Raw genomic sequence first — 58,239 nt, 5'->3', positions numbered from 1 at the left:
AGGTGCTTTGCAAAACTCCTACTGAAGCACGCAAACTAATCACAACCATGGCGGCTAATAATCAACAATTCGGTAATAGAACATACTTCTGGCACTTATCCCTAAGGTACATGCCCCTATGATGGTCACAGATTTTCGCCCTATTTCGTGTTGTAATATTTTATATAAGATTATTGCCAAACTTATTGTACAATAGTTGAGTATGATGTTGGATAAGTTGATAAGCCCTTGTCAGGCTGCCTTTATTCCTGGTCGTAGTATTGGAGATAATATACTGTTAGCACAAGAACTATTTACAGGCTACAACTGGGCTTCCTCCTCTTTGAGTGTTTTTCTCCTGGCTTGGTATCGTCCCCAGACGTAGGATTTATATCCAAACTGGGTTAACAAATTCGTGTGTCTTTTATCGCCTTCATATTCCACCTGTTATCCATCTTAACCCGATCCATTTCCTAACAAATCCATTCACAAACTATTAATAATATTTTACATTCTATTTCATATTCATCGATCGAATTGAATAGGTTTTCATTTTACAACGTAAACAAAAATTTTGAACGTAAAATTCATAACATCTCATATCTTTGTAATTATGAGTTAAGAGTGATGACGGGTATAAATCCCATAAATAATATATGTTAATGATCATATTAAATTTATATAATTTTATATTTCATATTTTAAATTAATCAAGATGTATGTGTATACATTATATTAGGGTAAATTACATTTTTGGTCCCATAAGTGGACCCGATTCCAATTTTAGTCCCATACTAAGGGCAATTCGCACATTTGGTCCCGTAAGTGGATTTTTTTTTCAATTTCAGTCCCGGTTGGGGATTTTCGTTAAAACTTAACGGCAGCTGCTGAAATCCGTTAAATGCTGTTAAATATGGAGGGAAAACATGTAGAATTGGAGGGAAAGCATGGAGAATTGGAGGAAAAATCAACTTGGTGGAAATTACACTATACCCTCTTCCTTCTATTTAAATCCCATTTCTTCATTTCTCTCTTGCATTTAGTAGAAAAAATCTCACAAAATATGGCTGGTAATAGAGAAAATTTTTATCATTGTGGAAGGCTTGCGATTTTGAAAACCTCATGGACCGACGACAACCCAGGTAGGAGGTTTTTTGGGTGTACGGAAAAAAGAAGCGGATGTGGTTTTTTTCGTTGGGAAGATCCGCTGATGTGTGTAAGGGCAAAGGTTATCATACCCAAATTGCTTCGAAAACTGAATAGAATGGAGGACAAAATTGCACAGATGCAACAAAGACAAACTATTTTAGTTTACTTTTTGGTTGTATCTTGGCTTATGGTGTTGTTTAAATATTGCTTTGGTTGAGTCTTTGTCAATTTTCTTTGGAGTATATTCTCCAATTTTTCATGTATTCGGCAATATTAGGTTGCTATTTTAGGATATATAATCTGTATTTTTTACTCTATCATTATGTTGTAATTGGAAATATGTAATTTTGTACGTAATATTATGTTATGGTTAATATTCCATCTTCAACCAAAAACCTGAGCAATCAAGTGAAAAAATATTAAAAAGCAGCCTGTACAATACTGTAACAATACAACAATCAACCAAAGACAAAGAAAAATATAGAACACAGAGATGCAAGATGCAAGAAATGCCCATTCTATATTTTTTCCCTCCATATTTAACAACATCTAACGGATTTCAGCAACTGCCGTTAAGTTTTAACAGAAACCCCCAACCGGGACTGAAATTGGAAAAAAAATCCACTTACGGGACCAAATGTGCGAATTGCCCTTAGTATGGGACTAAAATTGGAATAGAGGACAAAAAATGTAATTTACCCCATTATATTACATTAATTAATTCAACGAAGTGTGGAGCAGGAGACAATATGGTTTGTTTCTATGCTATGCATATTTGAACTTGGATCTACGTATATATATATATATATATATCCTCTTAAGTCCCAATTAATCCTGTTTCCACATGCTAAAATTGGAATTAAATTAATTGTAGATGGTTGGAGAAAGAAACAGGAGCAGAACAAAGATGTCCCGTGTTAACCTTCTTGTCAGACAGCCCTCTGATCCATCATCAGTACTCATCAAACCTGGGATGGAATTGCTAACTGTAAGTATTAAGTTGCCCTAGCTCTCCTCACGTGCCAAGTCGCAAGCTGCAGCCCTTTCATACTTTTCCTTAATTTATCTAGTCTAGTGTACGTACGACATAGCACTATCAGCTACATTATTAATGTAAAGTCTTTTGATTATATTAATATTTTTGATGGAGGGTAATATATATATATATATATAGGTTTGATTATTGTCGGATGAAGGTTGAGTACTTATGCACAGCGTATCTTGACGGGAAATGTAAGAGGAAACATTGTATGGCCCATATGTCTTGATATCATGTCTGATTCATAGCAAGATGAAAGACATAAATGGTCCAAAGGTATTGGCATGGGGAGTCAAAGCCTATTGCACAACGTACTAATGCATATGCCATACACCATATGTTGTCGCTTTATTAATCCTCAAGAAATTAACGTTGCTACTTCACTTCAAACCAGTCGTCCTCACCCTAAATTTCGACTTTTCCTTGTCCACAACCTTTGATAAACAGAGTTTTGGGACTCCAACTCCTAATGTATCTTTTACAGAAACAATATATTTCTATTTGATTATCACTTAATCGTTCCTATGCAGATCATATGATACGTCAACGTACTATGATTATCTTTTCTAATGGTTGTACCATTGATGTATCCAAAATCATATGTATGTTTACGCAAAGGATTATAACTGATTTCCTTCATTTGCAATCAAAGAAAATGGATCATGTCGTATTAAGTGGAAGCAAAAAAGTCGTATGAGCATTTTATACTCAAATTTAGGTTTATGTAGTCTTTGGCACCTAAAAAAACAATGGTCAAAAGGCTGCCCTACTTCCTTATTTAAGCTTATTTCATAATAAAGAATGAGAAAGGGGAGGGGTTTGATGAGTGCATAATTTGTTTTAGGGACTCAAAAGTATAACAAAATGAATCAAGAAGATGAGGATTTGTCCAACTTTATGACACACACACACTCGCACATATGTTGATGACCATTATTTGTTTGGTACATGAGAGGGACAAGAGCAGAAGTCTGAAGGTTTCCGCAGGGAAAGTGATGTTGCCTTACAAAGATCACATCCAATGTCTGAATTCGAATCAGCATTAGCAAATCCGAAAGAGGAAAGAGCATGTGATCATGACAAGGATTACGGGGGCAAATACCTGGCATTCCACGAACCAATTTCCCCTGTTTTTATGGGAAGGGGGATCAATTAATTAGCTTGAATCCAAGATTTCACTTTCGGGTCGCTCTCTTTGTTTGATGATTTATTTCTACGGTACCAAATTCATGGATAACTCCAAACGTAGGTTCCGAACTTCATGTTGTGACTGTCACGTGCGCGGGTGCGGCTGTTTTTATATTTTTGTTTTTGTTTTTCTAATGAGATTCGTTACGACATCATCTAATATATTAAAATTCTGTATTAAAATATATTCAAACTATATAAAAAAATAAAAAAATACTACTATAAAAAGTTGATGATACATCCGTATTCATAAAACTCGAACTCATAAGACACTTCAATATGCGGGTGTTTTTTCAAACTCAATAAATATTCGATCTTGGTAAATTTAATTAATTAATTTATTATGTCGTTGGTTTTTATAATTTCAAGAAACTTTGACGAATGACAAACAATTAGAGATATTTTGCAAGACGAATCCGCTAGTTGTTTCATACATTTTTTTTTCAATAATTTTGGTGTGTCTAATGTCTAAATCCAGATGTCACAACCTGAGAATTGGACCTCCACTTTTTCTTTTTGATTCGAAAAACCCAATCATTAAAGTTAAAAAAAAATTGAGGCTTTTTCTCTATTTCACCTTCATTCTCTTTTACGCCTCCGCTTCCAACAGTACTTCCTCCTCAATTATTTACTGCCCACTTAATCACCACATATTTCAATATACTCGTTAAGGTTGAGCTTTGATGATTATCATGAGTTTGAATTTCATTAAATGTGTAGTTATTTGTATCACTTAATATGAGTTTCTTATAATGTATACTGAATATTTATATCACTTAATATGAGTTTATTATAATTTTAATTTATGTAATACGAATTTATTAATTACCGATTCACAAAAAAAAAAAGAACGGCTCCTCCTATAATTATTAAGAAGCTAATTTACTGATGAGTTTTTTATTTTAAATTATATCGTATCTTTTGTGACAATTAATATATATATACATAACACATATATATATGTATATAAAATTTTCTTTAAATAAAATAAATGATATTATCTTTAATTATACCTATTGCGTGTATATAGTAAATGAAATAAAAGATACAACATGGAATAAAATAGAAAACCCAATCCAATTAACTTTATGGCTCCTAACATCAGCTCATCATGATTAAAATTTAAATTACAACCATTTACAGTAATAAGTAAAAAGAAATTAAATGTAGTTAATAGACATTTTTGTTACCATTTTGAAGCTTGATGAGGCTCCTCCCGTTTAAATTTATCCTCCGCAGGCTCCTCTCCATCAAATTACCATGATTATGAAAAGCCATTTGCTGGACCTTTTGTCAACTTTCTTCAACTAGAAGAAGTAGAAGTGTAATTTTTCTTTTTGGGTAAATGTAAATTTTATTAATAAAATAAGATCGTATAGTACAACAGTGCTCAACTGGTGGTTTCTCCCTCGACAGGCCAAGGGATATGCCATAATCTATATAACACATATGAACTAATAGAACGAGATAAATTAACACTGATAATCCTCTGTCTAATATCTTCCATAATAATGGTGGCTATTAAATTCGATGGTCGCTGTTTGCTCAAAGCGTATCAAATTTCGTTTTCTCCAAATGTGGTAAATGCAAGCAACCAGAAGTGCACGATAAGCCAAGTTAATCATATGTTTTCCTCTCCATTTTCTTGCAGCCCACTCAACGTCCCGTAACCACTCTCTATTAGGCCATTCAAACTGAACAATCCGCCGAATCGCTGTCAGGCAGCTTCTGGCATAATGGCATCGAAATAATAGATGAGTATGTGACTCCATTGCACCCTCATCACATATTTTTTCGTTTTGATTCAAGAAATATGGATATTTCATTTCTAATCAAATGATTGTTGAATTCAATTTCATCTATAAGACATATATGAGAATTGTGTCGGTAGATAACTTGTAAAAACCCTTATAACGGCATACAATTCTGAGCGTATGTCGTGATCTGTAGTAGTAATTACCCATATTATTGAAGCCACCCAATTTTTTTATAATTAAATTGGGAAAAAAATAGTAAAATTACATTAATTTTCACGGGATTTAACATTGAAATTTGATAATTGTATAGTTAAAATTTGGAGTGGTTGGGCATACGGTTTCGTTTGGTAACAAGGAATTTTGCAAAAGTTGGTGAGTAATAATAATTAAGTTGGTATGTGCATGTGCATGTGCGGTGGTCTCTAATTTAGTAGTTGGGGTGCCAAATTATTGAAGTACGTGTTAGGGATAAATTATCCAAATTTGGAGCATGTTTATTAATTTAGTTTGAGATAAAAGATGCCCCCTATTTGATTCCCATACATTTAAAAGAAAATGACTACACATCCCACCTACATTCTCTTCTTAATTACGCCTCTTTAAACATATAACAACTTTGATTAAGGGAATAAAACATAAACTATAATTATTTAAATTAAATATATATTTAGATTGATTTAAAAATTAAGGTGTCATTATTGAATTTTTGTTTTATACGGATGGCGATTATAGAATTTACATTAATATTAATAAATTGAAAATACATTGATTCGATCAATAAATTCACATTAAATGGAATACATGCTTATTACAATAGATTATTAACATAAAGCGAGACAAATAACCATACGTCTGAAGAGATTCGAATCTATAATTTTAAACTTATTTATTTAAGTTTGATTTTAATCATTAGACTAAGACATCATTGGTATAAAATATAAAATCTGAAAACACAATAAAGACAAACATACAATTTCCAATATTATAATCAACATAACCAATATTGAAGGCAATTAAATCACTAATTAATTAAATTTGAAATAGAACATTAATTCATTTATACCTAACTTGCCATGCACACGGGCTATATATATATATATATATATATATATATATATTTATGGTATCATTTTTGGAAAAGGTATCAAATGAGAATATAGTGAATTAATTTACGGAAAGTGAACATATAAATATGACTTTACTTCTCTTTGCCAAAAATCTTTTATTTCTTTCCTTGCTTACAAATTACAATTGCCCGTCTTCTTCTCTCTTCCACCTTCTTTATTTGTTTTTCTTGATTTTATATTATTCCGTGATTTGTTCCATTTATTGAATTTCAAAACGTTTGATTCATTATTAAATCATCTTAATCAAGTGAATTAATTTAGATGACGGATTACTCGAGCTACAAAAAAAAATTAAAAATAAATAGAAGGGCTAAAAAGTTATATAAGATATTATCTTTTCAAAATTTCTCGGTCGGTCAATGTCACCTAATTTAATTGACGAAATTGAGCTCTCATAACTATAAAAATTGAGTTTAAATTCCGCTAACGTGTAGATTATTGTTTTACTTTAACATTAGCAGCATATTAATGAGAGATTATGGTTTAATTATAATCATTTTACTTAATGAAAAAGTTCCATGGTGGTGAATCACAAGATTAGTCCAACTACCCAAAAAAAAAAAAAAAAAAAAAAACCCTTAGGAAAAATACAAATTGATGTGTGTTCATATTAACACATCCCATTTCTCAACTTCCAAAGTCATCAGCTTTTTCTTTCCAAAAGAAGTGTTATAACGATTAGTACTACTACAGTTACGGAAGGAGAGGACCAATTCTGTAAATTGCCCCCCACTAAATCGCACTTTCAACAAATCAGAATATGTACATATATATATGTAGTCGGCCCCATTCTTACTCAGTCACTTCTCTTAGCCTACAAAAGTGTTGTCTTCTCCACAGTACAAAGTTGTTATTGCGTTTTTGGCAGTCCTAATGTACGTAGATTATTCCAATAATTATTGCAACAGTGTACAAAAATCAAAATATCTGTAATCAACTGATCATGCTCCCATTTTCCTCCTTACAATGTGAATTATGATGATTTCTTCCTTCCCCATCACCAAAAACTAAGTAGCAAAAATCAAAATTTGAAACCATATTCATTGCTTGAAATTCAAATTCAAGCATTGAATGACTGAACAAATGATAAACCAGAATAAAAAAACTAATATTAGCATTTGAAAAAATCATTTTTTTTCCTACTGTGTGTATTATATTCTTTTTCAGTAAATTAAATACAATTACATAATAATTTTCAATTCTCAACATGAAATATGTGTAATTAATCAATAATTACTATTAAAATAGATCATAGACCGACAACTACTTTTAAAATAGATCAATATTACATATATTATTGGGACTCGAAACCGTAAGTTTTTTTTATGATGAAATTTCGATTTTGTCAACTAAATTAAATATGGATTGGAGAGCTTGCTTAAAACTTAAGGGTAGTTTGGGGAATTGAGTAACAGGGCAGGAATCAAATGCCAAACTGGCAGAGGCTTAAATTTAGACCGCGCGTGCTGACTCTCCTTTATATTCCTGGCTTTCCTATTCCCTTCCTTCCCTATTCCCTTCTCTCTTCAGTCTTCCCATTCAACTTCAAGCTTAAGTTGTTGTACCATTTTCCTTGTCATTTCTCTCACTTTGTTTCTCTCTCTACTTTCTCCCTCCTCCCACAACTACAAATCTTCTTTCTTCTGTTCACACCATCCCTTCTTTCTACACAATGTACACTACCCAAAAACTATACAGAGAGCAAAACTATAAATCAAGAAAGGGCCAGAACAATATGCCTTCCTTCTCCTCCACCCTTCTTGACGAAATCTACCGTTCCATCGATGGAAATGCTGAGGATTTTAAGGCGTACAAGGAAAAAGCAGTGAAGATCAGGCAGGGTGGTCTGAGGGCCAAGAATACTACTACTACTACTGCTACTAACATAGAGGACGGAGCAAGCTTTAGAAGGGCTTGTTTGGTTGAGAAATGGATGGAAAAGGAGGCTCATGAGAAAGTTGTGGCTAAAACGAGGCCACCTTTATTGCCTGAGTTGGACAACAAGTCATTGCACGACAATGATTTGTTGTTCTTCAGTTCAACTTCGAGTTCTTCTGATAGTTCTGGTGCACTCTCGTCATCGGACACAGAGTTCTTTGGTTCCACAAGGAATAAGCCCAAGGTTTCTTGTTTTTCCAGCAGGCCTAAGCCAGTGCGGACCGGTGTGTCGGCCCGTGAGAGTAATCCAAGAGAAGAGTACTGTGATTCTTTGTTTGATGATTACGAAAATCCGCTGAGAAACAAAGTGGAGGATGAGTTGATGAAGTCCAAGTCCAGGGCCCTGAAGATTTACGCCAATTTGAAGAAAGTGAAGCAGCCTATTTCTCCAGGGGGGAGGCTAACAAGCTTTATTAACTCACTTTTCAGCAATGCGAATGGGAAGAAGTCTAAAAATCTTGATACAAATAAAGAGTTTCAAGTTCAAGATTTGAAGTCCCCAAAGGCGACCTCATCGACTACTTGTTCATCAGCTTCTTCCTTTTCCAGGTCGTGTTTGAGCAAATATTCACCAAAATCGAGGGAGAAGATGAGGAATGGGGTTCAAAGAAGCGTCAGATTCCATCCAGTGAGTGTGATCGTTGATGAAGATTCAAGGCCTTGTGGGCACAAGTGCATATATGGTGAAGATTCCGACAGACACGCAAAGTCTCCACTGCCTCCAAATGCATTGGAAGAGCTGAAATCGAGCATAAGGGAGAAAAACAGGAAGGTGGAAGAGGCTGCACAAAATGCTTTGAAGGGCTACTATCTTAACAAAAAGGGTAATGATTTTTCCATGTTTCGTAAAATCCGCGATGATGAGGACGAAGAAGACGATGACCATGAAGATGGAATGAGTGATTCAAGTTCGGATTTGTTCGAACTTGATCACTTAGCGTTGTTTGGAAACAATAGATATTGCCAAGAACTCCCGGTGTACGAAACTACTCATTTGGACAAGAATCTTGCGATTGCTAGTCGTTTGATTCGCTAACCACATAGGAATAATATTTGTGTTTAATTATTTCTCTTTAAGTTGTTACATTTTTCACTATTTTATTTATTTATTTTTTTGTCGTTGTTTTTCGAGTATAGTTGTCTTTTTTTCATAATGCTTTTTGATCATATTGATAGACACTTTGGTACTTATAGCTTACTTTATCGATTTTTTTTGGAATTTGATGATGTAAATATTTATGTATGGGATTTTGTGGGGGGAAAAAAGCAGAATTTGGAATGGTGACAAGCACTGAAAAAGAAGGGAAGGGTTGATCCCAAGTTGGTAAGAGAGTGACAGACAGATTTTGGTAAAACAGAGGAAAAATGAAGATTCGAGATCAAAATGAGAAGGAAAAGGGAAAGGCAAAATGTCGCTCATGGGAATAGGGAAAGTGAAGATCTTTAGCTTTCTCTTTTCTTGTTTTTAATGAAGAAGAAGGAATTTTTGTTGCTTCAAAATGGTGATCAACGGATCCCCAGGCCACCACCACCACTCCTACTCAACTCCCACTTGTTTGTTTCCCAAGTCCCAACCTTTTTCTTTTTTCCTTTTTTTTTTTTTAACAATACGTCAATTTAATCATGAGTAGTAATTAATATAATAATTTAATAATATAAAACAAACACTCACATAATACGAGACATATTAATATGTACGATGGGATTTAAATCCATAATTTTAAATTTATACATAGAATCTCAACTTTAATTAACGACCAGATTAATACATACCCTCAATTTGTCACAATTCTTTTTTTCCTTTGGTCTAAGATTTTTATTAGAATGAATGTGGTCAAGAATGAATGCTGTCTGTATTATTATTAGTGAGTTGTTCGCCTTTTTCATCATCTACAATTTCATCGGGTAAGAATCTTTCTTGTCTTGTCAAATATTATATCCTAAATCGCATTAATTGCACTCAACCCTAAAACTGCAATCAAGATTAATTGCACGGTCACGGGACTGTAGTGATTTTCTTTCTTTCTTTTTATTTTTTATTCCTTATTTGAAAAAGAAGCCAGTGATGTTTTTTGGGGTTCAAATACTTGAATTTTTTGATCTACCCACATGCAAAAAACTTGGATGAAAAGATTGCAACACTAAATGCAAATATAGATAATCATTCGACTTAGAAAATAAAATAAACAAATTCCAACTCCAACTATTTATAAAATACAAATATGCTTCAAATTTTAAAATTATTTGTCAATCTTATAATAAAATAACACGCGCACAAATATATATATAAATATTACAAATTTGAAGTTTCAAACTTCAAATTAATATTTAACTTTAATTTTCTTATTAAATCAAAATCAAATTTTATGACACCCCTTTTAATTTTATACCACCCCACTAATGACTATTATTTTAATTTTAATTTTAATTTTTGAGCGTTGTATGTTCTGTCCTAACACTATAAAGAGGATGTCTTAGGAGTGTAGGCAGACACCCAATTGACTCGTTCTTTGCATCTTAATTACCTTCTTATTCTGGTGAACGTGCTCACAATAGAAGAGGTTGGTTGTGGCCCTTTTAGGACAACGTCAAGTGTCGTGGCTTTTATAGGCCAATTGTCTTAAATTTATATACTGATTTCGCATGCATGCGTTATTTATTTTGATTTGTACAAAACAATTTTAACATTAAACTAGAATTTCTACAAATATAAACAGCTAGGCAATATATATAGTTCCGATGTATGATAAATGGAATTAAAGCAGTTGCATGGTGAGCGATTAAGTATGGTTATTAGGTCTATATATATAATAATGGTTTCACTGGCGCCTAATTTTGGGACCATTTCTTTCCATCCATCCGCATTTAGGAAGAAGCCTAACAAATTTCAGATTATATATATAATTAATTAATGATCATATACTCTACCTACTTTACACGAAAAAATGTGTTCAAGTAATTAACCAGACATTAATTATAAAAATTATAATCATATTATAATTAAAAATTAGTTCATGTATTTTGCCACTATCTTTGCTCTATCGCTAATATGTCTATCTTTTGAGGTTTGGTGCAATTATATATAAATTTTTTGTGGTTTGAAAAATTACGTTCAGTCCTCTTAAGGTTTATTTTTTTCTAATAAATAAGTTCATCCACTAGTCAAACTTCATCGAATTTAATGATATTAACAAAAAAAAATCAGATAAAATTTCAAAAGTTACCCTCGGTTGATTTTTTATTAGTTTATTGTAGGTCAAATAAATCTTTTTACGGCCATATTATCGTAATACATCGTCACACTTTAATGTATGTGAGAATGTATATTTTCAATGTTACAAAGTTAGTGTAGTCACAAAAGATTTATTTGATATGCAGTAAGTCAATAATAAGTCAATCGAGTGAATACATTGATTTCATTCATTTTTTTTATTTTTTGTTAATATCAACAAATTCATTGAATTTTTACTAACGAATGAACCTATTTGTTGGACGAAAGCAAACCACATGAGGTCTATGTATAATTTTTCAAATCACAGAAAGTTTGTGTGTAATTACATCGAACCTTCATGGAGGAGATTGTGCTTAATTATCCCTAAAACAAAAGCTCTAATTAAGCAAAATTAATAAGGGAATTAATGTAATATTAATTAACTTCCTTTGAATGTATATATAGGTATAATATATATATATTTTATTATGTTAAAATTTAGATTGAAATAAAGGCTGACATATATAACTCAGTTTTGGTTTTGTTGGTAATTAAAGGTGGTGGACAGGATATATATGTACACTCAATTATAACTAGGTCAACAATTAATAAGTACGTAATTGATGATTGGAGCTAATTCAGTTAAGCATTTCAAGAAAATTAATGTAAGTTGAATGCGGGTATTAATAAGGAACAGGACCACCACTCCACTCTCTCATAACTCATAACAAATTATTTCATGTTCAATTCAGACAAACACAATTTCTCTTAAACCTACCAACCTTTGTTTTGTATCCAAATTCCTTAATTACCAACCAAAACCAATTCCTTGCCCGTGTTAGTATCTTTTTTCTTTTTATTTTTTTGGTCGTTGGTGCTCTGAAAAAAATGAGGGAGTTGTAGGAGTCGTGTAGTAGAAAGTTAATGCAAAACTTGGATTCTTTATCTTTTGGAACAATTATTATTCCATGCTGGTGCTAACGGAAACGACATTTGTATATCAAAATGCTCTAGAATACTTTTCGATTCGATGGAGAGAAATGAAATGGGAGAACGTATTTATAGAAGTTGGAAATATATCATTTAAATGAGTATGTCCAATTAAAAAAAAGATACATTTTAAAGGTTATAACTGTTCATCTGAATGAACGCAACCCAAGTGGATGTATTGGTTCACCCAAAGTATTTTACCTAATGAACACATTGTTTCAATCAAAGAACACACTTATTTGGTTGAAGTGGTGATTGGGCTCCATCAGCCATCATTTATGTGTTACAAACTTGTTATGTATTGTACATCGTAACCAATATATAACTAGTGATGATTTAATCCAATTAAAATAAATTTATTAATTATTTTTCTAATTTATTTTTCACCATTTTTCAACGGTCGGCATATTCAAGCCTCTTCATTTGTTTGTATTTTGAATACATTCCTATTATATAGACAAATAAATCGTACAGTATTATAACCATTAAAAGAAAAAAAGGAAACAAGACAAAAAGTCCTTATGGAAAAGTAATAAGAAAAAAAGCTTCGCGGGAATTTTAAGGATTTTGAAAGATTTTTTCCGGGTATTTGGTGGAAATATTGTATGAAATGTGCAGACATGGAATGGGAACCAATCATAAATTAACTAAAAAAAAGAAGAATTTATAGCCAAATTATTAAAATTAAAAATCTAGAAAAGGCATGCAATAATATTATAAAAGAATTATAGTAGTCGCGCAAAATCCAGGAAGATCAAATCAATGATTAAGAACAAGAAAAGAAGTATATATATATATATATGTGTGTGTATATATATATTAAGAAGGTTCTTGGAAATAGGTTTATTCCAATATATAATATATATAGAATTAGAAGAAATTGATGGAAATGATTTTTAAGATAGGATGATTGTATTGATGAAGTTGGCAAGGGTTGGTGAGGTGGGGAAGGCACCGTAGCCAATAGCCACCAGCAATAACAATAATAATGCAACAATCTTAATTTGTGGGTGGAGGTCAACACAGTACACAAACACACACAAAATATTGACATTGTTGGTAGAATTGTCAAAGTACGTACTTACATGAGTGAGTAGATGGATGATGTCTTCACCCTCATTAATCCCACATCATTCATCATTCTATTAACACCCTACACAATTGACAACTCAACTCCAATAAAGGCCTCATTTAATTACAATTTAATTTCTTTAATGAACACTTGCACAATTTTGACTCAATAATCCTTCTTTTCAATGATTTTTTATTTACTATACTTGCCGTCGTGGCACCGAAATTCTACAAATTTGAATTGAAAAAAGAAAATGGAAAGTGAGATGATGTTGAAAAGTTAAGATTGGGGTAAAGTGGGAGGGTTTTGGGCCAATAGTTACCATGATTTTATTGGACTTCTGGTCCTATAAAGGGTGTAGATGTCCAATTGGGAACACTCCATGATTCCAAATTCAAACAAGTATAAAAACGAGTATCTACATATATATATATATATATATATATTTAGAACATGGGTTATACAAATAAATTGTAATCTCCACCAATGGTGGTATCCATGTCAGCCGGACAACTTTGATAACACCGTCAATCGGCTTTTCTCGTCTTTTCTTTGGTCTCTATCTTATGCATGCAATTAGACGTGGTTGCTCAGAATTTAATTATAATTCTAACATCATCAATGGGTTTTGTTTGTGTGAGTTTTGTTAAAATAACTACAAGGCCTAATGGATTGGAATTTGGATGTTCATTAGAATCTCCGCCCCAATTCTGTCCCATAACAAACACTACACTACTCTACTCATGATTTATAGTTAGATTCACTGCCTCCTACCTATCTCACTCTCAATCCACCCACCTTCGCCACTTTTTATGCTTTTGTAGTTCAACACACATGATGAGTGCAACTGCCAATGGGACGACCCACCCTGACAAAAACATCATCTCAACCGGGGAACAACCCTCACCCCACACCACTCCCAGTCCCACCTCCAAACTACGGAGAAAGGCAGCCACCACCACTGCCAAGTCACGAGGCTTCTGCAGGCGGATCAGCGACTGCATCGTTATGGGACCGGCTGCCTCACATCATGTCCATCAAAAGCAACACGGAACAGAAAAGCTCGACCAACTTGTGCAACAGGTTGTTTGACATTTACCTTAATTTCTCATGCATACTATATGTGTAATTATTGAGAAATGATTTTTGAGGTTGTAAGGTGGAGGATATTGAGAAGGCACTCCAGAAGCAGAAAGAGGTGAAAGATATGTACAAGATGAGGCTGGAGAAAACACAAGTCTTCCTCAAATACTGTCTCCAAGTGGCACAGGACAATGGTTTCTTGGAACTTATAGTTAACAAGGATAAAGATGAAGACTTGTCTCTTTCTCCCACCATAACTACCCACTCTACTACTCTCACTCCTCAATTATCCCCATCTCCACGACAATTTCATCCTCATCTTGCTCCCCTCATACGTCAAGCCAAGATCAATGGATGGTATATCGACCCTCAAGAGGTTAATTTTGTCACTTTACTTCCTACTAAACCTACCTTTTTCTTCTTTGTAACCTCATATTTATTGATCATGATAACATACTTGCTAGAAGGGAATTGAATTGTTGGATGATCAAGAGCTGTCTTGATCCAATGCTTCATACTTCCATTCTGCTGCTCAATCGATTAAACTTATTGCATTCTTAAAATGGTAAACCTGTGCGTGATCAATTGAACAGATTGAAATACTCCATCTATCAGCTCAAGGTAGCACCGCAGACATATACAGGGGGAAATGGCGAGGGCTCGACGTTGCAATTAAGTGCATGTACCCCGATTTCTTTAGATCAAACGAGAATGGTGTCAGCTTCTTTGCACAAGAAGTGGAGACTCTATCGAGGCAGCGCCATCCCTTCGTGCTGCAGTTGATAGGAGCCAGTCTTGATCCTCCTGAAAATTGCTGGATTGTGACACAATTTTTAAGCACCAACTTGAAAGATTGGCTGCATGGCCCTGGAAAAAGGCAGAAGGAAAGAACAATTCCTCTTCCACCACTCAAGGATAGAATTGCAAAGGCACTTGAAATTTCCCAGGCAATGCAGTATCTTCACGAGAGCAAGCCCAAGATTCTCCACCGTGATCTGAAGCCAAGCAACATTTTCTTGGACGATGCTTTGCATGTCAGAGTAGCTGATTTCGGGCATGCCCGCTACTTGATCGATGGAGAAAAGGCACTAACAGGAGAAACTGGTACGTAAACATGTGTGTAAATTTTCATTCTTATAGGATATAATGATGTCAAAAGATTTGCACATTTTCAACGATCATTTTTCAGGTACGTTCATTTACATGGCACCTGAGGTGATCCAGTGCGGTCCTTATGATGAAAAATGTGATGTTTATAGCTTTGGCGTCATGTTGAACGAGTTAATCACCGGCGAATACCCTTACATTGAGACAAATTATGGTCCTGCCAAGGTGAGCTATATATAGAATTTGATTTGTTTCGAGGTTTTTGTAGTTCATGAGATCATCTCAAGTTTGATAAGATTGAAATTGAATTAAATAGAGTTTGTTTCTTATGTATATATATACATGATGATGCGAACAGATAGCCCTGGAAGTTGCAGAAAATGGACTGAGGCCAACAATTGCAAAAGTGGATGAGCAAATGGAAGTTCTGATTCAACTTATAGAACAGTCATGGCATCATGAACCTGCAGCTAGACCCAATTTCAGCGACATTACGTCCACTTTGAGAGTTATCGAGAAGACGTTAAATGATTGCTCGGAGTAGCCTAGCATCAAATTCTTCTCTCTCTCTCTCTCTTGTTCCTTCTATAAAGTAACACTACAAAGTTTTGGTTGTTGGGATGACTAGGAATACTATGAAGTTTTTCTGCAGATTCTGTTGTTGAATTAAAGTTTTTCGATCAAACCAAATCAATTTTAAAGCAAAAGTATATTATATTATTATATAATTGGTTCAAATTCGATCAAATTCAATTTAAATTAGAATTTTCTCGGTATAATAACTAACGTGGATGCACAAGTTTGAATTCAGAACCGGATATTGGGCTGGCCGCCATATTTTGAAATTTCTAAACCGGAGCAGCTCAAAGCCTGCTTTTTGTTCATCTCAAAATATACTTAAGCCCAAAATGCAAGCCCAGAAAATGCAACAGAAACAGCATAATAAGTGCTATTGCGTTCATCATTCAGTCAATGCAGAAAAAGATAGACAACTGTTGTTATAAATGGAGGTCGCTGTCCATTTATAGCAACTTTAAGTGGAAAAGAAAAGGTGGGGGAACGAATTATTATTATCTACTCATGTACTTGGAGATTGGTTTCTCTCGAATATCTGATGTTGGCTTAATGTGGGTTCAAATCATACATCTGGCCCTATTTTGGCTGCTTTTTCGGTCTCATGAAAACCACGCCTTTCTCAAATCGGACAAACGATTGAATCAAAATCGCTTCATCTTTACTCGATAATGATAATGATGCTAAATTAAGAGCGAAAGATTACGTCGTCTTCTATCTGACATACGATCAGAATATACTTTGAATTTAGAGTCTACAATGGACATAGCACACATTAAAATTAATGTCTCCATAAAGAAAGAGAAACAAAATCAGATTGAAATGGTTTTATGTTTGTATATTATTGTTAGGAGAATCACTCTCCATTGTGTCTCATTTATTTGTATTTAATGTTTGAGTTCCAGTTCATTTTTTGTATTCTTTACTGATATTTTAAGCTTTTACTTTCATATGGTCTTTTAATTAGTGGGATCAAGTTATTGAAATTTAAATCAAATTATATATTAACCCAAAAATTAAAAAAATCACAAAATCTTGACTATAAAGTGTGTGTCCTTTACGTGGAGCCTCTACATTAAAATCCACTGTCTTTTCTTTCTAAGTAATTGCTCGGGTTTCTATATGCAAGTACTTCTTGCCTGTACACACAGCTTTCCTCCGCTACCTCCTCTTCTAAACTCTCTCTCAGACACACACAGGAGCGACAAGAATCTCGGATAGAAGAACTCGGTGGTCCGATCCAAGTCAATCTTGATCGGTTGGTTTGGAAACAAACTGATTATTATGTGAGTTTAATAATGTGGTGGGCGTATAAGACTTGGGAGCCGTGTGAACAGTAGTCGCTGACAAATTGCTAGTGTTGTCTGACCAGACGTATATTGCCACCCACCTCCGTCTCTTTCGACTGTAATGAAACAGACCCTTATCGAGTCTCAAGAGGAGAAATGTCTCTAACGGTGCTAACAACAAAACAATATTAGTCTCCCCAACTATATAATTGGGTCTGGTTGTGTGTTTAAATGAGTTAAAAGCTTGTTCCTGTGTATGTATTATTCATTAACGGCTTAAATTCTATTCTTGATACTAAATTCAAGTGGGACGGGGGTTGTTCTCTTGTCTTCTCCTCTTCTCATCAACGTTTTATTTTCCCAAGAACTTGCAGTTTCAAGAATATTACGTATATTCTTTATATGGTTATTTCCTTTCTTGAAGGTTTTCTTTTTTCTCCACACTCTTCAGAATTGTTACGTGCTTACGAGTGAGTTAAGGGACGTATCATTGCGCTGCTCTTTTAAGTTTGCATTTTGGCAGGTTCATAATGGACGCAAATGGCAAAGCTCCAAGGAGGAGCGGAGAAATAAGCATGGTCGAGGACGGGAAAAGGACGAATGATGTAATCATTAGCATCGCTGGAGATGAAAATGATTCAAACGTTCGAGTCTCAGACGCTTCAAAGGACCAAAAGCCTAAACTTTCAGCTGATTCCCCACATAGATTATCAAACGATTCAACATTTAGTGCCGAAAAATCAGTGCCTGTGAGTTACCCTTCACCTGAAATCGCGAGGTTTAGTCCAGGCCCGAATAAGCCTCCCAGAATCCCAAAAGGTGAGAATCTCACTCGTCGAAAATCGCTCTCAAGATCAGTTTACTCAAAGCCCAAATCAAGATTTGGTGAACAATCTGTGAATATTGATAGTAAGATGTTTGAAAATAGAGAATCAGTGGAAGATCATGTGGTTTCTAGTAGGAGTTCACCTAGTAGTAAAGTGGATGATAATGGCGTTAGTGCCATGGAGATCACGAATAAAATAGCCCCGGGAAGCCCAAAAACGCCATTAGTTTCATCTCCGGGTGGTTTTGGACGAGTGGATGAGGATGAAGAAATATATAAAAAGGTGAGCAGTAGGCGGAAGCTGAAGCATAGGAAAGTGAAAGTCAAGGTTTTGATTGAGTGGTTTCTTTTTCTTTGCATTCTGGGGTGTTTGATTGTCAGCTTGACTGTTGATAAGTTGCAAGGTTGGAGAGTTGGGGGTTTGAGAATTTGGAGGTGGTGTGTGCTTGTTTTGGTGACTTTCAGTGGCTTGTTTGTCACTAAGTGGTTGATGCATTTTGTTGTTTTACTGATCGAGTTAAACTATTTGCTCAAGAAGAAGGTGTTGTATTTTGTTTATGGTCTTAAGAAAAGCGTTCAGGTCTGCATTTGGTTTGGTTTGGTTCTTGTCACTTGGGTTTTGCTATTTCAAGAAGGAGTCAAGCAATCTCGTCTGGTCAATCGAATTTTGGATTTCATAACTTGGACTATTGCTTCATTGCTAATCAGTGCATTCTTGTGGCTGTTGAAAACTTTGCTGCTAAAGATTTTGGCTTCTTCCTTCCATGTAAATACATTCTTTGATAGAATCCAGGAATCGGTATTCCATCAGTACATTCTATTGACGCTATCTGGGCCACCGGTAATGGAGTTACCAAATATGTTGGGGAGGACAAGCAGCAATGTAAGTAAACTCAGTTACGCTGTCGGAAAGAAGGAAAAAGAAGGCAAGGAAAAGAGTGAGAAAGCGGTGATTGATATCAATAAACTTCATCGGATGAAACAAGACAAGGTCTCAGCTTGGACCATGAAAATGTTAGTTGATATGATATCTAATTCAGGTCTGACCACTCTTTCAAATTCAATTGACGAGAGTTTCTATGACGGAGGTAATGAACAAACGGATAAAGAAATTACCAACGAGGAGGAAGCAATTGCTGCTGCATATCACATTTTCAGAAATGTAGCTCAGCCTGGTTGCAAGTGAGCTAATCCATCTTTTGAAAACTGAATTTTTATGTCACACCAATGATGGCTGCTTTTATCTTCAATACTGTTTAATAATCTTCTGTCTGCAGTTACATTGATGAACTAGATCTAAGCAGATTCATGATTAAAGAAGAGGTGGAGTTCGTCTTTCCAATGATTGACGTGGCTGAGACAGGGCAGATTGATAGAAGAACTTTGACGGACTGGGTGGTACGCAATACTTTTCCCAAATCTTGTTAAACTGTAAAGCTAGATGTATCCATGATCTCTCTGCCTTTCTTACAAGAGGGTTCAGTTCTTAAATTGTTTTAAAAACCTCCACATGAGTGGTTGCGGTAGATAATGGGACATAACTTTTCTTTATCAGAGTCACTTGTGATAGTTCTTTCTAAGAAAAAGTTGAAAAACGTCGACAGTATCACACAATCTGCCATCGTAACATATCTTCTTTCACAAGTATATGTAATTGTTCATTGACTTAAAAAAGGGCTCTTATTTCAACGTTATCTTATTTCATACTTGTGCAGGTGAAGGTCTACAAAGGTCGCAAAGCACTGGCTCATGCTCTGAATGACACCAAAACAGCTGTAAAGCAATTGAACAAGCTTGTTACAGGGATTCTGATGGTTATCATGATAATAGTGTGGCTTCTCTTGACAGGAATAGCCACCACCAAAGTGCTTGTTGTTCTCTCATCACAGCTTGTTCTAGCAGCTTTTGTGTTTGGAAACACTTGCAAGACAATATTCGAAGCTATAATATTCGTATTCATAATGCATCCTTTTGATGTTGGTGATCGTTGTGTTATTGATGGTGTTCAGGTATAACTTTTATGAGTGGAATTGTGCATGGCTGTTTGAGTCATCATTATTAATCATGTTTGTTCTTGCAAATTTCTACAGATGACCGTGGAAGAAATGAATATCTTGACAACCGTCTTTCTGAGATTTGATAATGAAAAAATTTACTATCCGAATTCTGTTTTGGCTACCAAAGCGATCAGCAATTTCTACAGAAGCCCAGATATGGGTGATTCACTTGAGTTCTCCATTGATTTCAAGACGCCACTGGAGAAAATAGGAGCAATGAAGGAAAAATTCAAAAAGTAAGTTCATTCTGTCTTTGATCTGAGCTATTAAAAAACTATCGCATCAAATTTGACTTCTCATTCACGAGTTTCTCCCAATGAGTTGAAGAGCACTAAAGATTGTACAAGTGCTTATTCATGTTGCATTTGAGGACAGGTACTTTGAGAAAAATCCACAACATTGGCATCCTAATCACAACATGGTCGTGAAGGAGATAGAAAATGTGAACAAGATTAAGATGGCCCTCTTCTTCAATCACACAATGAACTTTCAAGACTATGGGGAGAAGAGCAGACGCAAAACTGATCTGGTCCTGGAGATGAAGAAAATTTTTGAAGAGCTGAATATCAGATACGATCTTCTTCCGCAGGAAGTTCGTCTTGTCGAGTTAAAGAGGGCTACGGCAGAATCTGGAAAGTGATTTTCGCTAAGGAGATTTATACACACAACTTTGTTTGAGACTCTTGCTTTTCTCTGGAAACTTCAAACAGTAATATCTTTGTTGGGTGGTCAGCCCAAAAAACTAGAACCCTAACTCAACTATTACAAGAATAATAAGTTAGGAAAATCCTTAACATTACAAACCAATATACAGTAAAATATAAATAGATCCTAAACAATATATATATTTATAGATCTATAAATAATATGACAGAAACATAAAGAAAGGGGGTTTGGCTCATAGAGCCAGAGCCGTAGAGAAAAAGTCCACGACCACAAAGACTGGCAACCTCTCACGGTTGCTTGATAACTCTGCAATTGTAGGTTTTATAGCGATTTAATCTTTCTTTTTAAACCAAAACATTCCTAATTATGTGATTTTATTGCACATTCAGCCAAAAGGGAAGATATAAGATAAAAATGGCCAAAGTCAAGCTAAAACTGGAATTGAAGGCATCAAAGAGGAAAAATGAGATTACATGGCAATTTCTGTAGGAGTAACTAAACGTGTCCACGCTTAGTGGATTGGTCAACTTCGATGAAGAAGGAAAATGAGTGATTTCAGCAAGAGAAAAAGGAATAATGTGTTTAGATTTGAAAAAGATTCCTTAAAACATGTTATTGGTGATTTATTTACCTTTTTTAGAATTAATTATGTATTTGTCCCCCCCCCCCCCCCCCTACATCTAGATTCTTAGGAGACTTTTATTATGAATAAGGGAGGTCTCTTCATTTGAAGGGGGTTCGTTGTTCGTTAAAACTCAATAGAATACTTTATTTTCATTAGCTTATTTCACCCTCTCTCTTCTATTTTTAATTTATAACCGGAGTTAATGGAATTTCACTTTTTAGTGTGTTCTTCCATTAACATGTCCTGCTAAATTCCTTATTTTCTGGTTAAGGTATGTTGTGAGATCTAATCTGTTCTCTTTACACTTGTTAAATGAATATTCATGCTATTCTCTGTGCTTTTATTACAAACGTCTGATTTATGAATGATTACACTTGTTAAATGAATATTCATGCTATTCTCTGTGCTTTTATTACAAACGTCTGATTTATGAATGATTCGGCCGGTTGTTCATTATCAAGAAGGTTTGCTTAGCTAATCGGACTTTATAAATCCGTGTAATTGTTTATTTAGTTCAATTCTTAGTAGCAACGTAGCATGATTAATTATGTCATAGTAATTAGTTGTGTTATGGGGAATGCATGATCTAGTTTAAACGAATTATCCTTGTAGGAGTTTGTTGATTAGAATAAGGACTTTCTAATTCTTAATGTTGTTAATAGATTAAATATTGCGGACATTCCCAGGGTTGTCTATTAATTAGGGATCTACCCAAGGGTCGTACCTTGGCTGACGAAAAGGTAAGAAAAGGTGAGGTTGTTAGGTCGTACCAACAACCATAACTGATTTATTTGTTTATATAGTGTTATTTTTGCATCAATGATCAACCCACAAGAACCAAGCATGATCCTAGCCTTAACCAGAAAATCTCTCTCTCGTGTCTTCATTAGGTAATTTCAATTGTTTTCTAATTTATTTAGTTTTCAACTACTTCCTTTTTTTATCATCAATCTCCCCCCATTATTTTCTTTTTCCTAAAGAAATCAACTTAAAGCTAGTGTCTGTGGATTCGACCCTACTCCCACTTTCACAAGTGTAGTAGGAATTATTTTTGTTGATCTCGACACCCACCAAATTTTGGCGCCGTTGCCGGGGACTGGCGTTTTTAAGAAGATTTCTTTTCTTGTTACTTGATATTTTTTGTTACTTGGTTTAATACTAAAATCTTCTTATACAGGTGAACTTGAATCTAATTTAAGATTGAGAAGGTTGGACAGAGATTTCGAAAGGAAACTAAGCAACAAGTTGAAAGGATACCCACTTCTTTCGAGCCAAAGTTAGCACAAGAGATATTGGACACTTGGAGTGAACCATAGCACACAACCCAATTGCAATGATGTGGTCCAATGCTCAACAGTTTGGGATTAGATACCGCAATTCGCCAGTTATGAGGTAAATGTATCTTCCATTTATGATCGTTTCAATAAACTTTTGTCCCTTGTTGAAAAAGTTGTCGAAGAAGAATTTCAACGAATGAAGACATGTCGAATATGTAATTCTATGGCACACCCCACCGATTTGTGCCCTATGCTTCTAGAAGAAACCATCGAGCATGCCAGTATTGTTGGAGGACTTTTTGGACCACCACAAAGAGGATATGATCCTCATTTCAACATGTACAATCCAGGAATGACAGATTACTCCAGTCTTAGCTACGTTTCGCAATCTCAAAACTGTACACCACCTCCTCCGCCTAATCCCACACCTGATCCATCTCTCGAAGACATTGTAAAAGCACTAGTGACCAATACACAGCAATTCCAACAACAAACACAGCAGTTCCAACAACAGTTTCAACAGCAGACCCAGAAGAGCATTAAAAAATTGGAATCTCAAATCAGCCAACTGGTGTCGTCTGTTAGCAAACTAGAGTCTCAAGGTAAGCTACCTTCTCAATCTGTCATTAACCCTAAACAAAATGCTGGTGTTTTTGTCTTTCGCAGTGAAAAGGAGTTGCAACCAAACATGGACGAAAATGACACCAAGCATGCGCATGTCCAGCAAGGTGAACCAGATCAAAAGATGGAAATTTCTCAAAAGCAGACCAGCAAGCCCAAAACGACCGATAGCGAACATCACAAGGTGTTGATGGTCAAACCTCCATTATCGGAAGGATTTGCTGAACAGGAAGAAGGGGAGAAGAAGGAAATACTTGAAGCTGTTAGCAAAGTGGTGGTAAACATTCCATTGATCGACACAATCAAAAGAGTACCTCACTATGCAAAGTTCCTCAAGGTCTTTGGTTTGAGAACATATAAGATCAAATCATTTCACGACAAAATAAGTTCGGGGAAGAATTCTCTCATTAACCTCAAAGTTTTCCTCGGTCCACACCATCTCTGGGTGCACTAAGATGAAAAAGGAGTGGACTTAAAGTACCCAACTTACTCAAGTTGAGGCACAACAATGTCTAGCTAAAGACATTAAAGAAAGGCGTTGCATGGGAGGCAATCCATTAAATTTTTATCCTTTTTTTTTCTCTTTCGTTTGATTTTAGTTTTAGTGTTTTTATTCAAGTTTTGTGATGTGTGCCCACGCTTAATGGAGCATCTAAATCTATTTGGAAGGCTAACCCGGACAGATTTGGTGATTTCAATAAGCGTGCCCATGCTTAATGTGTCTTCCTAATCTGTTTGGCTCACTTCATCAAAACAGATTTGAAGTTTCCTTTAAGCGTGCCCACGCTTAGTTGAACTTCGTAGCTGTTAATCACTACACCAACTTTCATTTACTTTCTTTTTTATTTATTTATATTTATAAAAAAAATGGAAAATTAAAAAATCAAAAGAAAGAAGGAAATCAGTCAAAATTTTCTATCACAATTCAAAATCTTTTCATCATCTATTTGACTAATTTTCTCTTTCTCTCTCATCTCACCAGTTCTCTCTCACTTTTCCTTTCTCTCAGCAAAAGTCCAATGCCTTCTTGCTGTCGCCGTTACTTTCAGTCACCAACAATTCCCTCTCGCCGTCTCTCTGTTCGCCTTTCACCGCTGCTCCATCGAAGGAAACCCAGATCCACCGTCTCCTCTCTGACCGTTTCTATCCCGTCGCCACAAACCCATTTCCATCACCACATCAATAAGCCGCAGCCATCGCCATTTTTATTGTCCAAGCTGCTGTTCACCGTTGCCGTTCGCGAAGCCCTTTTCCGACAATCACTTGATTTCTCCCTCTCCAACGCACATCCGCTACTATTTCTCATCTCCTTCACAACGCCGCAGAAACCCATCTCCACCGTTGCTACTACTCGAGCCTCCGAGACCATCAGTGCACGATTTTTCTACTTCTTTTCTCTGGTTCTTCATCTATTTTATTTTTTTTGCTTTATTTTTTCTTCAGTTGATTTAGGATGAGTAGCCGAAATGTGAGCTGAGAAGAAGGAACATCCTCCAGATCAGGACCCTATTCCCGTAGCATACTTCCACCAGCGTACTTCCACCCGAAGTCGCCGCCACCATCTGCCACCAGTCCACCCACGTCATGAACTCTTCGCGGCATGCACTCAGGGACGCTTCCTTAAACTCTCTCTCATTTTACTTTTTAATCCTTGAGTTGCATGTCATGGTCCACATTGAGGGCAATGTGAATTTTAAGTGTGGGGGTGTGGTTGTTGAGCTTATACTTGATAATTGTTGATGTGCTTGGTGGTGGATGAATTTTCTTTGTGCCTAGTAAAAATTTTTTTCTTTTCTTTTTCAAGTTGACTGGAAAAGAGAATTTTTTTTGACAAATCTTTGGAAAATTTTGGCATGATAAAACCCTTTCAATTTTAGACGACTCTTGGCTTGATGGTGTTATGTGCAAAAAGAATACATGTTTTATGTTTAAGGATAATTCATAAGTTGAAAGCTTGTTTTTACCAAAAATGACTCGAGTTAAAATCTTTTGATATAGGATTAGTGGACTAAAACATACCTCGTGAGACTTTGAGCTTGATATATCCATAAAAAAATTATTCTTTCTTGATAGAGAAACACTTTTATGGCTTTGACTTTCTAGAACTTGCCTTGAACCACATCGAGGCCACACAAATGTGCATTTATTTGGATATGATAAAGGCATTAGAAACCACTTTCGACTTTCTTTAACCACCCAACACATTTTAACTTTAGAGAACCCCTTTAAGCCTTTTTGACCTATTTTGTTGATATAACCTATCATAAACAAACCTATCCCGTCATTTGTTCTACCGCTTGATTTTGACCCTCCCAAGAATTATTAGAGCATCGAGGGTCATGAGTTTATATTCAAAACAATAAGTTCTCAAAATGGGGGATTGACCTTTGTGATTTATATGCTCAAAAGACTTATCTCGAAATGAGTGTGGGGGTTCCAAAATTGTAGTCTTCTTTACTTTATGGGAGCCAACAACAATTTTCTTATTCTATGTCTATCACAAAAAAAAAAAAAAAGAGGAGAAAAAGAAAAAACCCAAGTGGCAAAAATAGAAAAAAAAGAGCAATTTTCTTGCCACTAAAAAAATAAAAAAAAAATATTTGAACTCTCCAAAAGAAATATAAAAAGGCATAGTTCAAGGAATTTTGATGGTAGATGAGTAAACTTTGAGAACTTCGAATTGTTGTTCACTCAAATTTCTTTTTTGGTGCTCTAATTGATTTCTTGGAATTTAATCTCGTTATCCTTATATACTACCCCCAAATCAAAGCCCCATTACAACCAAAATCAAAGACCTTTTGATCCATATATGTGCATATTTCAAAGTGGTGGAGATGTGGTGTATAGGCAAGCCTATGGTGAAGCATTGTGTCAAGAGATACACTTGAACCATATATCACTTGAGAGAATGGAAAGCGGAGAGAAAATTGTCTACTAGTTTTATACGATTTGTTTTGACAATGGTCATCACGTGAAAACTTGTTTGATACATATTGAATTATCTTTTTAATAAAGTATGTCATTTACTTTGCACATGATTACAATTTGCCTTGAGTATGTTCGAAATTTGGAGGGACTTTTTGAATGCATAATCCATCTTGATTTTGCTTGAGGACAAGCAAAAAGCTAAGTGTGGGGGTATTTGATAACTCTGCAATTGTCACAATTTTATAGCGATTTAATCTTCCTTTTTAAGACAAAACATTCTTAATAATGTGATTTTATTGCACATTCAGCCAAAAGGGAAGATATGAGATAAAGATGGCAAAAATCAAGCTAAAACTGAAATTGAAGGCATCAAAAAGGAAAAATGAGATTACAAGACAATTTCTGCAGGATTGACTAAACGTGCCCACGCTTAGTGGACTGGTCAACTCGGATGAAGAAGGAAAATGAGTGATTTCCGCAAGAGAAAAAGGAATGATGTGTTTAGATTTGGAAATGATCCCTTAAAACATATTATTGGTGATTTATTTACCTTTTTGGAATTAATTATGTATTTAGCACCCTACGTCTAGATTCGTAGGAGACTTTTATTATAAATAGGGGAGGTCTCTTCATTTGAAGGGGGTTCGTTGTTCGTTGAAACTTAATAGAATACTTTATTTTCATTAGTTTATTTCACCCTCTCTCTTTTATTTTTAATATATAATTAGAGTTAATGGAATTCAACTTTTTAGTGTGTTCTTCCATTAACATGTCCGGCTAAATTCCTTATTTTCTGGTTAAGGTATGATGATTGATTGATTCGTAATATGTTGTGAGATCTAATCTGCTCTCTTTACACTTGTTAAATGAATATTCATGTTATTCTCTGTGCTTTTATTACAAACGTTTGATTTATGAATGATTCGCCGGTTGTTCATTATCAAGAAGGTTTGCTTAGCTAATCGAACTTTATAAATCCGTGTAATTGTTTATTTAGTTCAATGCTTAGTAACAATGTAGCATGTTAATTATATCATAGTAATTAGTTGTGTTATGGGGAATGCATGATCTAGTTTAAACGATTTATCCTTATAAGCGTTTGTTGATTAGAATCAGACCTTTCTAATTCTTAATGTTGTTAATAGATTAAATCTTGTGGACGTTTCCAGGGTTGTCTGTTAATTAGGGATCTAGCCAACGGTCGTACCTTGGCTGACGAAAAGGTAAGAAAATGTGAGGTTGTTAGGTCGTACCAACAACCATAACTGATTTATTTGTTTATATAGTGTTATTTTTGCATCAATGATCAACTCACAAGAATCAAACATGATCCTAGCCTTAACCAGAAAATCTCTCTCTCGTGTCTTCATCAGGTAATTTCAATTGTTTTCTAGTTTATTTAGTTTTCAACTACTTCTTTTTTTTTATCATCAATCTCCCCCCATTATTTTCTTTTTCCTAAAGAAATCAACTTAAAACCAGTCTCTGTGGATTCGACCCTACTCCAACTTTCACAAGTATAGTAGGAATTATTTTTTGTGATCTCGACAACCACCATTGCTCAAACCCAAACAACAACAACTAAATACCTAGGACACACAGACCCACTTGAAACTACAAAAGTTTCATTCACAGAGGAATATTCACAAAAAACGTTTCAGAAGAAGTAGAAAGGAGAAGAGAATTTCTTAATCTATTCCACCAAGCCAAAAGCCATGAGGGCTTTTATAGAGATACAACATTGAAGACGGAGGAAGAGAGGCTGCGGAGAAGGATTTCCAAGATCATGATAACCGGTGGAAGGAGGAGTAGTGAGAGAGAGAGAGGTTGTGGAAGAATACCAATCGGGTCGGGCAAGTAGGTCGGGTTTGTGGCTGAGTGAGGAGAGCGGGCTAAGCCAACAAATGAATTGAGTAGGCTGCAACATCTAAAGAGGAAGGGCAACAGGGTTTGGGCCTATCAAAGTGTCACGGGCAATTTTTCTCATCAATCTTCCTTCTTAGTTAAGTATATGTCCTGTAAAAAGATTTGTCTGCGCTTTCTTCTTGGCAGGTAACCGCACTGAGTATTTCATATTGATGAAAGTTTCATCTGTGTGTTAGATGGAAACCCGACAAACAGAGTAGCTATAAAACCTAGCTACACAGTTTTTGTGATGTGTGTAAATATCTATCCAACCAGAGCCATGAAAGGAAGTAGTCCCAAGAATTGATCAACTTGGCTTCTGCATCAGTGTATTTAGTAAGAATGAAAACTTGACTAGTGTTCTATCCTTTGCTCTGATGCGTTTCTCCTAGTTTTCTGAAATTGTTTTATGCATTTTCAGAAGTTTTAGAAAACCTGAGGATTGCTTTGATTTCTGTCGAAAGTAAGAGTACCTTAAAGGCACTGTAATTTTACAACCCTTTTTGTACTACAATTTCTGTTCTTCATGTCTCTACATCATTTAAACTTGAAGGAACATATGCATTGACCATTTCTTGGTTCCTCCTTTTGGCTGGCCAAGATAGAAAAGCAAATTCTAGCAATATCAATTTAAAGCATAATGGAGGAAACCCTCATGATATATAATTTCAGCAGTACATGAGACAGTCCTAAATCAGCCAGAAGAAGCCTACGTACCACAAGTACTCTCTAAAGTCTTCTAACAATCTGCTTACATTTCCTACATAATTCTCATAACTGTTTCATAGTTTTCGACATCCTTTTCTTCCTTCTGTACAGGAGTTGTTCCCCCTCTTCACTCCCCCAACCTCAATTCCTGTACGCCACACCTTGCCCATGAATAAACCTCGCATCATCCTCCGTGTACACATGAGTCTCACTCTTCAACCTGATCAAAACATAACACCTACTGTTACACAACAATACACATCGATTGTCTTTATGTAGCTGAGATTTGTCTTTATATTTAATATAGAGTTTGAAAATCAATCTCACGTACGTTTTTGCTACTGTCTTGTTTAATATGGTGGATGCAACAAATGAGGCACCATTCAAGTACAGCAGTTCCCCATCAATTCTTTCCGCAATCTTCTTGTCCATTGTTCCAGCTTCAATGTGCAGTGGCTGATCCGACGCCTGAATATATAGACGTGTTATATATTAGTCCCAGCAAATGTCAGTTATGACAACATATCAGTTATTAACCAATCCGATGTATACGCATTTTCACTTACAATAACCCATCCCCATGTATCAGCAAACGATGGCACGTGAGCGGTGTAAGCACGAACGTCTGCAAGTAAGCACGGAAAATTCAGTCATATTACATTTGAGACATGCATGCTACGGTGGAAGAAGATTGATATACTTACACTTGAAAACCTGTTTGATAGTGTTGTATATTGATGAGAAGACCTCCTTATGAGTGAACACCCCTGCTGGTCCAGCCTATGTACACAACATCATTAAGACATGATGAGTAGCAATTGTTTTAGAGAGAGAGAGAGAGAGATGTATAGGTAAGTGACCTGAGTGACAAAGATGGCATTTTGGTTGAGCTTGGGCTTGACAATGTTTTGATAGAAAGACTTTGTGTAGAGCTGATAGCAAGGTCCTCCTTCTACTGGATCTGCCAAATCTCCCACTATGATATCAAACTTTTCCTCTCTCCCCTCCAGTTCAACTCTGATCCCAACATTTCAAACTAATTAGCTTATAATTATTAAAATTCATTGCAAACCAGCAGCATCACATTAATCTTTCATCAACACATTTTTAATTCTTAATCCTTACTTGGCGTCGTTTATGACTAAATCAAGCTTCATGTTACAAAAAGCCTCATGATTTGCTGTCAGATGCTTCCTGCAAAAATCAACAACCTCCTGCATGCAATTCCCACATAATTCAATATATATATATGGATTAAATACAACTTTTGTCCTAATTTTAACATTTTATTTCTTTATTTTTTTAGAATTACAAATAGATTCTAATTTTTCTCCATAAATAACTTAATATCTTTATATATATATAAGTGTAAGTTTTTCTATTTAAATAAAATTTTCTGTTCTTGTATAAATATAATAAGAAAAAAATAAACTTATTTTTTTAATCATATATTATTCACAATATAGGAAAAGATATTAATTAGATTGTATTAAATTTAAAGACACTACATCCCTACCAAATTAGTAGAAAACTCTACTAATTATAGCAAAGGACAGCCCTACTTGAAAAGAGATTCTCTGTCCCCTTTATTGCCGCCTTATCAGGATTAAGGTTGTCAACATTGGGGACCAAAAAAAAATCAAGAAAAGTGCAAACAACAGTATCTACTAATTATCTTCCTTATCTAACCAAAAAATAAATAAAAATAAAAAATAAAAAACCCACTTAGAGAAAATGGTATGATTGCCCATTTAAGTCGCACGAAGTCGTGCATGTCCACTTAATAAACTAATAACTGGCTATTAAAAAAGACAGATAATGTACAATTAAATATTTAATTGTTAGTAATTGGCTTGAAGAATTAATTCGTTGTACATTTATGTATGTACCTGATCAATATCGCACATCACCACTTTCTCTATTGATTTGTGCCTCAGTGCTTCCCTGGCGGCAGACCCTTCACCACCTCCCATTATAAACACGCTTTTTGGGCTGCCATCATTCAATTTCCATCCACTCAGTACATATATATATATAATATGTATGTATGTGCACGTGTTGGAGTCGTTAAAAGATCTTTTATATTTTGATAAATCATATATACCCACGTATCTTTTGTATAAGATTACAATTTAATTTTCAAAAATGAAATATGTGTATGTATTGATGTGATACCAATATATGATACCGTTATAGTAAAATGTGACGGCCGTAATAAGGGTGTTTCATGCTAACATTATGCACAATATTTATCTATTGTGTCATCGATATAAAGTCAAATATATAATTTTGATATTGATGCTGTAATTATATATGTGCGTGCCAAGTATAATTAAATAGATTTATATCTTGTGAAAGAAAAGAAAAAAAAGTGTGTAAGGAGAAGAAATTGGGAGTAGATAGAAGAGAACCGACTTGGGGTGACATAAGAGGGCTGGATGAATCAAACATTCATGATATATAAATTCATCAACTTCTGCACTCTGCATCTTTCCATCAATCACCAACACCTGCCCATCATTATATATAGTAAATAATTAATTAGAGTATCTTGTTACCAAACACAAGATCGTCAAGTGTTAAAAAAAATATGGTGCCATAAATAAGAGTATTGAATAATCGATTATTTCCAGTCCAAATAATTGATTTATACCTTGCCGAAATGTTTGGTGTCCAGAAGGGCTATGTCTTGGTACTCGCTAGTTCCCCGGTGCAGCACTCTGAGGGAAGATCAGAAAGGGACACAATATTCATTTTAGTACTCTATTTTTATCAAAAAACAAGAAAAGAAAAATAAAAGCATAAATTTCTAGCCTAGGTTCAACACATGGTACCTACTGTCTTTTCTTGTCTAATAGTACGGATTTAATTTAAAATACCTGATTTTACTATTTTAAGATTTTTGAAATGACAAAAGATTTAAAAAAAAAAAGAAATGGAGAAATCATGTATGATTATGTTTACCCATGCATATTTATCTTACACTAATCACGCTTTGATTAAAGTTGACATTTGTGGTAAACTGCTGCCTAATTGATGACTTTGAGTAATTCATTATTTCAAAGTAACTACGTATGTATCTTGAGTTAAACGTATTTTTATGCATTGAGCACACGAACAATTACCACATACTTGTCATTTTCAAAACATGAAGTATGTGTCAATCATCCAACTATTCGATTTATCAAACATCAAATGTAACATTTAATAGACCACATACGTATATACCACCCATCATGCTACTCGTACATAAATTAAACAAGAAACAAAATCAAATGATGAGCATTAATCAAATATACCTGTTTAAAGCAAAAGACCACTTGAGATGAACATCAATCTCTTCTTCAAACCAAGAATCTTGCTGCTCCTCCTCCTCATCATTTTGATCCACAATCATGTGAGTGGTTCCATAGTGCACCTTTGAGAAACCATTGTTGTAAGTGAAGAACTCAACAGCTTCACCCATTGTTTTTTTTTTTTTCTTTTAAATGAATTTTCGAGGGAATTAATGAAAGCAAACAAGAATACTGTTAGAGCAAGATGAGTTGGAGTAGTGGGGTTTGAATTTTTATGGTATGGTGTGATGCTCTTTTATAGGCATCCAAGAGTTTGGCAACTCCATCCCCTTTTTTGTCCTTTCCTCATCCAAAACTCCAATGCTTGTCTTTAATTAAATTTGTACGATAAGATTTTAATTAATTAATAATCTCCTTATCCTCGTCTTAATGGTCAATTTATAATGTTTAATTAATGAAGGGATATGCATAATTTTTAATAATAATAAAGTTTATTAGTCAATAATAGGAACTAAATGGAATATTAATTTTAGTTTGAGTCGGGAGTAATTCTTACTTACTTTTCAATATAAATCAATCACATAACAAGTGTAAAAAATAAAAATAAAAAATCAATACGTACCATATATTCTGAAACGGGGATTAGGAGGAGGAGCAGAAAATATTAATTGGAGCGCGTGACTTGTGGTGGGCCCACTTAGTACACGCTCAAGCCACCCAACATCAACAACACCTTTGATGACAGACATCCAATTTCCCAATTTTTAGTCTTTTTGTAATCATAACCATTTTCACGTGTTACCATTTTCACACAACTCAACTCAACAAGTACGATGATATTAGGGAATATGTGTCCGTGAATGGATGGATTTGTCGAACACAAAAATGCTTGTAATAAACCCATGCTTTCAAAAATAATTATTTTTCCCCTTCTTTTTTCTCATCGCGCTTAAATAATATTTGAACTCGCTACTAATAATAAAGTTGAGTTCGGGACATTCTAACAGATGCATTCGTAATTTATTTAATAACAAGACTATTGGACTTATAAAAATAACAGTATGTTGATGGCTTAAAAATAAATAAATTTAAGTGGGAGTTAAAAATAGTGAGTAGGTAGGTTGAGAGAAATTAACGTAAATAGTTAATTGAGAGAATGAGTGGATAAAATGCAGGCGTGCGCTATATATAATGGGAGGTGACGACGGAGGAGACAGGCGGCAGCCGGCAGCTGGTGGGCCTCGCAGCTTCGACGTGGTTACAGCACCCTGTCTCTCAAGCGTGCCCTTATTCCCACCAACTATTCTTTTTTTTTTTTTTTTTTTTTTCTTGTGGACAACCCACTTTCTGTCCCTCTTTTCTCTTATTCTCCCACAAAATCCACTATTTAAACTAATGTAAACTGTATTCTCTTTAATTATTTAATTATAATTATTATAAATCCGATTATCATTAGCATTTTTTAATATTAATAATCATAATAAATAAAAATATATTTATTACATTATAGGATTATTATATAAAAATGTTTCCACAACGCACTATGTATATGATTATTAATTTCTCAAAAATCAAATATATATACTATTATTATACGCATAACATATACATATATATGTATTAAATAAAATAAAAAGATCCAATCGGATATCGCAGTCGCAAAAAAGTAAAGAGATGCAGAAGAAGTGGTGAATTTGGGTCTTTGTAGTGGGGAGACAAAACCCAAAAAGTGCTGAAATGTAATTAAAATCAATCCATTATATATAAGCATATGATATTGTAAGGGGCGGCCGCAATCATTTTCAGGGACTTTTCCCTTTTAATTAAATAAAAAAATATAGTTTTTTTTTTTTTTTTGAATATTAAAATGTGGGCATGATCAGTAGCACTAAGTCAATGGATTGTTAAATCCCATTAATGTGATGAGTTTCGATAAGCAACGGGTCAAAGCTTTTGGCCCTCATTCCTTTTGAATCGCCACATTGCCTATCTTACCTTGCTTACACATTTTATTATATAATTTTTTATTGAAAAATTTATACTTTTGATTGATTAAAATTTCATCCATGATGATGTTTTATATACTATGAATCTTGCATGCCAAACCCTAAAATATTAGTATCATCACCCCCCACATAATTCTACCTAATTAATGATTTCATTTATTTTTATCTATTACATGTGTGAGGGTACAAGTATTCTTTGCTATATGGATAGGTACATCCTCTCAAAAAAAAAAAATAATAATAATAAATGGATAGGTACATGAATGCCAATAATATCATTGAGGTGTTAATTAGGTTGGATGGGACAAACTGCAACTTCTTATAACATAGGTGATATGATCCTTCTGATTCAAAGATGAGTTAATTAATTCATTTTTTTGGTTTCTAAATTCATGATTTGATTGAAAAAAGCGGTTTTTGTTCACTCTCTATCTTGATGTAATTGCAACGATAAATTCGTCTTTTAAATAATAATTTTTGTTCAAATTAAATATTTTCTCATAAGTGATTCATATATAGGTTCATACTCAAAGAAAGTCGTTATGGTGGTTGTTTTTGTCTTATCATTTAATTCTTAAAAGAAAAGAAAAGAGGCGCCAAAGAGTATTACACCTAATCTTCGTTTAGTTCTATCTGTATAGTTTTTTATAAATCATCCCTTTTAATAAAAAAAATAGTAGTAATTTGTGTAATGATGATGTTTCTAAAAGATGTATGTGCAATTTTATAAAAAAAAATAAAAATAATTTATATCAATGATGATAACATTTAAAAAGGGTGTATATCTAATTTAAAAAAAATAAAAATAACATATATAAATAAATCATAAGAATATGTAAATATATGGCACATGAGAAAATAGATTAACGCGCCTAAGTGGAGTGGAGTGGAGTGGCGCAACATTTGAGAAAAAGAGTTGATTACAGCAGGAACAAGTTGAGGTGGACATGTGTCGCCAACCCAACAGTAGCTAGCTGATAGCCTCCATAATAATATAGATTTTCCAGTGCATGCGCTACGATTAATACCGTCCTCAATCTATATTTGTTTATTAGATCAAATCAATTTTGTTGTTGCTGATGAACTCAAGAACTATCTACCAAATTATTGTAGCTTAGTCTACACAAATCACAATTATCAATTGACAAAAATTAAGAATTATTTGGATTTAATTTAATGAAGGTCAATGGAGAGGTCGTATATGGTGAAATAAATTAAAATATTTTCGACACGATTGCTACGAATCTCTAACAGTCAATTAAATAGTGCAATGAAAATAGTACAGAATGCCTTAAAATGTACAAACTGAAATTTATTGTAAAATCCTTGGTGAATTTAGTTTAGACTCTTACAAGTATTTTATAAAAGGTAATTTTCTTGGTTAAATCATGGATTCTTGAACGTGGTAATCACTAGACGAAGTTGTACTGATAATCACTCTCGAAAAGTGAACAATTAATCGCTAATTAGTTAGTGTTATTTAAGTAGAGTAGTAATTCAATTATTTCAACGGGAGGGAAAAAAGAAATGAGTATCATTAAATTAACAAAAAATAAATAAATAATATGCTCTAATTACCCGAGTAATGATAATCAATTACAATGTTATCTATCAACCTGCCATCTTCAAAGTATTCTTACCCACACACGACAAAAAGATGAGCATCAGCTGTTGGAAAGATTAATTATGCTTGCGTGGTCGTGAGCTAAGGATGATGTCATCATGATCAAATTCGCCATGATCGCAATTCTTGAAGCTGTGGATTCTTCATCATCATCATCATGCTCTTAACGAAAACAAGTGCAGCCTGTGCTGTGCTGCTTTGCCTTTTGCACAAAGAATTTGGCCATCACAAAAGCACTGACAGAAAGAATTCAATAAAGAGCAAGTTAAATACAGCTTCCAGTACGGAGCGATTTCTTTAAATTCTGCGCTCTAACACCGGGGAGGTCCAGCTCATAACTCACTTTTTTGTTTTCCTCTAACCACTGATGCCCAGGTACGTGCTAATACAAACACAACATTTCTGTAAGTCCCTCTCGTTACATCATGGACCGATATATCGAAAATGAATTAACTGACAATTTTGCCGAACCTGAGGGACGCCAAGCGACGAGCGAATGATATTTCCTGACTTCTTTTACAATAAACATTACAAAAGTGATATAAAATCAACAGAATAGTTTTAATTTAGCATCCAAAAAGATCGCTGAGTAAGAATGAAAGCACAAGTATCACTGGCAGTTCAGTGAGCAGGTCCTAGACAAGGTCCCTTTACGAGTACATGTATCACTCTAATCTAACAGAATAATGGCAACAAGCCCCTATCCACCAGCAAATATAGGTGATAATTCTATTTGCTCAGGGATCAGCTCAGGTTTCACGCTACTTCAACAGCGGGAGGTGCTACAGTTTGAGGAATATACTCTTCTTCCTTCGGGGGATGGATGGTGACAAGGTCCGGCAATGGTGTCATTGGCCCTTGCTTGCCCTTTGGATCCCAGTCAAGCATAATTTTGACCTTGATACCAAGTACTCCCTGAATTCGTCAATCCAAGCAAATCAGATGATGAAATAAATAATTGAGAAAAAAAACAAAAAATTAAAAAATAAAAAACCACAGCAATAGGAATAGTTTGCAACCAAGTGAAAAAAATGACCTGTCTAAGAAGAACATGCCGCACAGCAGAATCAATGTACTCCTTGACAGGTTGCCCAGAGGATATCATGTACCCATCCTTAAATTTCATTGACTTGGCACGCTGAGCACGGAGCTTTCCACTTACGATAACCTAAACAGATATAAGCACAAATTCAGGAGAGTTGCAAGCCATTTGGATATGAAAACAAATTAGAAGCACAATTAAAAATCTTCTAACCTACCTCACATCCCTTGGCCCCACTCTCCATAACAAACCTCAAAACACCATAGCAAGCCCTAAAGCATGGGAAAAAGAGAAAAGATTAGTTGCATAAGATAGTGTGGGACAATTACACAATCGTCAGAAACTAATAGCTTTCTAGTATAAGTTTCACGACATGGCTATTTGGTTCAGAATATCACAACTCTGCTGGAAAATATACAAATTTGTTTGGTTGATTGTCAATACCAATGCCGCAAGCAAGAACATCTCATAAGACATCTACAAGCACGCCTCTTAGAATTAACCCTTATTCTCTGAATTAAATATCTGATGTTCCCATCTTATATCTGTCAAAATGGACATAAAATTGTCCCTTGGACATAAGATTAAATGGGAATATCATATTTAGTCACCTTCAGACACGAGGTAGGCACTAATTACTGCCAATTCGCTGTAACGATGACAATTGATCACTCCATCGACACCTTGGAGAAATCAGAAATACAAGAACACTAAGACTGTCGCATGCTATTTCGATATAGCTGCAGATGCTTTCAAACTAAAGACCCTATTTTTTAATATCAAATTGATCATAAGAGAAAAAACTGTTGAGTGGACGGAGAAGAGAATATCAATTCCAGATAGCCCTCACAAGTGCATCCCCAAACATCCATGAAGGCAATACTGAATACACTAGGATATGAGTCTAAATAACCAAGTAATCATGAAGTAAACCCAGTTGTGAATTAGGAACATTTGTGAATGAGAGAAGGAAAGTAGGTGAAACATGTTATAAATTTAACCTCCTCACTGCCAGGCCTCCAAGCAGCTTGTAACGTAATGACTCAGCCTGAGCTATGGCACACAGGCCCCTGTTGTTGACCTTCTCAGCATAAAGCTCCACACTGTTCTCTGGAAACTTGAAACGCTTCTGAACAACTGAAGTCAGCTCCCTAATTCTCCTACCCTTCTCTCCTGGACAGAGTAAACAAATGAACAGATAAATATTCTACGATAAATGTTACTGTATGTAAGAAAGGGAAGCCTAATTGCCATCTCTTTCCTAATGGAAGCATTTTAGGGGCAAAATTACAAGCAATTCATTCCATGTACCAGACTACATTAAAAGTGAATAATGAAAGGCATAATTTTCTCATTCTCAAGTCACAACTCCTATTTCCATACTGCAAATATGCATTTTACAACCAAATACATTTCTCAATAAAATTATCCATTACTCAATAAAAATAAACACGCAAAATAATAAACCCCGTATCAATTACTATTGCCCAAAGGGCATTTCCATAAACACAGAACGAAGTTTAATTCGTCGTTCGCATTAATGCCAGCACAATTTCAATATACCAACATAGATACATCAACATATACGTACATAAAAAAGTTGGAATAGATTACCAAGCACGTTCTGAGTACGAGTAGCCCGGATAATGATCTCTGTCCGCATCGGTGTGACACGAACTTCGACTCCGGAGTAGCCATCCTCCGCCAACTCTCGAGTCAGCACTTCGTTCAACTCCGCGAAAAACACTCCATCAGCAACAAACTATACATAATCAAACAATGCTGACACAATAAGAAAGATATAATTGATAAGAAAAGTTGATTTCCCTGTTGATCACTCGGAGTAATTCTTTTCCAACAAAAAAGATGTTTAATTGCTTATTTTTACTTCTAATTTGACAGGAAGAGTGAGAATGGCTACACCGACCTTTCGCTTTTTGCTCATCTGGGTAGCCGCCATGGTTTCTCCGTTGCGTTTTGCAGAACACTTTCTGTTTGCAGGGACCCGAGACTGTGAATACGAAACCCTAAAGTGGAGGGGAGGGGTGATACGGTAAAATTACATCCTAGTTATTTCCTTCGTTCCACCTTTTATTTGATTTATATTTATATTTATAATATATAAAATATAATTAATTAACACTCAAGTTTTGGTTGTGTTGCAAAATTAGTCGTAATAGTGAATTTTAGTTTCATAATTTAACGGTACTGTGCACTGAGCGGTCACCGTTAAATTTTTCATGATATGTGTTGTTAAGCCTAATTAATGAAATATCTGTCCCACTTTTAATTGTAAATTTATTCCCACGTTATATAGAATTTTATAATATGAGTCTCATATTTTTTAGAGTAGTAACTTAAAGCAGTCTCACAAGAAATAAAATACAATTACCTAAATATTCCATGGTATAATTATATAATTCTCAAACATTAACACACAACTTGCAATATATTATCAACAACACATAGTAAATGTTCATATATGCAATTTCTAGAGAAGAAGAAGAACAAGAAGAATGTTTACCTGCCTCCAACAAATGGTGAATTATCAGGTAAGTTTTCTAAAACAATGTTTTGTCCAGAATTTTCCTTGGAATTAAAGACTTTGATCATGGCTTTTCCGTTCAAAATTTAACATCATATCCATTGAGTTATGCTACTATTTTGATAAAGATGGAACCAGTATTACAAATTCCTCTATAATATACAACTAAAATTATAATTTAATAGTGGGAGTAATATTTGATGAGTTTGAGTACTTATCAACCACGTGGCCATTCCGTTGGAGCATTTTTTCACATTATTATTAAATTATGGGACTAAAGGAGCGTTTGCAAAAATTTTTATTTTTAGAGAAGTGATTTTTGTAGAAAAAAATTGAAAGTTATAAATGTAAAAAAAGTAAAAAGTACATAAACGTTAAATTGAATAGTGTTTGGAGAAAAATCACTTTTAAAATAAACTTAATTGATAAAAGACAAGGATATAACTTTTTATTTGTCACCAGTAAACACAAAAAATTTCATAAATTTTATTTTGATTAGTATTCATTTTTATGTTTAAAAATACTAAAAGAGTATATTTAATTTAATAATGCCCCACTAAGTAATATAATGTTCATTAAATACACAATAATTAAACTTATATGATTGCAAAAAATAATTCTTTCATTAATTAATCAAATAATAATATGTGAACGAAATAATATAATTAGATGATATAATACATAAAATATAAAGAATTTAAAATATTAAATATATGAAAGTGTAAATTTAATTATTGTTAAATCTAAATTATTTGAAAATTCCGATATCAACTTTAAATATATAATTCTATAAATAAATTAAAAATTATAAAGTTAAATTAAAATTAATAATGTTAAAGTAGAAAAAATAGTTAATGCCCTACCAAGGTGCTTTTAGCTTTCGATTTAAAAGCGCTTTTCTTAGCTGTTTCAGAAGTAGAATTAGGCATCCCAAACATTTAAGAAGTTAGAAATTGAAAAACACTTTTTTGAAGCGCTCACAAACACTCCCTAAATTAACCTAATTCTATAAAATATCTTATTCTGTGGAACTAAAATTATAATTAACTCCACAAATACGTTACACTCCCGTATTTAGAAGGATACGATGGCGAATCTTGAAAGCAATGTTAATATCCAGTAATAGCCATATCATTTGAATTTTGCGTAATACCTTGACCCTGAACAGTAATGGAGTTAATGAAAATCCGCTGCATGTTGATCTTGATTGGTGTGAGATCTTTGTCCATGTTCACGACCTCCCGCTGAGTAAGATGAACTTTGGGATTGCTTCTTTCATTGGGAATTCGTTGGGGACGTTCCGGGACTTAGAGATGAACGACCTAACTTTAGGCGATAATTTCATGTAATTTTCAGAGTATTATCACTTAAGAAAATAAGAATAATGAACAGATTCAATCAATGACGAATGTTCATGATTCGAGAAGAATTCATTACATCGCCAACAGATGTAAAGACTAATGACCACTGTTCGGGCATTGCCGCTAATCTTCTTTCCTTTACATGGTTTTTAATCTTTTCATGAGTACGCGCATGTTTAAACGCTACAGAGAATGCTGACCTCCATTCACTGAAGGATACCAACGGGTCCCTAGATGATTCCTTGCCTCTTGCTTGCTCGAAACTCTCAAGAAGTGTCAGAGCCACCTTATTGACGTCCCCTCTTTATTATTTTTCTTTTGATTGTTAATTTCTTATCCATCATCCTCCATCGACTCGGCTACTCGACAGAGTTAAAAATCAGAGTGATACAGACAAACTAGACTAGAATGAGTTGCTGGGGAACGACACAGTGGGCATTCAGGCTTTTCATTACACCATTCCATAATGCAGTTCCTATCAGGAAAGGAAAAAGCAAGACACAAAAGAAAAGAATGGATGACAAGATGAAAAACGTTTAAGCATAGATAAGCCAAGTAAAGGCAAAGTGAAGCATCTTGGAGATCATACCAGCAAAATACATGACCACAAGGAGTGGCTGTTGGGTTTTGGCGATTGCTTAGGCAAAGTGTGCATTTGCTCACTCCACTCGCTTGAGACTGAGAACGACAAATAATTCGAAGTCTTGTTAGCACCCTTTACCCACTTAGTGGATACTGAACCAGTCACACTCGATTGAAGTTACACCAGCAATATTATCCGTATTATAAATTGCAGAATATGGAAATTAGTAATCAATAGTATTCAATACACATGCAGAAATGGAGACAATAAAAGTATACACCCCAATCACTGAGAAGCGCAGGGCAACAGCAAAAGCAACAGCGCATGTTAACTAAGACAACTGGAGGCTTGCAACAGGGCCTATAAACTATAAACTATAAACATCACTGTAGCCAGACCTAATTAGATATCATAATAATTGTGCATGTTGCTGCAGAAATGATGTCCTTCTTTTGCAGACAAGTGAACATGCTAAGAAAGACACAAATACATGTGATGAGAGGTGCTGGAGATTTAACTCAGATTGGGGTATACCTCTGAGGTCGGTGTGGATTCGTGAACCCAACTACTCTTTCCAGAGTCCTCAGTTATTAGATTACCTTCCTCATTTAAGACTGGTAAACCTCTTCCTGCCAACAATCATTGAAAAGTTCTTAAGTAAATTAGCAGTCAGTGATTGATGAATCATCTACCAAGAAACATATATTAACTTCGAGACTTGTGACAAATTAGAGAAGTCATGAAAATATCATTATCAAAGGCATAACTATGAGAATTTGAAAACTACAAATGTCCACAACAAAGATATCAGAACTGTCTCAGAACAAATGTTGTTCCTAGAACTACACAGTAAATTTTAGCACTATGAAGACAACAGCAGAAATAAGCTGATTAAGATGAATCTACTATTTAACAAACACTGATATATTCCTTACTTCTTCAACTCAAAAATACTAAAAATCATATATATTCAAAGAATGTAAAATCAAATCGATAGCTAATGATTTCAGATAATAACATTTTCAGACTAACAAGAAATAACCTGCTGAAGTTTGATAAGCTCCATGAGATGTTTGCTGAAATGAAGTAGCAAATGTAGATAAATTGCTTCTTCGTAATCCTTCAGCAGCAATTATACACAGCTGAACTAAGAGAAAAACCCCCAATATCTGATATCTGGAAAATAATTCAATTAGATCAGGAAGAATTTAATCCAGGTAGAAGGGTGTATAATGATTACAATCTCAAGAAAATGGAAGAAGTTATCAGATAAGCAATTTTCTTTACTATTTAGTCAGGTTTTGGCCACAGAAATCATGACTCAGATTTCAGCAAATAGATAATAGATATCAGGAGTAATTTTGAGAACAAGAACGTATGACAAAAATGTTCACATGTCACTCTTAGACAAGTTTGCCCCCTCAGAGAAGGCTTAATTTTTACTGCAAACTGGCAGATGTACCTAGGCCGTTGATTGGTTGGTTTTCCAATAAACACATAACGAATCCCAGCAGCTCGTTTTGATAAATGATAATATAGACCTGTGACAGAAAAGCTGGTATGAGATCAGAAAAAGATATATAATGTCTTTTTAGGATGGATAGAGCTTCATCACTTCACCTTCAAAATAAAAGAACATGAGGTTTGCACGGAGAACCAACATGAAACATTCACGGGCAAAAGGTAGCACCTGAATTAAACAGTAGGAGGATAAATTGGTCGGGACAACAATTTAAAGAATTTGGGAGTCAGGGAAGGGTAAAGGAGATCAAGTGCAATGCACTTATGCAGTCAAATCTATAACCACATGAATCAGGAACAAAGGACAACTGACTCGACGTAAAACAAAGAAACTCATTCTGCATAAGTTTGTCCTTCCTAAACTTTACTCTATATAATCAAGAGTAATGTGGTGGAAGATAGCATACTGAGGGCCACCTCCGAACCGCATATAACCATACTCCAGTAATTCTGGCTTTCAATCTTGATAAAGCTGAAAGAGGAACTCCTGAATTAAAGGATGATGACATTTCAGCACTAGCAGATGACTGAATTTGACTGTTCGAGATAGTTTCGTTATCGATGATATCATCAGATAGTAAATCAGCCATGGTGATGCCTTGGGAAGCAATACGCGAGCTGGGAACACAGTCAGATAGAAAGTCAGACTTTAGAGGCACCTGAAGTTTCAGATAGCCTGAAACCTGCAAGCAGACATGACGAATTCTAGCACTTAAATGAAAACTTCCAGAACCTGATCCTTTCAGCAATATATGGGAATGCTGTCTGATAAAAAATAAAAAGGGATCGTCTTGCTGGGGTTGGAGGAAGGCCATAGGGTCCTGCAACCTGTAAATGCAACCATTAATAGATTGAACTTCTCATCACATCTATTAAATGCCAAAAGTAATAATTCCTTCATCGTTTTGGTTATCATTTTAAATGGACTTTGTGGCTCAAACCTTAGGCATGAAATCCCATTATTAATTTACAGATTTTACATAGACTTGAATCATGCAGAAGGCTGTTCAGAACATTACTACAGAAGTGTCCAGATGATTAATATGGCAAATCAAGTATCTACTAGAAGTATTTTTTTTCCCTGCACTTCTTAAAGAGATTTCTAATATAGATAAAATGCATGCCCACTGTGAACAAAAATTACTCTTGTTAAGCAGTGCGAGCATCAGTTTTCTAGATGCCGCCTGAGCATCATTTTTCAAGATTACCTTAGTAACACAATCTTAGGTATAGACAGTCACAAGCAGAAGAAATGCTCAGCCTCATGCATATCCACAACCAAACTGAAAATAAAAGATACACACCTGAGTAATATCACAATATTCTTCTCCCAGGGTCTGCTTCCCTGCACCAGTTGTTAACACAAAATAAAGCATCTGCCCCAAAAGTTTTGTCTGCAACACAAAAAACCCAGCCCACCATTTTTAGAACAAAACCAATAAATCTTATAAAATTCTGAAGTAGATAAATACAGTATGAAAACACGAGTCTATACCACCAAATTGTCAAATCAAGTAGCTAACATATCAAATCAAAGAGAAATCATTTGGGCTCTTATAAACAAGAAATCACAATTTAAAACACTATCAATTTCAAGTAACTCAAGTCTATTGTGGTATCCCAACAAGGTATAAATACTGCAGGTTAGAAAGAGACATGTTCTCTACTCCTCCAAACAATAAATCATAGTATTGATACTTTCAAGGGCTAAGGCACTTACCAATAACAGGTTAACGTGCAAATCTCAGAAATTTATATGTTATAAAAGTAATTAACTTCCAGGTGCTTAAATATAAGTATCTGCTATAACTTCTATGATCAATAACAACAATTCAACAGGGACATAATAGGAAAATAGGGAGAGGAACAAACCTCACTCTGATATGCAACAGCAACTCTTGTACCTGAAAAATAAAGAAGAAAATTTGAAACTACAACTGAAAGCTAGAGTTGGAACTAGATATAGTAATTAGTATTTGAATTTGGATACATTTTTCATCAATTCAAATTACATGAGCGATTCTACGGATCCAACACGATTGAGAAAATGGAATTGGAACTGGTGGACCTTAAATCAAAATAAAACGAGCACCTCTACTTCTAATTCTACTCTATCCAAGCACTATGAGTAAAGTTAAGAAAGAAAAATACAGAGGCAATCAGAGTACCAAAGAGGTGGCGGAAGGCGTCACGGCAGGCGTCGTATACGAAGGAAGCGTACTGGTCATCCTTCTCAGCTGCTCTCATTATTTCAGGCTGCGCCGCCAACGGAAACCTCCGGACACCGCCGCTGCCACTGGGCCCCTCATCCAAGTTGCTATTGCTAGTGCCGGCTTCCTTAACTGCAGTTGCTTCTCTCAGCCCCATCTCCTCAAACACGCTCGCACATAATCTCTCTCTCTCTCTCTCTCCCCCCGTGCCCCCCCCCCCGCCGCTGCCACTGGGCCCCTCATCCAAGTTGCTATTGCTAGTGCCGGCTTCCTTAACTGCAGTTGCTTCTCTCAGCCCCATCTCCTCAAACACGCTCGCACATAATCTCTCTCTCTCTCTCTCTCCCCCCGTGTCTGTCGCTCCGATTAGACAATTACTGTTGTTAATCCCAGACGACAGTATTTTCGAAACCTTTGCACGACGTCGCTGAATCAAACTCGAAACGACGGCGTTAGCACTGCGGTTCAGAAAAATAATTACGATCGAAAAAGTAAAAAGAATTGATACGCCGTTGCCGGGGATCGAACCCGGGTCGCCCGCGTGACAGGCGGGAATACTCACCACTATACTACAACGACACGCTGATATATGGGCTCATAGGGTTAAATTTGGTCGTCATACCACGTAATAGTTTAGACGTCTCTCATTATTAGGCAGATAAAATTTTAATTAATATTTAAACCAAAGAATTGAATTCAAATTCAACTGACATATCTCTTTATAAAACTTTTGTCTATTATTATCTAAAGTTGTAAGAGAAAGACACCCACTTTCTTTTCGAAAAAAGTGTAAGCAACCCCCTTGTGATATCGTAAATAAGCAATTAGCTCTTTATAGAAAAATGAAGAACGATTTACCTCTCTATATTTTTTTCAAATACAACAATTTACCCTCCTATGATTTTTCAAAATGAAATAATTTATCTCTCTGTATAAGGAGGTAACACTACAAGAAAACAGGGTATCAGAGATGAAAATTTCCGTCTCTAAAAGTAGGATTTCCGTCTCTAAAACAAATTAGAGACGGAAAAATCCGTCGCCAAAGTCCGTGGTGGAAAGCCCCGTCGCTAATTCTGAGACCGAAAATTCGATCGCTAATTCTGTCGACAAAAAAGAAGAAAATTTAACTGTAATCCGTCTCTGATTCCGTCGATAAAAAAAGAATTTTTCATCTCTAAGGGTAAAATATTTGTTTGTTATTCCGTCTCTGAAACGCAGAAAATATTCCGTCTCTAAAACCTTACAAATTTCCATCTCTGATTCGGCCTCTAAATTTTCATAATTTTCCGTCTCTAATCTGTCTCTAATTTTTTTTGGTTTTTTTTGGGCAGATTTTTTAATTTCTGTACTCAAATTAATATTCTGGTCATTATACCATCAAATACATTCCATCAATACCAAAATTTGAATTTACCAAACAATAACAACAAATATTAACAAAAAAGATATTTATAATACAACAACACTAATATAATTGATGTCATCATCCAAATACTATCAAATAATATCAATGTCTACTCCCAAGTCAACAAATATAAGTCAAAGTACAACCTAAATCAACATACACTAAGTCATAAACAACCCAAATCAATATACACTAATTCATAAACAACCAATAGAAAAAAATAAACTAATTATCTTTCCTGAAATGTTGTTGCTCCTGTTGTCCCGACCCACCAGCAAATTGATAATTTGTGTATCCCACATCTTGAAGTAATTTTCGAACTAATTTTTGTAGGTCTGCCTCCCTCTTCCGAGCCTCTTCCTCCCTCTTTCGAATTTTTTCAAGAGCAATTTCAAGAAATTTTCTATTTTTTTCTTCTCGTTTTGAAAATTCCTCCACAGCTTTTGTTAACTCATTAATCTTCTGGTCAGATGCTTTAAGAGTAGAACTGACTGAACTTGAACTTGTAGATGAGGAGCTACATCCAAATCCATATAAGCGTCCTTTAGAAGGACCTCCAGTGATATCATACCAAGTTCAGATATCGAATGAAGACTGTGAAGAAACATCAATACAACCCATTTTTGCAAGGTATTCTTCCTGTGCAAATACATTAGATACAAAGAAATATTTATATAATAAAAGTCTAACAAAATTTCTTAACATATATACTAACCAATATTTAAATCCAATGACAAATTATACTTACACTAATTCTTTTAGATTTGTTGTCCATGAACTCTCCAATTCCTTGTTCTTTCTATGGCATCTTTGAAATAGCTCAAGATCAGTCACTTTTCTACCAAGTTCTTTTTCCTATAGTGTACAAAACAATATTAATTCACATGTCAATAAATTGCATAAAGGATATCTAAAAACTTTATATTTAAAACTTACCATTTTTTGCCTATGTGCCCCTACAGGAATAGAACCACTAGTGTGTTTTGTTATCGAATCATCTTTTTCAGTCAAACGATTTTTTCGGGCAGTTTGACATTTTCCTAAATAATCTTCTGAGGCCCAATACTTCTGAACTAGATCATTCCATAATTGATTACTCAACCAATAAGGACCTCTATCAATCATATCACTCATCTTTGGTTCTCTACCTGACTGTTTGTGAGCATCATTCAGTGCCTTTTGCTTAACTTTGTACATCATTTCTTTGAATCGATCACTCGCATTTTCATTCCACACCTTCCTCATTTCCATGTCGTTTAGATTATCCCACCAATACCCAGATCAAGTTTATCTAGGTGTTTTTTGATCGTGTAGAAGTTATCTGACAACTTTTCATCTTCAGGCAGCATGCTTTTGACTGTTGACACAAGTCAATCATAGCAAGCTTCAGGTAAATTGTACTCTGATTTGATACTTAATAGTTGGGCCACAACAGAGAGTTTTGTGCACTACAAGAAAACAGGGTATCAGAGACGGAAAACTCTGAAAGTAGGATTTTCGTCTCTAAAATATATTAGAGACGGAAAAATCCGTTGCGGAAGTCCGTCGCAGAAGGCCGCGTCGCTAAAAATTAGCGACAGAAATATTCCGTCGCTAAATCTGAGACCGAAAATTCGGTCGCTAATTCTGTCGCAAAAAAAGAAGAAAATTTAACTGTAATCCGTCTCTGATTTCCGTCGGTAATCCGTCTCTGATTCCGTCGATAAAGGTAAAATAATTTCCGTCTCTAATTCCGTCTCTGAAATGAAGAAAATATTCCGTCTCTAATCCGTCTCTAAAACTTTACAAATTTCCGTAATCTAATCCGTCTCTGATTCGACCTCTAGATTTTCAAAATTTTTCGTCTCTAATCCGTCTCTGATTCGGCGTCTAAATTTTCAAAATTATCCGTCTCTAATCTTTTTTTGTTTTCTTTGGGCAGATTTTTAATTTCTGTACCCAAATTAATATCCTGGTCATTATAACATTAAATATACATCCATCAATACCAAAATCTGAATTTCCCAAACAAGAACAACAAATATTAATAAAAAAGATACTCATAATACAACAACACTAATATAATTGATGTCATTATCTAAATACTACCAAATAATATCAATGTCTACTCCCAAGTCAACAAACATAAGTCAAAGTACAACTCAAATCAACATACACTAAGTCATAAACAACCCAAATCAACATACACTAAGTGATAAACAACCAATAGAAAAAATAAACTAATTATCTTTCCTGGAATGTTGTTGCTTTTGTTGTCCCGACCCACCAGCAAATTGATGGTTTGTGTATCCCACATCTTGAAGTAATTTTCGAACTAGTTCTTGTAGGTCTGCCTCCCTCTTCCGAGCCTCTTCCTCCCTCTTTCGAGCCTCTTCCTCCCTCTTTCGAACTTCTTCAAGAGCAATTTCTAGCAATTTTCTATTTTCTTCTTCTCGTTTAAACATTTAATGATTTAGCAAATGTAAATAAATGGGCATAAAGTTATGTGAATCTCCAACTGTTCTTCATAAAAAGCATCATGGTTATGAACTTAGACTACAAGACAACAGTTTCACTTCATCTGTTAATTGCACAAAAGCAAGCAGAGTTGCAGGAAGTAAACATCTCAGGAACACAAACATACTTAGGCCTGGCAACGAACTCGAGCTCGCTTTCTCGAGCTCGAGTTTGTTCCAGAAATTGTTGTGATCTTGCTACTTTGTTTGTGAGGTTCATCAAGGATGAGATAATAGTGATGATTTATTTCCACCATGCGTTGACATGAACATAGTCGGTGACTTGGTTCTCATATGCCAGTAGAGGAACAATATGCATTAGCGGAAAACTGATTTTGAATTTGTCAAATTTCTTAGATTTATGGATGACAAACCAAAAAAAGGTCCTAGATGTTGAACTATTCACAGTTACACTATTAAGCCTTATGCAACCCAAGTACATGAGTGCATCAGTACCATTGCTTAGCTAAATGTATGTCCTGTCGTGTGTTTTACCAGAAGCTAGGTAATCTTGGATAGGCTACAGGTTATCTTTGTCTGGCATTAAACAAAACCTCATTTGCATGGTCTTCCTATTATGTTTATGGTTATGAACTTAGACTACAGTACAACAGTTTCACTTCATCTGTTAATTTGGTCTTCTTTTTTATATTGACACCCAGTTATGTCTAATGCAACCAAACTTCAGAGTATTCAGAACCCATCCTAGTTACATAACAATGTATATATTATACATATGAGTACTCAAAACCCATCCTAGTTACATAACAAAGTATATATATATATATATATATATGTTTGTGTGTGTTTTTGTGTGTATTTGATATCAGATTTGATCTACATCGTTTTCAAATTAACTTGACATACTTAAAGAACACAGTAACTACACTTTATAACTTTATGAACATTGAAAACAATAAACAACTGTCTCATACTGTAACCAAGGTTCAAGTGTTCTCATAAGAATATTTCACAATTGACACGTTACAGTATCAAGTATTCCAGATTAGTACTTCAATGAGGATATAAGCATACTGGATAGAAACATGTATTCAAAGATCAAAAGACAACTATTTATCTTAGTCCCAGCTTCCAATTAATCACTAGTTCTATGGAATGCGACTTTAAGAATTAAGATCACTTCTAAAACATCTAATGAGATCCCAACTTCTTTGATCCCATCCATCCCTGCAAACCTCAGTAACAAAGGGAACCAACCACTTTCCCCAAAATGCTACAAAGACACAAAAATCAAGAAAGCCACACACAGACACAGACTCAGAGAGAGGTAGGAAAGTATGGAAGGAGAAGCTTTTATATGTCTGCAGCAATACTTGCAAATAACAGTATAGATGTTGAAGTGAATTCCTACCTGATTCTGTAATAGCAAAACAATTATCTAATACTAAGCAATAGGGCAATTTTAAGTATGAACTTTTTACCATACTCATGACGACCAAGCTTCTTGTATAGTTTGTCCTCCTGTCCAACCAGACCTCTGAAGTGCGACTCTTTAACCATAGCACCTAGCATTTCAGGAAATAAATTATAAGCATGTATTAGAAAAGAAGGAAACCAGTCAACTTGTGAACAAGCCCCTACCCTTGCAAGATCATTTTCTTCTCTATTTTGCACAGCATACTCAAACACCTCAAACTTTGCTATAAGAGGCAAATGATCATAATCTGGAGCAAAACTAAGCATCAACTTATCTCTTGGTTCAGGGTGATCTACAAAACCAGAAGCAGGCACGGTAATCACGAAATGCATACTTTTTGGTGTATGAAAAGGTGATGAGGTCAGGAGAGAAATGAAGTGATCGAACCAAACCTTTCTGGCATCCCTATACTCTCGAATGAGATGGTGCAAGGTATCACAGTTTGGGACCCATCCTATAAGGCCACTGTTCAATGCATGTTAATGAAGCTGAGCACACAATCACTCAAAATGCATGTTCAACATAATGCAACACATTGGAAAGATTAATGGAAGCCAAAACTTAGCAAGAACTTAAAACCCCAATCAGAACTTAAAATTCCCTTCATATATAATCAGAATTTAAAATTCAACAGGCAGAACAACTAATCAAAATCAAACAAGTGAGATACAGTGACATGTCCAACTAGAAATATTACAGATAATAGATGACTCAAGAAAAAGAGAATGCAGATATGGATAAACTCTTGAATAGAAATACACAAATATATATTTTTGGATGGTTACAACTATTCCTTTTTTCATAAAATTCCCTTACTTTGTTTTTCTTGTTTTATTCAATGGCTATATTATATTATTCATCAAGAAAGCATGTAAAAGCAAGCAGAGTTGCAACCTACTCGAGCTCGCTTTCTCGAGCTCGAGCCCGAGCTCGAGTTTGTTCCAGAAATTTTTCAGAAATTCCAAAAATTACAACATTACATACAACATTAGATACAAATGAGATGGGTTTACCGTCCTTAGATATAAGAGCTCGTTGCCGATTTACCGTCCTTGTTGCCGTGAGTTTAATTTGGGGCTAGGGTTCTAAGAGATGGGTTTGGAGAAAAAATGAGAGGAGAAAATGGAAGCCGTCCCATAATAGTTCGTCAGCATCTTTTAATAAGTTAAAAAACTTTTGTGTTTCTGGATAGGCAGTTGTTCAACACACGTGAAGTTTGAGCTGAACTCACGGCCTATTGCATCCATCACCATTATTCTATAACGAGACGTTTCTAGCTGAGGAGCGGTTGAAGAACCCCCCACATCATCTCTTGTGTTCAAGGATTCACCATGTGCGTACCAGATGTTATAACCCCGAGTAAATTCATTTTTTACTATGTGTAAATGCGCATCACTCCGATTCAAAAATCTTGTGTTGCCGCATTTAGAGCATGGACATTTGATTTGTCTATTATTCAGAAATCGTGGGTTATTAAAGGCAAAGTTCAAGAACTCCTGATCAACTCTTGTTACGAATTCATCTAAAAGAAACTCATTATCATCCAAGCGCCTCCACATCCAACTACGGTCACTATTCATTATTCCGCAATTTTTAGAGAAAGGAGGCTAGATGAATTAACCATTATTTTGAAGATCAAGGTTTTTTATCTACTGATACAAGAAAAGTCCCAAAATTTAAAGGACTTGACATCAAAATGAAGTGAGAAATGCTGATCACCAAATAAAAAAGAAACAAGTGAAAAAAAAAAGGAATAGGAACAAATGATCTCAGATTAGGCCTAATTATAACATTTAAATACATGTGTAAATTAAAGTATCTCAATCTTATGTTTGATGAAGAAACTATCACATATTTTTTTTTTTTTATAGGTCTAGCCCATGTTTTTTAATCTGTAAAAGGGTTTTTTAATCTGAAAATTGCAGTCATTGTCTTCAACGTTATCGTCTTCAACCTTTCCTCCTTGGGTACTCTGCTCTACTCCCCCAGGTCCATCATCAAATTCTAACTCAATTCTCCATCATCAAATTCAAATGTATAAACAAACAACCATTCCATCAATTCCCCAATAACTAATCTCCATACATATATAGATCTTCTTCAATATTAACTATTAGCCCATGGGCGCTTCACAATCTGCTCAAGTTCCCTCTGAAGACGAACACCAAGAACCCGAAGAAGAAGACGACGACGATGTCACCCCACGCATGGGCCCTTCCATCAAGGTCTCTTCCCCTACAATGTCCTCGCCCCCCCTCCCCCACCCCCCACCCACTTCCACCGTTCCTTCTCCGTTGGCCCCGCCGACGAAGATCGCGCCCTCACCGAGGTTTACTTGAATAGCCACGGCGAGTGCCACATGAATTAGCCACGGCGAGTGCCGACAATTTCTTGTTTTTTTACTTTAATTGCACGATTTCTTCCATTCAAATTCTGATTTCTGAATTTTCTGTTGTCTTCAGAGTTGGGTGTGGATGTATACATACTGAAAAGTTTGTCGGTTCAACAGTATTTGCCTTAAATTATTGTCTGCGGTGATATGATATTTCACATGTGCACAGTGCTTTATTTCTTTAAATTGTTGTCAGATTTTCACCTTTTCCTGCTGTTCCTGTTGATTCATACATTGAATAGTGATTCAATAATGCATCTACAATAATCTGCACAGCGAGGTGTATGTCTATATATACAATATATAGTGCGATAAAAACACCACATTGAAGCTTTCATTGTTAATTCAGATATCATTTTACTCAGTTTTTGAAGCTGCCAGTAAAAGCGAAATCTCGCTACCTTTTTCCGGTGAGTAAAACTGAATGCCTATATTTGTATTCAATGATGTGTTGTTATTCGCTTCGTAACAATCTGATGTTTGAGATCTGTAGTGATGATTTATGTTTGTTAATGCAGTTATCACTTGGTTAAGTTGCTTTCTATGTTATGTTACTTTCAATTTTGTAGGTGTTGAACATATTTAATGGTTCAATCTTGTTCTGGAAAAGTTTCTTTTATTTGATTGAAATGGTTTTATAAGGAGATTTAACTGTAGGGATGTGGATGTTAACAATGGCGTGTGTTGACTGCAGTGTTTGCTGCTACTTGATTTGTTGTAGATTTGTATGGATGATGGTGTTTTGTGGTCTTAGTTACTGGACGCCTTGTTTAAAAATGGAATTCTTCATGAATTATATTTTTGTCAAATGCAAGCTTTTGGTGCTTAAAACAGCAAACTTCTTTTTCCTTTGGTTTGATGGTGGTGTTGCAATGAGGTTTGAGCAATATTGTCTAGACACTACTTTAATTCAGCGGTTTCGATGAAAATTAAGGGATTTTCTTGGAAATGCTTATCAGTTTGAGTTCGGCTTGTGCCACTTTGAGGTTTTTGCTCATACTTCTTGTATTTGTCTAACTACATAAATAGTAGAATTTATGATAGTTTCCGCTTGTTCTGGAAAAGTTTCTTTTATTTGATTGAAATGGTTTTATAAGGAGATTTAACTGTAGGGAAGTGGATTTTAACAATGGTGTGTGTTGACTGTAGTGTTTGCTGCTTCTGGATTTGTTGTAGATTTGTATGGATGATAGTGTTTTGTGGTCTTAGTTACTGGACGCCTTGTTCAAAAAGGGAATTCTTGATGAATTATATTTTTATCAAATTTTCTTTTGGTGCTTAAAACAACAAACTTCTTTTTCAATGGTTTGATGGTTGTGTTGCAGTGAGGTTTGAGTAATGTTGTCTAGACACTACTTTAATTCAGTGGTTTAGGTGAAAATTGGATTTTTTTTGGAAATGCTTATCAGTTTGGTTCGGCTTTAATTGGATCCATACTCTAGAAAAGGGTAAAAAATGATAGTGCGTGCTTTTATGCAATTTAGCGTGCATTTTGGGAAACAATGTGGGGAACATAGTGCTGATGTTGTAAGTAATTATAATTTTTTTTGGAAAAATATTAATGGAATACATAAGAAACTAGAGCTAAACCAAATCAATGAATATGGTATCATTAGAGCTAAACGTTGCTGTTTGACTTTATCGAGGTTATAGCTTATAGCATCCTTAGCCCAACGAAACTTCTCATAGAAAATAAAAAATGAGAGCAAGTTGAGTAATAAACGATAATTTGTGTTGAAATTCAGATGGCTTGTCGCACTTTGCTTCACTTTCATCTCATTGAATTTTTATTTTTAAGTCTTCCATATATTATTATTTTTTATTATACAAATTATATTATATATATAGATATTAAATAAAATAAAAAAATTCAATTAACGAATCTGACCATTTAAATAATCAGTATAAATAATTATAAATGATTTAATGCATGTTTCAGTATAATTATTATCAAACTTATCAAGAAAATGAATACAGAATTATTGTAACACTCGCATAAATAATGATACAATTATCGCTTATTGACAAATGAAGTTTGTTTTCATTCATTCCCCAAAAAACATTACTGAACTACTACATGGAAAAACTAAAAATAATTTCATCTTTTATAATGGTGTTAACCAGATTATTATTTCAAAAAATTCAAGCAATCATCTCGTGGTACCATATGGTTTTATGTTCTAGTAACTCATTAGCGAGATGATTATTGTTTGTTTATAATTCCAACCCTTTGTGATGTGCGGCAGTTTTTTTCCTTATGGATATGTAAACGATTGTAATTAATTGTTACGAAACTTTGATATATAAGACAACCCACAAAGATGCAACACCCAAATGACGCTGGTTCCTCCCACTCATCTCGATACGATAAAGTATTGTGGACCACGGAAATGGAACGCGTGTTCATTGAGTTAATGCATGAGGAGTTCATCACACACCGACTCCAATCATCCACATTTCCACCGTCAGTCTGGGCTCGTGTAACCGAGCGAATGAACTCGGTTATGAGTCAGGGTTGTCTTCTTACGACGGTACAGCTTAAGGGCAAACTTAACAGGCTGCGTCGTGCTTGGCGTTTGTTAAACGAAATATTGAATAGGGGGACTGGGTGGGGATGGGATTCAGAAAGGAATACCATAACAGACGATGCAGGACGCTTGGAGGAGCTGTATCGGGTAAAAATCTACTCCTGCTGCCTTCTTGATTGCAGTGTCCTTACAGAGTCGCAAACTAATTACATATCTTGACACTATAAATAAATGCAGGAAAATCCTGAATATAAAAAAATAGTTGAGCATGGGCTTCAACGCTTTGACCTATGTACTGAAATGTTCTCACGAAACACCGCAACTGGTGGGCTCGCGCGTTCGTCATCACAACAACGTCGGACAATCCACAACACCAACCACATAGACGATGAACAGATGGATGGCACACATTCGGGCAGCCGTCGTTCACGAGATGAGTACGAAGATACAACATTCTCTCAATCTGTTCCCATGACGTCCCCAGACGAATACTTTTCTTCCCCGGGACCATCGCATGCTTCCGCTGGTCCATCTGGCAGCGGGCGTCGATTCCGACGAGTAGCTAGTGAGTTGCAAGCTAAGAAGTGTCAGACGATGGATAAGTTGAATGAATCACTTCAAGGGAAGATTGACCGAACCGGGCCCAAAGCTACTGAATCAATTGAGCGGTGCGTAGACGAGTTGACAAAGTTTAATGATTTGCCAGATATCATCTTCACCACCGCATTGGAGCGTTTTCACAGTCACAGCACGCGCACGATCTTCTTACGTCTTAATGACGAGAATAAACTCCGATGGTTGTACTCTTTGGGCAAGTGACTGTATTGCTTGATTGTTAGAAAATTGGAATGTTACTGATTTTATTATGTCTATTCGTGCATGTATGTATTACCGATTTAATCATATTGCACTCAATCCAAGTACCCATGCTCGTTAAGTATTTTCATGTCCCCAGCCAACAGACATCTAATGCATGTAACTTACACACTAATTTATCTTGTTTTGGGTTGCGGAGATTATGACGACCCCACACCAGGGAAGGTTTTTTGACAACATTTGCATGACCAAGCCATGCTTTTATGCTTTGGTTGATGCATTGACTAGTAGAGGTTTATTGCCTCATGGTCAGACGTCCAGAGTTACCTCAATTGAGGAGGTTGCACTTTCATGCAAACGGTTGGCATGCATAAAAGGCACCGCGACAATATGGAGCGATTTCAACACTCATTGGAGACTATTAATCGTAGATTCCACCGAGTGCTTTCTGCCTTGTGCGCTATGGCGCCAGAACTAATAACACATCCGAATTTTACAAACACACATCCGAGAGTGGCAAATAACCCAGAATTCTACCCATACTTCAAGGTACGTACCACATCTATCATTATCGTAATATTTCATGCATGTAGCTATACGTAATTGTTGAAATTCTTGTAGGATTGCGTTGGAGCGATGGACGGAACGTTGGTACCTGCATGGGTCCCCCAAGTTGACCAAAATCGATACAGGTCGCGGAAAGGCCGCCTAGCATAGAATGTACTAGCAATATGTGATTTCGACATGAATTTCACTTATGTGTATGCTGGGTGGGAAGGAAGTGCGGCCGATGCCCGTGTCCTGGACCATGCAGTTTCACAGGATCGAAATTTTCCTTTCCCTCCAATCGGTGAGTATTGTAATATATAAATTAGATTCCACCAACCTCTAGTTTAAGGACCAATTACGTGGCACTAGCGGTTCTCTTTATGATGATACCTTGTGACAATGCAGGTAAGTATTATTTGGTAGACGCGGGTTTCGCAAACTACCAATGTTTCCTGGCTCCTTATCGAGGAACAAGGTATCACCTACCTGAGTGGAGGGGACAAGGTCGTCGATATCATACCCCACAGGACATGTTTAACCATGCACATTCAAGGTTGAGAAACGTAATTGAACGATGCTTCGATGTACTGAAAAAACGTTTTTCAATACTACAGTGGGGGATGCCGAGCTACCTTCAGAACCACCAGGTCGATATAGTAATTGCCTGTTGCGCCCTTCATAACTTCATCCGTAAGTTCAGCAACGATGACATCATATTCAACGAACCAGATGAAGATATTCAGACTGACACGGATTCATTCTACCATAGGGGACATCCAACCACTTACGAGATAGAAGCCCAGCGCAACCTTCGAGATAGCATAGCGATGCAAATGTGGGCAGCCAACCATCGAAACTAGCAATGAACGTAGTGGACAGTGTTGATTCATATGTGAACTATTCAAACTACTTTCCTAATGTAACTTTGTCTTGTTTATGTTACGCTATAATATCGTTTAGTACTATTTGCATGAAAAATTATAGATGTGCTTGATTGTTCACATTTGTGAAACTGTTTAGATAGTAGTTTTAAACAAATTGACAGTTTTGTACATTTTTCAACTGCACACGTGCTGCGAATTTGCACAATAATTATTTTGCTGACCGTAATTCTTTGCAGCCATGGCATACCGCAGATATCTGGAGAGTGCTGGATTTCCATAGGACGACCACTAGAGTTTAAATATTGAGCAGCGCTTCATGTGGATGATACTTGACGACAACACTCGGGCGCCTATGAGAGACGATGCACTTGCGGAGGCGCAGATGAGTTACTGGGCACGCGCATTACGTAGACATTTTGGATATCCTTA

The 58,239-nt window shown here is 35.3% G+C and overlaps 6 protein-coding genes and 1 non-coding gene across 9 annotated transcripts; 3 read left to right on the top strand and 4 right to left on the bottom strand.

Moving 5' to 3' along the window:
* LOC105165040 (protein BIG GRAIN 1-like B) lies at nucleotides 7,912–9,213 on the top strand. The gene has a single exon (XM_011083917.1). It carries the CDS (start codon nucleotides 7,912–7,914, stop codon nucleotides 9,211–9,213), a length of 1,302 nt encoding a protein of 433 aa, XP_011082219.1.
* On the top strand, nucleotides 14,136–16,291 carry LOC105165039 (serine/threonine-protein kinase STY46-like). Of its 2 annotated transcripts, none has more exons than XM_020694980.1 (5): nucleotides 14,136–14,533; nucleotides 14,628–14,909; nucleotides 15,127–15,637; nucleotides 15,723–15,865; nucleotides 15,999–16,291. In XM_020694980.1, exons 1-5 carry the CDS (start codon nucleotides 14,285–14,287, stop codon nucleotides 16,182–16,184), a joined length of 1,371 nt encoding a protein of 456 aa, XP_020550639.1. In that variant the 5' UTR covers nucleotides 14,136–14,284; the 3' UTR covers nucleotides 16,185–16,291. The 2 variants fall into 2 exon arrangements, with proteins under 2 accessions (XP_020550639.1, XP_011082218.1); XM_011083916.2 differs by having other exon boundaries at nucleotides 14,138–14,533; nucleotides 14,610–14,909.
* LOC105164632 (mechanosensitive ion channel protein 10-like) lies at nucleotides 17,289–21,115 on the top strand. The gene is made up of 6 exons (XM_011083326.2): nucleotides 17,289–17,499; nucleotides 18,026–19,510; nucleotides 19,606–19,726; nucleotides 20,044–20,337; nucleotides 20,419–20,621; nucleotides 20,761–21,115. Coding segments are annotated over exons 1-6 (2,370 nt in total). The 5' UTR covers nucleotides 17,289–17,497; the 3' UTR covers nucleotides 21,026–21,115.
* Nucleotides 29,037–32,685, bottom strand: LOC105164631 (thermospermine synthase ACAULIS5). Its single transcript, XM_011083325.2, has 10 exons — nucleotides 32,415–32,685; nucleotides 31,769–31,835; nucleotides 31,531–31,625; nucleotides 31,005–31,107; nucleotides 30,241–30,329; nucleotides 29,976–30,132; nucleotides 29,820–29,895; nucleotides 29,682–29,740; nucleotides 29,447–29,583; nucleotides 29,037–29,335 (listed from the first exon to the last, which is right to left on the bottom strand). Exons 1-10 carry the CDS (start codon nucleotides 32,579–32,581, stop codon nucleotides 29,257–29,259), a joined length of 1,029 nt encoding a protein of 342 aa, XP_011081627.1. The 5' UTR covers nucleotides 32,582–32,685; the 3' UTR covers nucleotides 29,037–29,256.
* Nucleotides 36,519–39,155, bottom strand: LOC105164630 (40S ribosomal protein S3-2). The gene is made up of 6 exons (XM_011083324.2): nucleotides 39,011–39,155; nucleotides 38,698–38,845; nucleotides 38,085–38,256; nucleotides 37,301–37,355; nucleotides 37,078–37,209; nucleotides 36,519–36,956 (listed from the first exon to the last, which is right to left on the bottom strand). The coding sequence occupies exons 1-6, from the start codon at nucleotides 39,041–39,043 to the stop codon at nucleotides 36,798–36,800; spliced, it is 699 nt and encodes a 232-aa protein (XP_011081626.1). The 5' UTR covers nucleotides 39,044–39,155; the 3' UTR covers nucleotides 36,519–36,797.
* Nucleotides 40,968–45,828, bottom strand: LOC105164629 (peroxisome biogenesis factor 10). 2 transcript variants are annotated; one of them, XM_020694758.1, is made up of 12 exons: nucleotides 45,552–45,828; nucleotides 45,262–45,407; nucleotides 44,966–44,997; nucleotides 44,398–44,487; nucleotides 43,827–43,921; nucleotides 43,501–43,711; nucleotides 43,193–43,262; nucleotides 43,035–43,113; nucleotides 42,615–42,748; nucleotides 42,107–42,201; nucleotides 41,579–41,667; nucleotides 40,968–41,464 (listed from the first exon to the last, which is right to left on the bottom strand). In XM_020694758.1, exons 1-12 carry the CDS (start codon nucleotides 45,602–45,604, stop codon nucleotides 41,362–41,364), a joined length of 1,197 nt encoding a protein of 398 aa, XP_020550417.1. In that variant the 5' UTR covers nucleotides 45,605–45,828; the 3' UTR covers nucleotides 40,968–41,361. The 2 variants fall into 2 exon arrangements, with proteins under 2 accessions (XP_020550417.1, XP_011081625.1); XM_011083323.2 differs by having other exon boundaries at nucleotides 45,262–45,485; nucleotides 45,630–45,826.
* TRNAD-GUC lies at nucleotides 45,811–45,882 on the bottom strand. Its single transcript has one exon. It is a non-coding gene; the product is annotated as a tRNA-Asp (tRNA).

This window comes from Sesamum indicum, linkage group LG6 (assembly GCF_000512975.1).
Source record: "Sesamum indicum cultivar Zhongzhi No. 13 linkage group LG6, S_indicum_v1.0, whole genome shotgun sequence".
Lineage (NCBI taxonomy): Eukaryota > Viridiplantae > Streptophyta > Magnoliopsida > Lamiales > Pedaliaceae > Sesamum > Sesamum indicum.
This window is presented reverse-complemented; position numbering and strand designations above follow the sequence as displayed.

Bases quoted from the DNA above. Each gene is read 5' to 3' on its own strand.
- LOC105165040 (XM_011083917.1), top strand. From the start codon at position 7,912: ATGTACACTACCCAAAAACTATACAGAGAGCAAAACTATAAATCAAGA.
- LOC105165039 (XM_011083916.2), top strand. From the start codon at position 14,285: ATGATGAGTGCAACTGCCAATGGGACGACCCACCCTGACAAAAACATC. The intron at 14,534-14,609 runs GTTGTTTGACAT...TGAGGTTGTAAG, and splicing joins TCGACCAACTTGTGCAACAG to GTGGAGGATATTGAGAAGGC. The intron at 15,638-15,722 runs GTACGTAAACAT...ATCATTTTTCAG, and splicing joins GGCACTAACAGGAGAAACTG to GTACGTTCATTTACATGGCA.
- LOC105164632 (XM_011083326.2), top strand. The intron at 19,727-20,043 runs GTACGCAATACT...ATACTTGTGCAG, and splicing joins GAACTTTGACGGACTGGGTG to GTGAAGGTCTACAAAGGTCG. The intron at 20,622-20,760 runs GTAAGTTCATTC...ATTTGAGGACAG, and splicing joins ATGAAGGAAAAATTCAAAAA to GTACTTTGAGAAAAATCCAC.
- LOC105164631 (XM_011083325.2), bottom strand. From the start codon at position 32,581: ATGGGTGAAGCTGTTGAGTTCTTCACTTACAACAATGGTTTCTCAAAG. The intron at 29,584-29,681 runs GTAAGTGAAAAT...CTATATATTCAG, and splicing joins ATACATGGGGATGGGTTATT to GCGTCGGATCAGCCACTGCA. The intron at 29,336-29,446 runs GTACGTGAGATT...TGTTTTGATCAG, and splicing joins AACAAGACAGTAGCAAAAAC to GTTGAAGAGTGAGACTCATG.
- LOC105164630 (XM_011083324.2), bottom strand. From the start codon at position 39,043: ATGGCGGCTACCCAGATGAGCAAAAAGCGAAAG. The intron at 38,257-38,697 runs GTAATCTATTCC...TACTCTGTCCAG, and splicing joins TCGTACTCAGAACGTGCTTG to GAGAGAAGGGTAGGAGAATT. The intron at 37,210-37,300 runs GTAGGTTAGAAG...ATATCTGTTTAG, and splicing joins GTGGGGCCAAGGGATGTGAG to GTTATCGTAAGTGGAAAGCT.
- LOC105164629 (XM_020694758.1), bottom strand. From the start codon at position 45,604: ATGGGGCTGAGAGAAGCAACTGCAGTTAAGGAAGCCGGCACTAGCAAT. The intron at 43,712-43,826 runs GTTCTGGAAGTT...CTGTGTTCCCAG, and splicing joins TATATTGCTGAAAGGATCAG to CTCGCGTATTGCTTCCCAAG. The intron at 42,202-42,614 runs GTTATTTCTTGT...GATTGTTGGCAG, and splicing joins AGCTTATCAAACTTCAGCAG to GAAGAGGTTTACCAGTCTTA.